We start from the raw sequence: 72,089 nt of genomic DNA, 5'->3' as shown, positions 1-72,089 counted from the left end.
TAAATGGTAATAAAAGGATAATGTTTAGTATAATCGAACGTTTTATCTTTAATTAAACAGCTTTGATGAAAAAGAAAAATATAAAGCACCGTAAAAACTTTGTTCACCGCCATTGGTTCTACGAAGAAAAACAATTGTGATAACAAGTGGATAATCATAAAAGTGGTTCATAACGTCACCTACCACATTAATTATTAAAAGTTTGCGGGTCTTAAACAATTTGTTTAACTCCTCATACAAATAGACGGATAGAATAATTTATTTTGTACTTAATAATTGCGGTTCAGTTCATTTTTACACTCATTGTAAATTGTTTATGTTTTATTCATTACATGCCTTGCAATGGATAGTGAACTTATGATTATAAAATATAATTTTCATTGTAGCCGGACTATATTTGAATTTGAAAAGAATTTATCATAAATGATAATACCTTCAGAAAAACACTCATTCTTATGTAAATTGTGCTTCATAACGTGACAGTGTATGACGTTTTGTTGCAAAAATTGAGTAAAAATGACTTAAAACCACTAAAAAGGGATGAAATAAATACAGTCGACTCTCGTTATCTCGAAGTCATCGGGACCGTCCAAAAATATCGAGATTATGAAATGTCGAGATAAACATATTAGGGTTAATAAGGCAGAAACTGATTTTTAAAAAGGACATGTGCATACCTTATGTCAAATAAACTATGATAATCCCATGTCTTGTTTTCATAGGCCTAGTCAATATTTAGCAAAGTAACATTAGTGGCTGTTTACCAGCGGAAATACGGGTGTCTGTGATATAAACACATAGTGAGGTTTACTCAGTAATACACCAATATAGTAAAAACATTGTTTTCAGGGTGGTTGATCCGGATATCCTCCCGGGTTATGTTATCGGGTCTTTCTCGAGATTGTTCGACAGCTTGTTGATTTGATGGTGATGTTGTGAAACAATATTGCAACGATAGCGTTTCTATACTTTCACTATTTCATTTACATTTAATATCATAATGATCGAATATTTATAAAGAACGTAAAATTTACTCATTTTGGACATAAGTCAATCAACACACGCTAAGTAGATTAACTTTTATAAAAACAGTTAAACTTGTTACAAACATAATCAACATTATGACACGCACTATTGAGCAATCATCGCCTAGTTTGTGTTTTTCAAACGTCTTATAAGGAACGACGAAGAAAAGCTTAGTTCGAAATTTGAATTCAAAGTATAATAGTGTAAAAATAACTGTTGGGGCTGAAATTACATCGAGATGACACAAATAAATATTGTTTATTTTACAGGTAGGATTTAAATATATTTAAGCGTTGAACACCAGCTGTTGCGGTACACCAATCGTGAAAACATTGCATCTTGTGTTCACTGTGTGAAATTTATTTCGTTCTTGCATGCAAAACAAACAAATATCCTTTACATACTGAATTTCATTTTAAAAATAACTTGAACAATTAAAGTTTAATCAAAACGAAATTGACAAGGAAGTTTATAAATGAGAACGTTATGTCGATGATTTGTTTAATGATAACTTCTTCGAGCGGGTCACTTTGTCGATGATTTGCTACACGTACAGAGGGAAATTCTAAAACACTGAAAACTCCCCAAAAAGTAACAAAAGTAAATAACCGTTCTCATGTAAAATACTTTTTTACAATTGACAGAATAATTAATGTTAAGATTTAACTTGAAAAGGGAAAATTTAAGAGATGTATGTTGTTGTCAACGTTTTGTAAGGGAACTCGGTTTTAACACCAACATCTATGCAGAGTCATTATAAATACGTCTTTTATATGCAAACATATATATGAAAATTATAGCATAATATAATTTGAAACACCCATGATCACATAGTATATTGAACACATATTGGACATCATAACTGAGGGTACCGAATAAGTTCGGTTGTATGATTTACTATATTTTCATGTGCATGAACAAACTTAAAGAGTCGTGAACGTTATTGGTGGTCTCGTATTTTTGGAGAAAATGTTTAACTCAGAAGGTAATATTAACTCAGTTTCTTATGTTAAATAATATATGCACTAGAAAATGATCAATGTCAATTCTTTTAAATGTTTTCCCTATACATTTTACATAAAGTCAAACTGATTTTAGACGGCTTTCGACCGGAATCTGACTCATGAACACTTGCCGAAGAGTTAATGGCTCTTGGAAAGTGATTCAGAACTTTCTGAAGACAAAAATATTTCAACAGCCTAAACTAGAATCCGGTGTTCCTTTACTTCTGGATCGGAATATTGTTTCTACGCCCATACATAAAATAGCCCAATAAATACAGTTTGTTGGATTAACCCTACTGAACCTTTTTGTGATACTTCTTGTTTATTTTATAAAGTACCCATTTTTGTTTTTTATTGAGACTAAAATAAGAAAGGAAAATTGTACAAGAAGAAATAGAATCCTAACATCCAACATTTTCTCTATGGCAGTGCAAACATAACTTATCTAGCCGGATAGTGAACATTTGTTCATTAATCATATTTTAAATAATGAACTAGATCACCCCATGTTAAATACATAATGATGAGTCAGACAATTAACTGCTTTTCTACTGAAAGCAGTGCAAACACATACAACCGCAAAAAAAGTCAAAGATATGGATTCTCGATTGGAAGTTTACATATTTCCTACTTATTAATTAAAAGAAAAAACCAAACACACTTTTGCAAAATTTCAATGACATCATAAACGATCTTTATGCACTTCGTTATTGAAATGTTAACAACAAAAAATCTTAACATACCGTTTAAATAATCAATATTTTGTACCTGAACAAACCAGCCTTTTGTTTCAGTTTTTCTTACAGTCGCGCATCCTTATAACATTGTTTAAACATGGATTGCTTAATTACATGTACGCTTTTCATTTAATCTTAAGAAACAAATAAATGTTATTATACAAATGTAATTCACAAGTTATTAGAACGTTTTCTGTTGAGTAAAAAACCAGTACAAGAAGCAAATTGATGTTACTTGTGTGTTATTTCAAACAACGGCCTGCATTATCCTTTAAATATAAGCTTTTTTTACAAATGTATTCTTTAACACTAATCATTTTCCGGTTTTATTTCTTACGCATGCTTGTGTGACCCAAAATAGATCTTTCAAATAAAACTATTGCAACGTATCAGAAAGCCAAAGTTGTTAGAGTCACTGTTGGCATGTCGATTCTGTCACACAAAAACGTGCATAGTTTTGTGCATTTTAACTACAATTAAAGATTACCAAGATGTTGCGAGCTGAGCAAATACTAGTGTCTCCGAGGGGCTCGAACAATCTCTCTGAGGTTGGAAACGTCTATCGCCGTTATATTGTCAAGTATTATTTTCAAATACATTGAAACCCATCATTCTACCCAATCTTACCCCAAAAAAATGTCCTTCATTACAAAAGGTTGACTAATAGAATAAAACAGTGATAAACAACAAGACAACCCATAATAAAAGAGAATAATCGAGTATTATTAAAAAAAAATAGATGAACTAAATGTCATATGATACCCACACTAGTATTATATATCAACATAAATATAAACTACAACTAAAAAGGCATTAATTTGTACTTAAACATGCTAACTGTGATCAATTATCTGTACACGTAGCGCGCGAGGAAGTCAACCCTAGTATAGGGAAACATACCCCACCACACACACATATCGGACTGAGAAAAAATACTGTTCTGGGGTAAAAGGGTAAAAAGTGTATGAAACAGAACCAAACAATTGAACTAGAATTATTTCTAGTAACAGTTATGTCTCTTGCCCCGCCTTTCTATCGTTTTGTACTTTTACTGGATCATACGCATCTAAATGACTTGTGCATTTATTTTATATAAATAAGTAAACACTGGTGGTTTACTGCATACTTTCAAAGTTAACATTATTACGAAATTCTGCATAAATGAAGTGTAAAGATTGCAATGTCAAGTTCAAAGAGTAAATTGTAAAGTTCGTAGTGTGAAATTTGAATCATTATCTGCAAACTTGAGATGGCAAGTGTTTTGAACGTTAATTTAAAACCGACAGAGCTTAGACGGTAGCTTGCAATTACCATACCACTCAACCCTTCTTCATTATCTTTTACAATTTTCTTGTAGTAAATGGTGGATGGAGCACTTGGCACAGCTGGATTGTCCATGTTCTGTTACATGTACAGATGGTACAGGACTAGATCAAGATCATGTTCTCTAATCCGTCACCTCTTCGCGAGCAACAGCGAGGACAAACTGTGCCAGGGTCCAACAACTGAAAATGACACGTATGCAATGAAAAGAGATTGTTTCTTGGTAATACAATTTGCTATATTTTTCTTAAGAAATATTAAATAGAATTAAACTGTCAAGACGTTGAAAATTGCAACAAAACATTTACTTTACATAAAGCAATGTGTTTTTTGTTGCAATACTTGCAAAATACAACGGTAAATACACAGTTTTAGTTAGCCAAAATGTCCGAATACAGATCGGTAGGTCATGAATAAACCTTACTGTGAAAAAACATGATTATATTTTCCTCTTGTATAAACAACTAGAATGACTAAATTGTTATGAACGTATCTGTATGGAGGAAAACAACATGAAATGTTATGTACATTCTTATACTATAATAGTCAACATTGATTTTAATTTTATCGTACCAAACAAAGTAAAGGTGGCAAAGCATGTTTGAGATATTTAATACAATTATATAACGATTAAATTTAAAGTTATGCGAATATGCATTGCATCATTTATGACTTTCTGTCTCACCAAAAACGAAAGGCATGACGTATATAATTGGTAATTTGAAATCATCATTTTACTATGAACTGAAAAACAAAGACTACAATATATCAAAATAATATAATTCTTTACAACCATACTTTTAAACGTAATTAAGCCAACGAATGTTTTTTACGTTTTACAGAATTTTTACCCCTTGAACCGTATTGATCTTTTAAAAATAATCTCAAAAAGTACCTAATTTCTTTAAATTTGTATCATTTTCCATCGTTGATAAGTCAATAAATTTTATCATATTTGGATATTCCAATATTTCTGATTTATGAATTTCTGTCTTAATCAGTATTCATTGAACATTTTAAATATAAATGAATACCGCAACTTCTAAAACACTAGCATACAATAAACATTTTCGTTCATTTAAATGGGATCCTCTATGCCTAGACCAACGTCCAGCCTCTATTTGTAACTTTTAAGATGAAAATTCTTAATCTTACTGTTGGCTGGCAAACTTATTTAATAATGTCTAAAAAGATTAAATCTTAATTTCTTTTGTTAAATTGACATACAGCCCTACTTGCATTGCGTAAAATTTCGTGCCAGTTTTAAACATATTTTTAAAAAATGTGATGCACACTCTTTTATAATATTTTGTAGAAAGAAAATTACCCAGACATTCATTACTATTTTGTTATCATAATATAATGATATATAATCAATTAATTATTCCATACATATTTAGTTTAACGGTGTCTGATCACATATTTTCATCAATGCACAAAATACGCATTTACAACTGTACAAGTCAATCAAACACTGATCTGGAAAATAATCAGGTTCATATATCTGGGAATCATTTTACATGTTTAAACGCTTCTGGTTTACATAATTCATAATCAATAACAATAGAACCATGATTATTTACACAGGTAAAGCTACCCAATGTTCATATCCTTTCCTGATTACCACTCTGTCTGTTTAAAAAATTTAAGCAAAATTAATCCTATGTATTGAGATGACCTTGATCTTTTGGTATCTAGGTGACTCATTATCTATAACATAATCATCTGGTAAATATCTGTTTGTGTCATATCATCATACAAAAACACATTCAGGAACATTTTAAGCTCTTGCGTTATAATCATAATCACCAAACAAAATAAATCTGACTGCACGGACAAACAATTCTCTATGAAAATGCATGGATAAATTAAATGATCAAAATATTATCATTACCTTATGATTGTATACTAGTATTATCGCATGGTTTGGAACTTATAAGCTAACCTGAGCTAGCTCAGGGTGAGCTTTAAAGGCTCGTTGAATGTCCGTCGTCCGTTTCTTTTGTTCGTTTACACTCCAGTGATTACATTTTGACTCAGTTTTCAGCACATTTGGTCAGGATGCTTGTCTAGGTAATTGCTCGGATGAGTTCGAACATGGGTTATCTTGGATGCAAATCTAGGTCACAGTTACTAAGAATAGAAAAATATTGTTAACAGTCTAGTGGCTAAAATTTGATCCAAATATCTTGGAAATTTGTCTGAAAATTTGTTTTGATGATTTCTAGCTCAAATTCGAATATGGGTCATCTGAGGTCAAAAACTAGGTCACACTACCTAATTATGGAAAAACCTAGTTAACACATTTTTGACTCAATTGTCATCAAACTTGGTCAGGATACTCGTCTAAGTAATTGCTCAGATTAGTTCGATTGGTCCTTCGAGCGATCTAGGGCCAATTACATTATATATTTATGTCAGTGTAGTTTTTTTACAGAGGTTAAAATTTTGCAAAAACAAGAAAGAAAAAAAATAAAAAAATAGATTAATTAGCTGGTATTGGTTCATTTTTTTGTCTAGAGTTTAGATTTGAAAGAAAGGGAAAGGACACAAGAGATGGAAAAGCACTGAACATAGTTACTTTTGCTGATTTTTGCTGTTTTAGTCTCTTACACAAATGAGAGTTGTATATAAAACTATATAAACGTCATGATTATCCAATGAAAAGCGACGTTACAAACGTGCAATATTATATAAGTCAATATATTCCAATAAAAAAAAACAATTGCACACGTACACGCACGCACACACGCACGCACGCACGCACACACACCATTATCATCATAATCATTATCATCATCATAAAGTATGCCTTGTTAGACAAGTGTTTGATGTTTTCATTTTATAACTTCGTATATTTGTTTATTTGTTTTATATTCTTCATTAAGCAAATATGTCTTGATAGATCTAAAGTCAAGTTACTTTTTATTTATTTAAACTGCTGCTTCCTCTATATGTTATGTACGGAATTCCTCAATTTTTTATTCCAATTGTTCAAAGAAGGTTTAACTGTCACGAAGCGTGAACTGACCGTTCCTTGGAATTAGATGATACATATATTTAATTAATTTTTCATTCATTTTATTCGGACCTGAGTAATCAAAAGTGTTAAAATAAATTGTATATTTCCAAATCTACTTTTAACTAACAATGTTATGTGAACAATAGCCTCGGCATTTTGTTTGTCAAATTTGATGACATACTTTATGCCACAAAAATTTTGTAATCTCCAGGGACTTTTGTATTATTTATAGAAAATGAAACAAAACAACATGAGTGGCTGCATTCCCAGAACTCAGTCCCTTTAAATGCTGTGAAAAAAGCACCGAATGTCACCAACCAGCCTAAGAACAAGAAAACAAAACGTGGCAGAGGAGGTTTAGTCCGATAAAAATTTTCCACAAGGAGCCCTTTTTTTCAGCTACTATTATAACCATATTTCATTGTTTAGCTTCCATGTTCACCTGTAATTTTAATAGAAAATGTTAAGTGTGTATAAAGTATAATTAAATTGTTTTATGTTACTCTTAAGTATTCTCATGGTTAATTATTTCACAGCAAGCGACTACTATATAAGTTCTGGTTCGATGACACGACAAGAAGCTGCGGTAAATATTCACTTTTTATATTCTATACTACTCGTTTAAAAGTGAACAAAATTATGGTAATATAAAATGTGTGTGTGAATTTAGCATATTTAGTTATTTTATAACTATAATTGTCGTATCTGTAACTCGTCATAAAATTTAAATAAATGCTATTTGAATAAGACTCTCAAAGAAGGAAAAAGGTAAAAAATGTGCATAAAGTGTGGGGTATGATATGTATATTAGTATATATTTTAAGTAAAATCAATCTATTGCGTATTTAAGTCTACGAGTATTATTTGTGTCTTAACTATGATCAATTGGAAAGCATTTTTCATTATGATGATATTAAAGATTATATAGTTTTCTCACTTTTGAAAAAAAACATTCTAAAAGGAAAGCTTTAGTTCATAGAATTTTCTTTAACTCGTAATCCACACGTTAAAATTCATAGGGGTAACGCTAACCCTACAGGTGTCATTTAATGCATATAACAGTACTTTGTTTTGCATTTCCTTACAGTGCCTCTTAATGACGTCATACATTGAACAAGCAAAACCTGAGCTAAATTATGTTCAGTAAACGTATTTCAAAACCGGGGACTATTTACCAATTTACATACCGTGTTTCCTTCTTTTGATCACTATCGGAAACCTCGTCCTGTTTACACTACATAACTTCGAATAAGGAAGATTAAGTACGTTTATTAAAGTTCAAGAAGCATAAACATTCACTATTCGATATGTGCAAGTTAGAATTCCATTAAATGAACAATGTCATGCTCAGTATATTTATTAAGATTTAATAAGTCGTAAATTTCTTTTGCAGGCGACCTGCAGTAGTATTGGTGCAAGCCTAGTAATTCTTGAAAGCCAAGAAGAAATAGATTTTCTACAAACCCAAGTGTCAGGTCGGTTAGATTATAGTTTTTCGATTTTCGATCCTTGAAGATCGTTCAGCACGACATTATTGTGTGCTTGTGGTATTTTTAGTTTCAACTTTTCGGCATTTTCTAGTTAGGTGGTTCCAATATTCCTACTTGAATAATGTTAAATCACCCTTAGGATATGTTGCCTGCTTTTTAAATTTGTCTTTTGACGTCTTATCTGTGATACGCAGGCTTCATAACCTCTGATCCCCTTTCAAAATTCCATTTTATTTAGTTCTGCCCATTGTTTTCTCGTTTAGGGCACACGCTTTTTATTACTTGGGGACCATACGCCACTTTTCATGGAATGGCACGGAAGTGTCACATTGAAGGTTCCATGATAACCGACGTATGAAAACATCTGCGGATGTTTCTAAATTCGAAATTTTACTATTTCATGTTTAAATGTTGAATTCTGCTTAAGCCGGTGCTAGGGGGCGTGGACGGTAATTTGCACTTTCCAGTACCGTCCATGAACAGGCTCAATCAAACCGAGCCAGCAACATTTTCAATTTTGCCGTGTTTGGCTTTCTTTGGGGATTCTGTATTTATCTATTTTATTATCGAGTCCAGCAATTCAAACTACAGGGTGAAATTTATTCTGTTGGTGATCGTCTAGATTAACACATACATTATGTTTTAATTTCAAATGTGAAAATTCTGTATATTGCTACAAAGTGTCTTTTTATATTTCATGAGGATGGAGAAGTTAAAAAAGGCGAAATATATTTATAAATTGTGTGGCTACTAACATTAAATTTTGTCATAGTATGATTAGGTTTGTTTCCAGAATTTTGTACTTCACAACAGCAGGTGTCAAGTGCCGTGTGGCAGCCGTAAAAAGTTGCCCCTTACTTCACTTCAGTGTTGTTATATTTTCTGGTCCTTCGGGATCATTGATGCCAACACTATAAAGTGTTGAGAATTGAGTACCGCTCAAGCCGGTGCTAGGGGGCGTGAGGGATGTTGCACTTATTCATTATCCCTCATGTACAGACTCAATCAAACCGAGTCTGTAATTCTTATGTTATTTTGTTGTGATTAATGCTGCCGAGTGATCACTTTGTTTCCAGAATTTTAAATATACCACTTTCAACATAAATGTTCTCTTCCTCTGTTTCCGTATGAATCTTTAGATGACCCTTAAAATTAGATATTCTATGTTGGATAGTACCGTCCATGAACAGTCAAACAGTGCCTGCAACATTTTCAATTTTGTCGTGTTGGGCTTTCTTTTGGGAGTTGCTTTTCTCTATTTTATTGTCACATCAGTGTTTTTTTTGTGCTGTGTGGCAGCTGTAAAAAGTCACCCCGTTCATTTAATCCTTGATGTTATATTTTCGATCCTTGAAGATCGTTCAGCACGACATTAGTGCTGTGTAAACATGCTTAGTGGTACTTTAAGTTTATTTTCTATTTGGCCTTTTCCAACTTGAATGTTTTAAGTATTCCTACTTGAATACTGTATAATCACCCTTAAAATATGTTGTATGTATTTTTTAATTTGTCTTTTGACGTCTTGTCTGTGATATGCAGGCTTATGATAACCGCCGTATGAACACATCTGCGGATGTTTCTAAATACAAAATTTCACCATTCTAGTGTTTAAATGTTGAATTCTGCTTAAGTCGGTGCTAGGGGGCGTGGACGGTAACTTTCCATTACCGTCTATGAATCGGCTCAATCAAACCGAGCCTACAACATTTTATTATGTCCCTGTTGGGCTGTCTTTAGGGATTCTGTTTTTTTATTATTTTATTTATATAACCTCAGATCCCTTTTCAAAATTCCATTTTATTTAATTTCGCTCATTGTTTTCTCGTTTAGGGCACAAGCATTCATTTACTTTGGGACCATACGCCGTTTTTCGTGGCATAGCAATAATACGTCACATTGAAGGTTCCACTATAAACGCCATATGAACACATCTGCGGATGTTTCTAAATTCAAAATTTCGCCATTTTCGTGTTTAAATGTTGAATTCTGCTGTTCTTTATTTTACCTTTACCCTCCAAAGTTTTTTTAATCCATCTAAAATTTAGAAGACATGCACAATGTACTTTCATAACTTTGCATCGCATTTCGACGAAATTTCTAAACTTATTTAAAAAATAAATGCTTTTGATTTTAACACTTCTAAGATATAAATGTACGTTAACAGAACACTTTATCCTGTTTTGCATGCATTTGTAGGTAATAATTTACTTTTCACAGAATTTTACCATTGGATCGGTATGACTTGTTCCGCTGGCACGAATTGTGTATGGGAGGATGGGAAAAGTGTTAATTCTGGGTTCACTGTATGTATCACTGTACTGTTCATCATAATTATCAGTTATAAACAGTTAACAATAAACGTTCATATGCATTATATTCATAGTAATTTAGCTTGTTAATAATGACAATTAAATATTGCAATTTAAGCATACACGGTCACTTTATAAAATTGTCTGTTGCTCAAATAGTGTTGTTATATTCTTAATACATGTATATAAATTTCAATTCTAACACGACCCGCAATTTTCCCTATTGAACATAGAAGAACCGAAAGTGTGTGTTATTATGCTATAAAATCACTGTTTGACGTTCTATATTTAGACATGTGACGTAATCATTATACATGTGACGTAACCACTATAAAATCCGACGCGCTGACAATAAGGGCTGTGACTAAAAAAAGGATTGGAGCACCACACTAAATACCGTCTTCCGGTATATACCGGACAAGGCGCTGGAATGATAAAATGCTAAAATCTTGTCTTTTTACCCAACGGAATGAACTTTAACAGGTCTAATTCATCTTTTCACACAGAATCAAGTACGATAATCAAGGAAAAATGTAAAATTCGGAGTAAAAAACGATATTTGTCTATTTTGTGATCATGATTTCTGCAAGCGTCTAGAGGTACTGCTCCAATCCTGTATTGAGCTAAATCCGACAATAAGTACGGAAACAAATCAGGCGCAATTTTGCTTAATATCAGGTACGGCAGCATTTATTTGTTGATGTCGTGTTAGAATCGAAATAATATATCCAAATCGGGGATTTTATCACTGGATAACATCACTGTTTGTCGTTCGGATGCACATCATTATATCACTCGGGCTACGCCCTCGTGATATAATTCCTCGCATCCGAACTCCAAACAGTGATGTTATTGAGCGATACAATCACAGTTTGGGATATATTATTTCTTAAATATATTATAGAATGCAATAAAATATACTTACAATACATATGCTGTATGTGACACACCAAACTCTCAACCCTTCAATACAGTGTATATGTTTCTTTATCAACTGTGAACTATTTAATATTTATAAGAGCATGCATGTTAAGAAAGTAAATGGTGAACAATTAAGAAAAGGGAGATCGAAAGAAATTGATGGAGGAACAAATCATTACTCAAATTTAGAAATATCTGAAGATAAAATATTAACAACTGCAAAATTTAATGGTGCATTTAATGAATTTCATTAAAACAGAAATGGCTACATTTCATATCGAGTGCGGTTCTTATTTTGGTGTCAAGACGACCAAAATGAGTTATATAAGCGTAAATTTCTGCTACCTCATTGTGGAGAAATCAAAAGTATACAATTTATTTTTGCATGCGAAATACCGCCTTTGCGTCAGAAAATCAACAAACATGCTTTACCAGATCTTGTTTACCATATTTTAAGTAATTTTTAAGTAATGAAAATTGTTGTGACACACCATAACAAATATATTCTGAAATAAAAATCATACTGAGTCTCATGAATTGTGAACAATTGCAGATTTGAACTCAAAAACCACGTTCATAACCGGAGATCTTCATAATCTGAACCCTCTAACCACTGCGCCACTCCGATACGTGTCCATATCAACTTTTATTATAATTCTATTTTGCAATAAAAATGCAACATACATTCACAATCAATTATGTCAAAATGGTTTGACCTATTAAAGTTACGTTATCGTGTTCGACTTATACTTTTATTACATGATTACTCTTTTGAGAGCATCGTGAAGGAATAACGGTAACTGTTTGTACACCCGTATTAAAAGAAAAAATCTCTTAGTTACCTTTGTACATATATTGGAAATTTTTCATCATTTGTTGCTATAAACATTTGTACAATGTTCAATGCCAAATAAAATCTATTGTCATTGTCAGTTACCGTGTTCCACAAAAAAACTATTGATATTTTTAAAGTTTATAAATGTGACGTTTCAGTTGCCTGAGCTCAAACGCGATCAGTTTGCATGTGAAATAAACCGTGGACTTTTCTTTTTAAGATAATTAACATTATTTGACTAGATTAACAATTATACTATTGAAAAGGTTAATGAAACAACAGGGGCTTCTGTCACTTTTCCTCCTTTTCTCGCTATATATATATAACATAAAAAGGGATACAAATAAAAAAAAATTTTCCTTTGATTGGTGGAAATCCATGAAAGAAACGATGATTTTAAAACAATGTCTCACTTTGATACATGGACAAGATATTACAAAAAATAGCCTTTCGTGTTTCAGTTTCAAATACGTTCGTAAAATTTCATTTTGTGAAATGACACATGTAAAACGATATCTCATGCATACGTTTGCTCAAATCATGTAATCGGTTAAATATCAATCACTCACTGCCATTAATGTTGTAATCATTCATTTCTCGTAAAAATAATTATAAAAAAGGTGTTGGTTTTGATAATTTCTATCATCGGCTTCAATTTTGAATTTTGCCCGTATGTTCAATGTGTAAACCAGTACCGTCCATGAACAGGCTCAATCAAACCGAGACTGCAACATTTTCAATTTTGCCGTGTTGGGCTTTCTTTAGGGATTCTGTATTTATCTATTTTATATAAGTAACTGATAGTTTTATTAGCTAATAAATAATAATAATCCGGAAAGTAACGGCGTATAGCGGCGCCGAATAGCGTTTTTTTTATCAGCCAATGAAAATACTCGCAACATAACCGCACCTGCATAATAGACGAGAATTTGACAGCCAAAGTAAATATTGAAATGTTAGTTATTTCCTGCAATGCTACAGGTTTTATTGAAGAGTTTATAGAAGAACTTGGGTATTAACCAGTTCATATATTACCTCTTACAATAAATTTGATGGAAAAGAGGATATTTTATATAGTTTACATGTGTAAATGCCTTTTACGAAACCTTGCTTTTAAAGAGAGGCCACGACTTGTATCTTTTGCTTATATACATCATAGATAGAGATATTTGCCGAGTGGTTAAAGTCGTTGACTTCAAACCACTTGTCCGTCACCGCTGTGGGTTCGAATACCGACAGTGACTTTAGATTCTTTCATGTGAAGAAGCTATCCAGCTAGCTTACGGAACGTCCGTGGTTCTACTCAGGTGACCGTTCGTGCCTGAAATAATGCAGTAAAGCTGGAACGTCGCCATATGACATATACTGTGTCGGCAATCAATTAATCAATCATATAGATAGACAGATTTTCTTATGAATGAAAATGTAAAACTCTTGGTTTTTATGTCTAAGGCGAAATATTTTTACGTATTTACAAAATGCAGATTTAATGATCAACCATTAATAGAAACATCAATCCATCAATTAAAACAACCAACCTTTAATAAGAAGTCATTCAAATTCAGATTATTTACGATTCCTAAAAAACCTTGAACAGATTTGAAAATGGCAGAAGAAAACCGGAAGTTATGTCGATCTAAAAACAAACCGTCCCATAACCGTACGGTAACAATGAGAATAACCAAATGATACATTTCAATATTATTTTTATCAATATAAGTACACTTACGGAAAATGTACCAATTGTAAACCATTACCTGTAAGTAAGAAAACATCATATGAAATAGAATTTAACAAAAATGTTAAACATATTTTATCGTTTGAATACAATGAAACTGAATGCATCTTAGTCTGCATACTCAAGACGAGCCCAAAACAATTCAAAGACAAATGTACGGAGATTTTTAGCAAAATCAAAAGTTAAAGATTCAAGTGATAATTTACAGGTTGTGTGCAATTAATGACTATAGCAGTCAGGGCTATCTTTGCTTTAAGATACTAAAATACTTCAAAGGAGGCGTGCTTCTTCAAAGTCAATTTTATAAAGTTATTAGCTTATAAGTAGCTTAAGAAGCTATAAGCTTATGAACAAACTCATACCGAGTTTGCAATTTTTATCAAATGTTGTTATTTTCAATGCCTTTTGAGAATTTTCCCTAAATTGTCGTAGACAAACTTTGAATACGTACCTGTATTTTGTTCCAGGCTTGGGCGCCGAATGAGCCAAAAGATCACGACTGTGTATACATTGGTTACTATGTAAACAAATGGGATGATGGCCACTGTGTGGGACCGGCTAAAGCACTTTGTGAATATCTTTAATCCATATATATATGTGTCTACAACAATCAAGTGCTTATATTTTAGAAAGGACAATTTATATCAAAGTGACATGTAGCATATGAAAATGTGATTATTTTTTCAGGTCATTTTCACTAGACATATTGTTATATATTCCGTTGGATGTTCAATGAGTATTTCCCATTTTCAATTTTAGCAACAGATGTTCCGATACGTATTTTGAAAATACATACTTAAATTGTTTTGACGCATAAGTTGTGAAATGTTTGTCTGTTATTGTCTAATGCTCATTTATTATCAATTTTGCTGCATCAATGTTTTATAAATCATCCACAAATAACCTGAAACTGCTGATTTGTCCGAAAATGCTTGATAATCATCGGGACATTTACTTCCTCGCTTTTGTACTTCTATTTCATACCAGATATTGATGTAACGATAATGCATATCATTTATCAGAACATAACAGAAAAAATCACGACAAAACTTTTATCTTCACGTTAAAAAAAAGAAGCAGGCAATTTAATCGATTTATAGTATATGTAGTATTTTTCTCAGACATAAACTGTATAGTTATTTTTTATTTACCTGCTCCGTTTTTTGTGTTTTTATCTTTTTCAATAATTAAGATCATTGATTTATTAAGGAATAATGCTAATGACATCCGTCTATAGATAGTCATTTATACAGCATGAATACAAAGACTGTACCTTCACTTTCTCTTAATTTTTCGTTTTTCGATTAAGATTCAGTTATTGGTACGGGACTTAGTAACTTTGTTTATTTTTGTCACCTAGGATGAATATAGCAATGTTCATGTTTAAAACGAATGATTTAAAACATAGTCTTAACTTTCGCTTTCGTTTAAGACAACAATTTACACCCATAAGTCATAAGTTTACAATTGTAAAAGAATTTCATGTTATTGTATCTTTTATATTACAATGTTATGCATTTGTATATTATTCTCTTCTGTTGTATTTACATTATATATACTTTGTAAATATGTTACGCTCTCCAATTTTGGGGGATAATAATAATAATAATAATAAAAAGAAAATATATTTCACTTTCATTCAATGCATGGCAAGTTTTATATCAAACAAACAATACAATATAATATGACTTAAAAGTTAATAACTGATTATAAATATAAGATAAATAGATAGCATATAAGACTATCGACTTAAGATTGTTTCTGTACATATTTACAGACTATGGGGTAATACTAAACTTGGCATTTAATTGCATTTTGCAAACTGAAACGTGTGAATCAAACAGTAAATGATAGAATTACTTGCGATTGTACTCTGTTTCAATAGTAATTGATTTCAATTTAAAATATTCTATTCAGTCATTTTGAATTACATGCTGCCGCTTTGTTAACATATTGATTTGATTTAATTTGCAAATTCCTTTTCTTTTCCAATTAAAATGTATAGTCGAAGATTGAAGAAACTTTTCATTTTATAATTGTTTTTGAAGGATATCGACAATAAAATTCTTTCTATGACTTTACGGTGAATTTTTCCTTTTATTTCCCCACATTTTCACATATTAATTAAGTTGATTCTTGAATTAGTCATGCTGTATAGACAAACAGTTAACACATAAACTTTTGCATAACTAATTGTGCTATTATAAACATTTATAAGATTTATATGAAAGTAGTGTCATTGTATTTATAATTATTTTCCACTGTTGAATTGCCTAAGAGTAAAATTGAAGTTGTTTCTCTAATAAATACTTAAGTTTTGTCTATTTGCATATTAAAATCTACTAGCATGAGTGGGTAGAGGATCAATGATAGATATTTTATAATCGTCTGGCAAGAAGTTGAAATTAATATAGTCTTAATGAAAACAATGCATGGATAAAAATAAAAATAAAAATCAGTTTAAACTACTCTTATGCTGTTCAAATAACAGAAGCGAAAAATAATGAACACATTATGACTAAAGATACTGTATCACTGCAAATCAGCTTTTATTTCTTGAAATTAAGTGCGCCATTACAATAAACTTTATTTCTTATTATACAATAAACTACGGTAGTACAGAGGTGACATGTGATTTTTTAATTAATCTCTTGCGCATGCGTTAATAGGTTTAACATCTACATTTCGTTAATAAAATGTTTATCATTACGACTCCCGTTCTTATTTTGTAAGCATGTCTGCAACCTCATTGTTGCAAAATCAAAAACACTTTCTGTTAAAATGAGAAACGTCGCCTCTGTGCCATTCAGACATCAGAAAATAAAGACCTACTCCGCAATTAAGAATATTTGTTTTTAGTTCTCTACCAGTTGACCGGAGGGGACTTACCGTCCGTCCATCAGTCCGTCAGTCAACAAAACTGGATCCCGCGATAACGCAAAAAGTGCATAAATTATCTTTCTGAAACTTGATATATGGATAGATGGCAGTATGGAGATTATGCACGTCTATTTCTTTTCTTCCTATGTTGAAAATTATTCTGGTTGCTATGGCAACAAATAGACAAAAATATGGCATATGTTACACATAAACTGGACCCAGTGATAAGGCAAAAAGTACTGGAAATATTTTTATGAAACTTGACGTGTCACTGATTCAGTTCCTTTATACTTAAAAAACTCCGAGATACAAATTATTTGCTATAAATATAAGAAACCTGTTAGAAATATCATATTTAATAACAACAAAGTGGTCTCTGACTTCGATATTCAGTCTAATACTCCAACTACTTGAGACTGCAATACTTCTTAATTCTGTAATTCAGAATTTGGCCATATTATCACTGGTAATTTTGATATTATTGCAGACAAAAGAATTTTCGTAAGTTATTCTTGAAAGGACCTTAATACAGAATTCCTTCAGAAATTGATTTTAATGCTTGTCGTAGTCAGATTGTTAAAACAATTGAGGATTTTTTAAGTAAATGATGTCGCCGTGAAAATGCTGATAGTAATGCTTTAGCTACTTGGAAACGTTACATTATTCACGTATTGATTTTTATCGTGGAAATGAATATCTTCTTCCACCTAAACCAAGACTTACTTTAAGACATCTGAAAAAGGATATTCTAGCTTTTCACTCAAAATTTGTTTTTGTGCCAGCGGACAAGGCGGCTAATAATATCATTATTGTATGACGTATCCATTACATTAACGTTTTACATAAGGAACTTAATAGTACTTATGCGTTTTCAAAAACTACTGCTTTTGAAAAAGACATTGTTAACAATCATGTCACTAATATTTCCAGTCTAAAAGTCCGAATCGATGAAAAAGAACTAAAACTTCCTATTATGTATTGGATTCCTAAATTAAATAGAAAAAACCATACAATGCCAGATTCATTGCTAATTCTACATCTAGCACAACAAGTAAGCTTTCTATTTTATTGACGTCTTGTTTGACTGCCATTAAAACACATGTAATTAGATACTGTCATAAAGTGTACGAACATACCGGCAACATCTATTTTGGTCAATTAAGAATTCCGGTGAAATTCTGGATTAATTGAAAATAAAGAACTATCAAGCTTCAACTGTCAGTACATACGATTTTTCTACCCTTTATACTACACTGCCACATGATTTAATTAATGATAAACTAATTTCCCTTATTCAGAAAACCTTTGCACTGGAAAAGTTACATTTCTTGTATGTTACTCTCAAAAAGCCTTCTTTACAAACTGTATTGTAAAACAGTATATACTATGTGGACCTGTGACGAAGTTTGTACAGCACTCTCTTTTCTCTTTAAAACATTATTTATGTTAAGTTTGGTAATACCCTATTCAAACAAATCATAGGGATTCCTATGGGTACTAATTGTGCACCCCTGGTCGCCGATTTGTTTTTATATTGCTATGAAACAGATTTTATGTTGAGTCTCTCTGAAAATACAGAGTAATATGTTATATTAACATTTAATAACACTTTCAGATACCTTGATGACATTTTTATTAAGATAATTCTTATTTCGATCAAATGGTGTCTAATATTTATCCTACTGAGCTTCAACTTAATAAAACGAATTCTTGAAAATTAACTTCATCATTTTTGGATCTTCATAACACTATCAAAAACAATTATATTCACATGAAAATTTATGATAAAAGAGATGACTTTGATTTTGGTATAGTAAATTATCCACATTTGGATGGAGACGTACCGCATGCAACATCTTACGGGGTTTATATATCTCAGTTAATTAGATTCGCTAGAGCTTGTAGCAACGTAAAGGATTTTAACGAGCGAAATATTTTCATTACCAGTAAGCTACTCAAACAGGACTACCGCTTATATAAATTACGTAAATAATTTTGCAAAATTTTACAATCGAAACTTTGATTAAATTTCAAAATTCAATAATGATCTAAAAACACTTCTGCGACAAGGGATTAGCCAGTCTGATTTTTACGGGGATGTTGTTTACAAACTTCGTAAGATCGTGGGTCGTTGTAATTTTTCTGTTGTCTTTACTAAAATTATTAAACGTTTTATTAAAAGGGGTTATGACCCTACTATTGTAAGACATACCGCATGCTTTATGTTCAACCAATTTACAGTTGGACGCTACGCTTTCCTCTTTTGATTACATCTGGCGGACCAAGTGGGAGACTCTATGATGGACAGTTCCTTAAACCCTTTGGGACTGTATTGCTTTAATGTTCGTCTTCTGTCTTGCTTCGTCGGGCTCTTGTAGGTGATTTTCTTTTTGCTCTGTCTTCCTTTAAGACATTGAGTACTTTTGTTATGTTCATTGGGTTTTCTTGTGTATGTTTCTACATGAGCATTTCGATGTTTTACTTATTTCACCTTTTGTAACCATGACAACTGTTAGAATTTCACTTGGCAGGGATTCATTTTATTTACCACTGTCTCGTTTATAGGAGCATGGTGGGGCTAAGAGTGAGGTTTAGTGCACCATTAACCGGTTTAAACTCCCCAGCCCAGCAGTATTTATGCTGCTTACCGTTTAAGGCGGCGCCTCACTGTGTTCCTCAGATGTATGTATTTGTTTTAGTGACACTTTGTGTCCCTTTGTTATTTTATCGTCTACGGTAAGTATCTTCCCCTTGCCCCTAGTTTTTATTTCCTTTATTTACCCTCCCCCTTCCCCGGGTCTCCTGCCCCCTTCCCCTGTGCCCTTTGACTTTATGGGCAATATATTCAATCATTTAATTGTTTTCTTTCAGTTCCTTATCATTTACTAATTATTTCTTCTTATGTATTATTTTAGTGATAAACCTGCCCATGCTTTGCCCTGCCCTGTTTTTGTTTGGGGTCCTTCTGGGCTCTTTGCCACTTGTTCTTGTTACTGGATCGTCTGGGGGTTGCGTGCGTTGAATGCCGCTTTTTCTTGTTGATCTTGGTTATCATATTTTGAAATATGGGAATATGGCAGTCTGGAAATTATGCAGATCTTTCTCTTTTCTTCCTATGTTGAACATTTTGGTTGCTAGAACAAATATACTGAAAATATGGAAAATTTAACACATAAACTGGATCTAGTGATAATGCAAAAAGTACTGAAAATATTTCTATGAAACTTGAAATATGGGTAGATGGCAGTATGGACATTATGCATGGCTTTTCCTTTTTACCTATTTTGAAAAAAATCGGTTGCCATGGCAACAAATAGGCTTAAAACATGGCACAACAATATTTGTGATTAGTCAAAAAACATGAAAATTTTAATGAACTTTAAAATATAGATAGATGGTAGTATAGATATGCATTTTAATCTTGACTATAGGGAGTATATTGAGAGCTGTCATTCTTAACAAATGTCGGCAACCTCGTCAATATTTCTGATTCTAAATTTTAGGCTTTTTCACTATAAATTCTTTATTTCTTAAGGTATTTATTTCAAACTTCAAACATAAGTTTCTGGTCATCAACCACATCATATGTGACAAGGTTTAAACTCTAGCACAAAAATTATCAGAATTGACTCCCTTGAACTTACATGAAAAAAATGTTGTTTTTTTATATAACTTCTTTGTTTCTTAATGTATCTTTTTCAAACTACACATATATGTTTCTTATTATCACTCAACTCATTTGTGAGAAGGTTCAATACTCTAGCTATTTCCAGTATTATGTCCGCCTAAAACTTATATTTTTTTCGAGAAATTGATAAATTTTACTCAAACTTCTTCATTACTTATAGGCCAAAATAATTCGCCCGCCATGTTTGCACTATTTTTGGAAGACCTAGAATTATTTTTACAAAACTCGGTCGATTGTGGATTGAATATATTTGAAATATGTATAGTAATATTGTTATTCGCTGACGATATGGTAATAATTGGTAACTCGCAAGAGGATTTACAGCAAAGATTAAACTCTTTATTTGAATACTGTAATCTATGGGGCCTAGAGGTAAATACCGCCAAAACTAAAATAGTTGTTTTTCGGAATAGAGGACCAGTACTTCCTCATGAACGTTGGTTTATAATAATGAAGCTTTGGAAATTGTTGACGATTTTAATTATTTAGGGGTAGTATTTAATACACTGGGTCCTTTGTACTTCACAATCAATATCTTATAGGTAAAGCTTTGAAAGCAATGAATGTTTTAATATGTAATATTAACAAGTATGAAATATCCCCTTCTGTTTCCTTACAATTATTTGATGCTTTTGTCGGCTCTATCATAAATTATGCTTGTCCAGTCTGGGGATTTACAAAATCTAAAGATATAGAGAGATTACACTTGAAATTTTGCAAGTTTAATTCTTGGTGTGAAAATAAGCTCTTGTAATGCAGCAATTTATGGTGAGCTTGGAAGATACCCACTTTATGTTAATCTATATGTTCACATAATAAAATATTGGTTTAAAGTGATACATTCAAGCAATATCATTGTTAAATGTGTGTATATAAATACATTAAATCAGTGTAAAAAAAGGAGTGAAAAACTGGGCATATAAAGTAAAAGGAATTTTAGATGAATTTGGTTTTTCTGAGGTGTGGAATTGTCCTGAACTTTATAATCCAAAAGAATTTGTTAATATTTTTAAACAAAGAGTCATTGATGTTTTTTAAACAAAAATGGTTTTCAGATATTGTTAATAATAACGTTTTAAATACATTGTATAGACATATCAAGGATAATTTTTCTATGGAATGCTATTTAGATAAAATTAAGTGTATGAAATCAAGACAAACAATTAACCCGTCTCAGAATATCTGCGCATAATTTAAGAATAGAATCTGGAAGATATGGTAGAAACAGACTTGAAAGACATGAGCGCATATGTCAACTTTGTAATACACAAGATATTTGAAGACGAATTCCATTTTATACTTGTTTGTAATTTGTACCAGGAAATACGCACTAAATTCATTAAAAGATATTATTATAAAAAACCTAGCATGTTTAAATTCATAGAATTACTTCAGTCATGTGAAAAGTCTATATTATTAAATTTATGTAAATTTATTTATTTCGCAAATAGTAAAAGAAAAGATATGTTGATAAGCTTAGGTTATACATAAATGTAATGATAAAATGTTGTTATTATTTTCATAAATATTGTTAACGTCTAGATTTCGCTAGTAATTTTTATATTAAAATGAGATTATTCTGATATTAAAAATGAGATTATTCTGATATACATTTATTTTATACAAAATCATTTTTTTTTCCGCAGCAATATATGTTCATTCTCCAATATACTGTAAATCTTTGAATTATATCATGTGTTTATCTATTTATAATATTTGATATGTGTAATGTAACAAGATACTGTATTGTATACGTTACGAAATAAAATTTCTGTTCTGTTCTGTTCTGTTCTTATAGGATTTACTTCAAACTCCCACATCATAATGATATGACAAGGTTTATAAATCAAGCATCCTTATTTCCAGAATTATCTCTTCCTTAAACTTTGAATTTTTCTAATTCATCCTTTTAACTTTTTTTACTTTTAAATTCAAAATAAACATTCATTATGAACAGTTTCATTACTAATTGTTCTTTGTTACATTCACATCATGTATGACATCTTGTATCTTTATTTCAAGAGTTATCTCCTCTTTAATGATTTGCTTTTAAAAATGTTAAATTTTGGTAACAGGGATGTTTAAAAAAATAACTTTCGAGTGTCCTTCAGTCTGTCTGTTCATAAAAACTGTTTCCTGTGATCACTTTGAAAGAACTTTTTTCAGCAAATTTCCTTAAAAAAAGATAAAAGTTGAAACATTAGTGAATGGCCAATGGCCCTTCAGAATGTTGATGGGGTTCTAACCGGTAGGGGACTTATAAATTGCTTGCAATACTATGATAATTGCTTGTTTTTCCAGTTCATCCGGGTGTACAAACAAACTTTTTCAGTTACAGCTTCTAAATTAATCGCAAGAGATCTTTTATGACGGGTAATGCACCGTAAAGCTGTATTGTCAAACATCATTGACATGGCACTCTTGCATTTGACCCCATAGTAAATTCCATAAACGTTACTATCTACTTGTAAATCGATATGAATGTATATAACCAGTTGTTAAATGGTCTAAATTATAAATCCAACTAAGCACAGTTGTTAAGGGCTTTCACTTCAAGAATATAGACGTACACTCGTAGGTTCGAAACCTGGTTCAGCCACTTATATATATTTTTCTTTTCTTATTTAAAAATTGCCAGTTCTCTCTTAACTCGTGCAAAACGTTTTGATTTTTGTGTGTGTATTCTATCTGTGTTGTATTTTTAATTTGTATTATGAACGCGCTGTCCTTTGATTAATAAAATATTATGTAATGAAATAAAAAATAAAACTTTTTAAAAAATCACTACTTCAAAGTTATCCTAAAAACAAGATGTAGTTAAACGATTTCAAATTAATTTTTGCAAGTAAATTTTAAAATAAAATAAAACCCTTATAGCGCGGTGTTGGTAAGGTATCGAACCAGAAAACGTCACATCAGTAGTCAGGCATCTATACCAATACACCAAAATTCATCGACGTGTGATATCGATAAATTCATTAGGTACCACTGTTTATCACCTGACCTTTTCGGAAATTAACGAAGTGCCTGGTCAATATTTTTGGAAAATAACGTTAAAAGTTTATTTGTACCGGGAGAATAGCATGGAAAACCCCGCATTTGCCGAGTTTCGGATAACATCTTTTAACAAACATGTGTGTGATTCTAAGAGCAAGACTATATAACTGTAAAGCAGACGAAACTAACTGTGAGTCAAATAGTTTTCATCCTCTACAAAATCAAGTAAAATGAGGTGAAAACATGAGGTTTTAACCAAAAGTAAATACCTCTTTTATAAACAAAATAATAACAAAAGTTGGATTCACAATGAACCAACCGTCCTTACCTTGCAAGTTGCAAGTGTACTTGAAAAAGGTTATTTTTCTTCTATTTTTTAGCAAACCAGTTATTAAGATACATAAGCTGTGTTTGATTTAGAAATCAAAAACATAAACCGATTTACACTGTTATTAGCTGTTCATTCTAATACTGTCTAGAATATTCATCATCATTTATGACAATATGCGCACATTCATTTACAATATCCTTCTCCTGTCACGTTTCAAACCTATTTACCACGCAAATAAAGTTTCCTAAGCAGTTGATCAAGAGCAAGATTTTGACCAAGTGACATAGAATTTCGTCAGATATTGAAAGCTTGTTACAGTAACGATATCTGTTTATCGTCTACCAATATTGTTCAGTTATTTTGATTTGATTTTAACAATGGCGGTAACAGACCTCAAAGAAAGTCAGTTTTTTTTTGGATTCTTTGGTCAGAAACAACATGATTCATATGTCTCAGACAATCTAGGTTACAGGATGGTGTTTTGTTTCCCTGTATTTATTTCATACATCCCTGTAAACTCAACGCTGGTTAACGATATAGCGTGAACATTGTCCGCGTTTTTTAATTATCATTAGTATTATTATTAATAAAATATTATTATTATTATTATTATTATTTAGTCTATAAATACCTCGGCGTAACTTACAGTCAACACTGAAAATTGAATCTTTGTAATTGACACATTTGACAGCTACGTGGTTTAATAAAGAAATCAAATAGATTAAATAAAATAAGGCATTGTGCATGTTCTGTGCGGCTGCGTTACACACAACATTAAACCGCTAATTAACTTAATTCTGGAGAAACATCTGTCTGTTGTTTACTTTGTTTAACGACACATATTTAAGCCATCAATGAACATAACAATGATTTATTTATCATTTATTAAGGATCAGAACCTAAAATGGACGAATGAGTTCGATTTACGTCAGAAACACTGATTTAGATTATTTCAATGCCTTTGCGATTACAGCAAACGTACGGATGTCCCCTTATAATCGCATTTTGTTAGCTTTTATTATTATTATCACTATTATTATTATTATCATTTTAATCTCACCAGAACCGAAGGTTCAGGGTGAGCTATAAGTATCAAAGGGGGATGGTCCGGCGTCCGTAGTCCGTCGTCATGCGTCAACAATCATCTTCTTTTCTAAAACCACTGAACAAATTTACTTCAAATTTGGTCTGTAGCATCCTTATGACAGTTACACCTGAATTTGCTCATATGATATCAATTGGCCCCTTTTAGGGTTCATGAGAGCTAAAAATAGAAAAACCTTTAGACATCTTCTTCTTCAGAGCCAATTGATAGATGACCACCAAACTTTATATGTAGCATTTTTAGGTAGCCTTTTATCAAATTTGCTCATATTAATTTGACTGGCCCCTTTTAGGGGTCTATAGACCTAAAAATAGAAAATAGATGTAGACATCTACTTTTACAGAACCAATTGTTGGATGATCACTTAATTTTGTCTGTAGCATTCTTAGGTAGTGTTTTATCAAATTTGCTCATATTGATTTGATTGGCCCATTTTAGGGGTTAAGGGAGTTAAAAATAACATAAACCTTTAGACAGCTTTTTCTACAGAACTTATTTAAGGATGACACCAAACTTTGTTATTAGCATTCTTATAGTAATCTTTCATAAAAATTGCTCATATTAATTTGAATGGCCCCTTTAAGGGGCTGCTGAAGCTAAAATACCCAAGACCATGGCATTTCTTCAAATTATAGTGTAATGAAAGGGAAACAAATCAGGTTGGAATGTCTTTCATACATATAAATGACCTGTTTGCTGATGAAATTATTTGAGGCCATGACCTCTGGCAAGAGAAATGATATTTATGAAATAACTTGAGCACATTATAAGGATTAAGTACCTTTATTTGGTTTCATTCATATTCACTTTATTACATCACTACATTTCTAATTTTATTAACGTGGTGCTACGACACACCATGATAAAAACAAGGCTACTATGAACAGATTTTTATGTAGTATCAACGTTTGTTCTTCTATGAAAATAACACACAGAATTTTTAAGAAATGCAGAATTTTCATAGGATGACAAATAAAGCTGGACACTTAATATGTTAGTATTTAGTCGTAGCTATTTTACAGAAATTAGAAACATTCTCCTGTCACTATCATTGCCTTTCTGTAGAACTGCATGAAAGAACATTAACATATACATAATGATTAACAACACCCTGTCACTAATATTGATTTTAAATTGTAAATGTTTTTAGAAATAGGTAATACTTAATTGAAAAGACAGTATACAGCTATGTTATACAGTAAATACTTAATTTTTTGTGAATTAAAAATACTATTTACATTGAATCAATAATTACACTTTTGCTTTGTTTCTGAATAAAAAACATATGTGCACATTGTTTTTCATTTGACATGCTTAAATAAAACCCTGACCCCAAACTCACTTTGGCAAAATATATTTGTGGTTCTATAATCTGTTGTGTATGCATTCTTGTTAGCTTATAATTTAGTGTTGTATATGCAATCTTGTTTGATAGGTAAAAATAAAATAAAATCATCAAATTACATTTAGCTCTTGAATTCGGACTCCCATTCATTGCATCATTCTGTTCATCTTTCTGCAGGTTCATTTGTAGGTCAGTGTACTCAGTAGAGAATTTTCTCACAGGGAATAAAATTAGGCCTTAAGAAAGATTACATTTGTTTCCTGTAACTTACAAACAGAGATGCTCTATTTTTTATTGAATTTTGTTAAAACTTGTTTGTTCTTTTGTCAATTTTTGTTGAATTGGATTCAAACTTTGAGAAAGCACATTTCAATAAAATTTGCCTGATGTTTCTTGGCATAAATTAATTTTGGTATCAGTTGAGCAGTTATTTATATTTTTGAAAGATTTCAACTACTTTCATGTTTTTTTATGTACAGACTTGAAATTTGGACCCGGAATGTAATTTCTTATGCAAATAGAATTAAGATAGTAACAGACTACTTTTGATATCAATAATATCGTTTGACCTAAAATCTTGTTTTTTATGTACCTACTTGAAATTTGGACAAGGGGTTTAATTTCTGATCCTGAATTGAATTTTTATATTCACTTGCCTACTTTTGATATATTTTTTATATTGCACGACCTACTTTTTTCTTCTTTTTTTGTACAGACTAGAAATTTGGACCATGGGTGTAATTGTCGTATGTCATATTGAATTATGATATCAGCTGACCAACTTTTGATATAATTGATATCAGTTGATCTACTATGTTGCTTTTTGACATACAGACATGGAATTTGGACCAAGGGTGTAATTTCTGATGTCGAATCAAATTTTGTTATAATCTGATCTATTTTTGATATTTTAATTACAGGTATTTCCTTGTTTTTTAACATACAGACTTGAAATTTGGACTAAGGGTGTATTTTTTGAGGGTGAATTGAATTTTTATATCAGCTGACCAATATATGATACCATTTGACCTATTTTCTTGTTTTTTTAATACATACAAACTTTAAGTTTGGACCGGGCGTGTATTTTCTGATGCCAAATGGAATTTTGATATCAGCTTACCTACTTTTGATATTTTTGATATCGCTTGACCTACCTTTTTGTTTTGTGACATACAGATTTGAAATTTGGACCATGGGTGTAACTTCTGATGCCAAATTGAATTTTGATATTATTTGACCTACTTTTGATTTTTTTGATAGCATTTGACCTACTTTCTTATTTTTTGACTTACAGACTTGAAATTTGGACAAGGGGTGTAATTTCTGATGCTGAATTGAATTTTGTTATCATCTGGCCTTCATTTGATATTTTTACCTTGTTTGGCCCTTTGTCATTATTTTAGGGTACAGTTATGCTACTATATTGGATGTATAAAAAGTTTGTTGTCCCAAACTGTAAACACCTTACATATTTTGCATGTGACATTTCATGTATTCATTCACAAAAGTTATTAAGAAAAAATGTTTTATCAAAATTAACCCTGTTGTAGTGGTCATTTATTCTACATTTATTCTACATAGTCTCATTAGAACACACTTGCAACATAGATATTTTTAACTAATCCTTTCCAAAATATTAGGGCAAGATATTTCAATAACTAGAATGGCAAGTAAAAATTGAGCTGGACTGGCCTTTCAGCAAGTTCATTTGAAAAATAACATTGAAAAACAGCTGTTTCTGTTGAGCGACTCAGGGCCATCATGTCCCTCTTGTTATCATTATCATTGTTATTATTACTGTTATTATTATTATTATTATTATTATTAAAAGCGTAAACATTCTTTTATGTGTCATAAATAGTTTGTTACAAGTGTCATCAATTCATCAAGATGTAGCCTGATTTATTCAAATAAAGATAATTTAAAGTCATAATACTCAGTTTGAAATTGCATATTTCATTTTCAAATATTTTGTTACTTTAATATGATTTGTTATAACAATATCGAAGACAAACTAATGAGCTGGCTAAATGACTAACCTTTAAATGATTTATAGTTATTACGCAAAGTAAAAGAATTCTTAGTCGAAATAATATTTCATTTTGTGTTGTTCGTCATATCAATTCTCTGTTTATTTGTGTAATAACACAATGCTTATCAAAAGAGTTATTTTTAGATTTTAGTTAACGATATTCCTTAAAATTATTGTCTTTTTATCTGCATGAATAAATATTCATAATAACCTTTGTTGGCAGTTATATATCGTTTTTACTTTGTCACAAATGTTTGGACATTGTGTTCACAGGCGTATGTTTAAATAAAGAAATGGAGACCTAATGTTAATTATTGTTCTTGAAATTCTTGTTTTATAGGAATACATACCCCAATTCAACAATATTTTAAACAGAAATGTTACCAATTCTATCGCAATGGAGGGAATTGTACTTGACATTTCACATTTACTTTCTGAGCCATTATGTAGGCATAAATGTAGTAAAATTAATCATCGTCCATATCCAGAGAGCAAATGGTTTGATACTGAGTCCGAATACCAGTAAACCAAAATATTTTTCGAACAATTTTAAAAACATTCGAGGGAATACTGGTTACCGAATTCCTATTGATGATTATCGCAATTTGTTTCATTTTTTACTTACTGAGAATTTCATTTAAATATCCAAGAAATTGAATACTCTATTGCTTACAACGAGGTATTGTCTGCAATTAAAGGTCTTAAAAGTAACATATCATCTTGCTCGAGCGATATTGTTTAACGAAGGATTTTATCTCCTCTGCAGATATATTCGTTGGACATATATCTGATTTATTTAATCCTGTCACTTAATCGACATTTGGTCTCAAGGTTTTCCAGTGCCATTTAAATAAAGAATTATTTTAAATATTCCGAATAATTGTCGCGAGATAACTTTCATAAGTAATCATCAAAAGCATTTTACTTCTTTTCTTTCTGGAAGAGTTGAGAGTTTGTCTTTTGTGTGGGAAGCAGTTCTGTCGACGCGGTATTTGTTTTACATAACTAGACAGAACATGTTCCAACTAAAGAAATGGGACTACATTGCGCTTTTTTAGATCTTAATAAAACATTTAACTCTCAGACTGTGAGACAGAATGATATTCATTTGTTTTGCATAATCAATACGTTATTAGGCAAAAAGCATGTAACGTACCACAAAGTAATATAAATTAGACAGTTCTATAATTAGTGTTGTATACGAGTAATTCGGAAGATTCCCTTAAAATATAAACAGAAAGTTTAAAATTATAAAATATTGGTCACAAATGATATTATTAAAAACATGTATATATGAATAATATAACTTTAATAATGTTAGGCATAGAATGTTAAGATATTACGAGAAAAACTTCAATTTTGAAGACGTGTTTTCTTAATGTTTTAATATAAAACCATTTTTAGTTCATTTCAAACAAAGACCTTTGAATTGCTCAACAAGAGCAACGCAAATATACGTAATATACGCAATTTGTTTTTTAGCAAATAAAATTAAAAGGTAAAGTTAAAATTAAAATAAAAAAATGTTTAAACAGAGAGGATACACATTTATAACATGCGTCCAAAACATGTTTTATGCTAAATAGCTATGCTCTTGTCAAATGAATACTTAGGGACAATTATGCATGCCGCAGCTTTCTGTCCCCGACATTTCACAAGGCATTTCCTTAAAAGGCTTATTTTGAAGTACAGAGTATATTATCTCCATGCTCTTGTCACGGAGTATATATATATTCCTCCAACATACAACATGCAGAGCATAGATTTGTAGCATGTATCATCACTTGTTAAAAGTAAAGTTATAAGTTTTGTGATGGATGTTTGTGTAAGTATTGAAATTATAAATCTAAGAGGAGATAATAAAAAAGAAGAAAATTATTTGTAAGCATCGCATTTTGATGTATTATAATTTTAGGCATACTATTTTTGCTTTTTGAATTTCTAATATAATAATATTTATACGTTTCTTTTTTTTTCATTTGAAAGCAACTTTATTGTTGTTTTTGGTCAGGATATATATTCCATGACAATCGATGGAGATAAATAATCACCACTCTTTGCTTCAAAATTAGATTTAAGGTCATGGATGGTGACATGTCTGGGGTCTGTACACACCGGTAAACTGTGTCATATTTGAAGTCACTAAGTATTCATGTGACAAGAACATAGCTCTTTGGCATGTATCAATACTGATATCAATATTGATAATTGAAATAAAACATATTTTGGACAAATATCATAAATGGGTATCCTCTCTGTTTAAACATTATTTTTGATAACTTTTTTAAAATTTTATTTACTTAAAATAAATTTGCATTCGGGCGTATATTGCAACGCTTATGGTGCTCTTGTTAAATGTTTCTTGTGTGAATTTTATTATATTTTTAAAAACTTGACCATAACAAGTATGAGGTATAAATGGGGATCACTTTGTAAAGTCATTAAGATTTATTAATGAAATGTATAAAAATGTGTATTTATAAAAATGAAACACTCGTTTTATCAACTTCCGATAATTAATGAGTCTCAGGTGAATATTGGCAGACAACAAATTGAAAAATATACATACAAATGTTGTATGTATGCTATGTCTTAGCAATAACATGTAAACATGTCCTCCAGTTTTCACACGAAGAACTCGGAAAATAAGTCGGAGTGACGTCATTCATAAAGTTTTATTTTGATACATGTACTTCAAAGCACGAAACGTGAATGTGCCTACCATTTATTGATCATATTTTAATCTGGAAACAAAGTGATCCCTCGGAAGCATTAATCACACCAAAATTACAAGAGAATTGCAGACACGGTTTAATTGAGACTGTACAATAATGATAATGGATACGTGCAACATCCCTCACGTACCCTAGCACCGGCTTGAGCCGTACTCAATTCTCAACACTTATTAGTGCTGGCATCAATGATCCCGAAGGACCAGAAAAATATAACAAAACTGAAGTGAAGTACGGGGCAGCTTTTTACAGCTGCCACAAAGCACTTTACACCTGCTGTTGTGAAGTATAAATATCCGGAAACAAAGTGATCCTACGGAAGCATTAATCAATACAATTACAAGAGAATTGCAGACTCGGTTTGATTGAGTCTGTACATGAGGGATAATGAATACGTGCAACATCCCTAACGCCCCCTAGCACCGGCTTGAGTGGTCCTCAATTCTCAACACTTAATAGTGCTGGCATCAATGATCCCGAAGGACCAGAAAAATATAACAACACTACATTTGTTTTTGTCAAGGCGAAATTACTTTCGGAATCATGATATATTTGTTGCAAATATGATAAAATAATAATTATGTTTTTGAAGACCACAAGTATTTATAATAACATTCAGTTTTGTAAAACAAACAAAAAATAAAATAGAAAAGAAAGAAAAAAGAAACATGACTTTATTGTCACAACAACTTTGTTGTAATTATCAACTCCACAAAATTAACACAGTACTTTGTGGAGTAGATAATTATAAAGTAATTGTTTCCAGAATGAGTTTTATATTGATGTGAACTGTCTATATCATTGGGAAAAATCATTGTTATTGATACTCTATGTATTTTAAATTACAAGAACGTTAATTGGCAATGAAATATATATATTTATTCGGTCATAATTTTCTCCTTGACAGCCTTTGAAACGTTTTTAAATATTAATTTAACATTTAATAATTAGTTTGCAAATTGTTCTCCATTCCACAATGAAAATAACAGTTTTCAGTTTTCATCTCTTAATGATTCTCCTATGACCTGTTAGACAAAGAAAGAAAAGAAAAAGAAATATAAAATCATTAAAATAAAGATGATGATGATGATGATTATGATGATGATGATGATTATGATGATGATGATGATGAAACTTTTATGAATATTACGAACGCTTCTGAAATGTCAAGTAATGATGTAAATGCAGCAAAAAAGAGTCCACTTTGAATCGGTGAACAAACATAAGCATAATTATTAAGACTATTGAACCAAAGCATTTATTTGATGTAATTAATGTCAGAGATTGTATTTACATGAGTTGAGCCAAAGTAAATTCTCTTCAAATATGTTTACAAGTGAGGTTTTAGGCAAGCGTAAAATGGCTGCAAATGAATTGGTTAAATGGAAAGGAATAAGTCAAATGTTACCTGAAGAAAGTTTTGATGGTAGTATTTTGACTTCCGTTCAAAAACTTAATAACCATAGATATTTATACTAGGCCCTCAATTCATCGGCAAATTATGGTGTAGTTATCAATTTAATAAATGATATTTATTATTATTATTATTATTGTTGTTGTTGTTGTTGTTATTATTATTATTATTATTATTATCTAAATTCGATTTTCAACTTGTTTTCCTTTTACAATTGTTAATAAAATTTCTTAAAATATTGCATGTAAACAAATGTATATAGTCAGCACATTTGACGCAGTGATGATTGGGTACAATCGATTTTTAGAAAAGTGTTAAACGGGGAAGAGTTCTCACACATAGCTAAATTCAGTTAAGTCGCACTGGTATTCAGCGCAATGGTTTCGTAGTTTTATTTCTTAAATCGCTGTGCATCATTTTTAACGCACATATACAAAGAGTGTACAAGTAAAATGGTTTCCTGCGGGGAACATTTTTAATGATATAAAAATATTTCGTTTAACTATTTTCAGCATTGTTTGGGGGGGGGGGGATGAATAAACGCGCGGTTTTATCAGGAATATAGTTGACAATAATCGGTCAATATAGAAGAAGGTCTTTGGAAACTGGTGATCGTTGATGACCGGAGAAGGTCGAACATAAAACAATTATTTCTTTTTAAGAAAATGATTAAATAGGACTACCATTTTATGAATAATTCCAAGCAAATTAAGTAAACACACAAGTTTACGCAGAAAATATCTCTATTTATTCTGGTAGATGCCACTACGAATATTTTAATTTTGTAGATTTTCAGTATAAACAATATATAGTTTGTAAAATTTGAGATACATATTAAAGAATCATTGATAATTTTCAAACACATCATTTAAGTTTTTTCACCTTAAATGGTAAAATAATTATAGAAATTTAGAAATATCACGCAATAGTTTTTGTTCTTAATTAGGTGTCACTCTGACTATTCCCTAGAGGTAAATCCGTAACGTACCGCCAAACGGTATTTAGCCAGGTTTTCGAAAAGGTCAATTAACCAATCATGTACGGTTTACAGGTCACATGCTCCTCCATGTACCGAAAACAGGTCACGTGCTCCTCCATGCCTCAAAAGTAAAACGCGTACCAATACCCTGCGGTCTCCAGACCGCAGGAAATAATAAACTATGACCATACACGGTCCCTACGCTAATGCAGTTTTGTCAGATGCAAAACAGTGTCCCTTTAAATAGATGGACGACGTGTTTTAGTGCCCGTCTACACCTATCCAAGTCTTGAATGCAAGTATCATATTCTCTTGTATTGGATAGTGTAGACACCCTACTTGAATGAGTTTTAAAGAGAAATTATGTGACATCCAAGAAGATACGTTCTATTTTTCTACAAGTTTTTGGCTGTCAAGACACTGATAACACCGGTTTGACACAAAACATGTGCCCAGAAGGCTTGATAGTGTTGTTTTTTTATTATTTCTGACTTTTTCGTTACTGATTCAGTGTTCATGATCTGTAAATTTTAGTAAATGTAAACAATATATTGGTCTTGAGAGGAACAGATCAATACGAGCAAAAAAAATATAATGAAAAAAAATCATTTTTTTTTAAGTAGTCAAAATGGATTTTAAATGATCTTGTTCATTTAGTGAATAACTTTCATCAAATAAAGAATTTGCATCAATTTATTAGCTCAAAAAATATTTTCTCACATTTTCCATTATTTTAAAAGAATGTACACAACTCCCTTGTTTTTAGCTAATTGCATCATTTTCCCGCTTTTTTATTCACATATTTTACAGAAACATGATAGTTTTGCAAACACAAAGGTATAAATCCTGGGCAATCTTAATTAGACATTCAGAAAAAATTGTGCCTGATATAATATTGAAAGGGCCATTTATTTAGCTTATCTAAATGTGACATGCAAGAAACTTGAATAGGTGTAGACACGGCCTTACGCTGAATTCGAGCTGTCATCATTGTCCGTGCTGTTTAGTCTGGTTCCATATTATGTACATCATTTTAGGAAATCAACCAGATGAGCAGCCCATTATTTGTTTACGGAGATAAGAAAATATTATTCGTCGAAAGGACAAAAATGTAAATAACCAATAGAAAAGGGTACCATGTGATTGTGAAAGAAGTTTCGAAACAAATTTTCTTGGTTTTGAAAGCCTTTTCGTTTCTTTTTTTCCAAATATTAAAGTTATGTTAAACCATGTTTCCTCCCACAAATTATTTTACTTTGCTTTTAAAGTTATAATGTTTGTCCCAGCAATAACGTTGATGATAAAGTAAACTCATGCGCTTGAAACTATCGAAACCACAACAATAACAACAACAAAAATATCCGGTACTCTAAGTTTTTTATGTCTTCAAAATGATTTATATGTTAAGATATAGATATAGAAATTTGGACAGATGATCCCTCGGAAACATATATCACAACAGAATTACGAGAAAATGCCTTTTAAGATTTTGATTTTGATCAAACCTCAGTTGCTGAAGTAATTTTCGTTAAATGAAAACGTCATTAAGACATATACATATTACTAAATAATTTTGTTTTCAATCGTACGTGATGGCGTCTTTGATTTATGCTAATTGATTAAACTGATTAAAAGTATGGGATTATGGGTTAACCTTATGTTGGATACGTCAATTTCAGTTAAAATACAATGAATAATATGTTTGATAGTTATTATTCTTTACAATTATGTATCACCTTTCAGGAAAAAATTGTGATATCAGAAAAATAAACAGAAACACATAACAATTAAAATATGAACCGTGCAATAGCAAAACCAACATAGTGAGTTTGCGACCAGCATGGATCCAGAGAAGCCTGCGCATCCGCGCAGTCTGATCAGGATCTACGCTGTCCGCTTACAAACCCTTGTTGGTTTGTTATGGCGCGGCTCATATATATACATCCGTGAAACAAGAAGTATGTATCTTTACTAAGATACTCGACCGGAGTGAAACCGGTTTACTTTCATAATTATTTTTTCTTAGTTTTCGATATATATTGGAATGTTAGCAATGCTTGCTTAACAATGACATACATGTAATAATTTATTGTAGCTAAAGAAAAATAACAAAAAAAAACCAAAAAAAAAACAACAAAACATTTTGTAAGCATATCAATTAAATAATAATCATATTGATATTGATGTTTCTTTTTCAAAGTATTTTTATAGGTGTCACAATAACTTGTCTTCACGTTTGACTTCACATATTAACTATTGTAAATGGTAATAAAAGAATAATGAATAATGGTAAGTATAAAATCAACAAAGTACTAACGAACGTTTTCTCTTTAATGTAATAAAACAGCTGTGATGAAAGCACCGTAAAAGCTCTGTTCATCGCCATTGGTTCTACGAACAAAAACAATAATTCTAAAAGTGGTTCATAACGTCACCCACCACATTAATTATTGAAAGTTGGCGGGTCTGAAACCATTTTAACTCCTCATACAAATAGAATACATTATTTTGTACTAAATAATTGGGTACAATTAATTTCTACACTAAATGTTTATGTTTTATTAATTACGTGCTTTGCAATGACTAGTGAACATATAACTATGAAATATATTTTTCATTGTAGCCAGACTATATTTGAATTTGAAAAAAATATATCAAAATTAATTGGTAATACCTTCAGAAAAACACGCATTCTTATGTAAATTGTGCTTCATAACGAGATAGTGTATGACGTTTCGTGGCAAAACTTGAGTAAAAATGACTTAAAATCGATAAAAAGGGATGACTAGAATATTTGTTTATTTTGCATGTAAAATTGAAATATATTTAATCTTAAACAAACACCAGCTGTTGCGGTACACCAATCGTGAAAACATTGCATCTTGTGTTCACTGTGTGAAATTTATTTCGTTCTTGCATGCAAAACAAACAAATATCCTCTATATACTGAATGTCATTTAGATTTAAAGAGAATAACATGAACAATTAAAGTTTATTCAAAACGAAATTTGACAAGGAAGTTTATAAATGAGAACGTTATGTCGGTGATTTGCAACACGTACGAAGCGTAAAACTATAACACTAAAACTCCCCAAAAAGTAACTAAAGTAAGTGACCTTTCTCATGTAAAATACTTTTGTTACAATTGACAGAATAATTCGTGTTAAGATTTAACTTGAAAAGGGAAAATTTAAGATGTATGTGTTGTCAACGTTTTGTAAGGGAACTCAGTTTCTAACACCAACATCTATGCAGTCATTTATAAATACGTTTTTTATATGAAAAATATTTGAAAATTATAAGCATAATATAACTTGAACACATCCATGATCACATAGTATATTGAACACATATTGAACATCATAAACTGAGGGTACCGAATAAGTTCGGTTGTATGATTTACTATATTTTCATGTGCATGAACAAACTTAAAGAGTCATGAACTTTATTGGTGGTCTCGTTATTTTGGAGGAAATCTTAAACTCAGAAGGTAATATCAACTCAGTTCTCATGTTAAATAATATGTTCACTAGAAAACGATCAATGACAATCCTTTTTAATGTTTTCCCTATACATTTTACATAAAGTCGAACTGATTTTAGACGGCTAACGACCGGAATCTGATTTGACCCATGAACATTCGCCGAAGAGTTTTTTACTATTAAGTGATACAGAACCTCCAGAATGTCAAAGTTTGTCAGCAGCCTAGGCTAGATTCCGGTGTTCCTTTTGAGCAGGATCGGAATATTGCTTCTACGTCTTGAAGAACTGGTATTTCCGATACATACAATAAACCAATTAAGCAACATGTAGTACAGTTTGTTGGATTAACCCTACTGAACTTAACCTACTTAATTTTACAAGTACAAGCAGATTTACCCCCACGTATCTTTTCAGATTTTTTATTTTATAAAGTAGGAGCCTACCTATTTTTGTTTTTTATTTAAACTTAAATAAGAATGATATAAATGCAAAAGCAAGAATCCCGGAAACATCAAAATTCTAGTGGCATTGCCAAAGAGTTAAATTTATTTAAGCCCGGTTATTAGTGAACTTATTTGTTTCATTCTAATCAATATTTTAAGTAAGTGAACAAGATCACGTTGAAAGATCACATAACGATTGGTCAAAACAATTACTTGCTCTATTAATGAAGCAGTGCTAACACATTCTGAAGTCAAAACAGGTCAAAGGATATTGATTGCTCGATTTGGAAGGATAAATATTTCATACTTTAATTAACTAAAGGAAAACAAACACTTTGCAAAATTCAATTAACTATCAATACCGATCTTTTTCAAAATGCATTTACGTTTAAAATGTTAACAACAAAAACTGTAACTGAATTTACATCCGTTTAAATAATTATTATTTTGTACTCAATGTACCTGACATAACCAGCCTTTTTCTGTTAAATTCTTACAGTTCGCGATCCTAATAACATTGTAGACATGGAATTATTTTAATTCAAATTGTTCGTGTTCATTTAAACTTAAAAACGTATAAAGTGTTTTTTGTATACAAAATGTATTTCACTAATGAATAAAGGAACGTTGTTCAAGTGGTACAAAACAACAAAGCAGAAATTGATTTTTCTGTGCTTATTTCAATATAACGGGCCTGCATATCCTTTAAATTTATAAGCTTGTACAAAATGTATCTTAAAACTAGAATCATGTTCGTTTTGATTCTAAGAGAATGCTTGTGTGACAAAATAAAGATCTTTCAAATAAAAGGACGTATTGCAGACGTATCAGAAAGCAAAGTTGTTAGATCACTGTTGGAATGCTCGATTCTGTACACAAAAACTGTGCATAGTTTGTCATTTAACTACAATAAAGATACCAAGATGTGCGAGCTGAGCAACAACTATCCCGAGGGCTCGACAATTTCTGTTTCAGGTTGGAACGTCTACGCGTATATTGGTAAGTATTTTCAAATATTGAAACATATTACAATCTTACAAAAAATGTCTTTAAAGTTGAAATAGATAAAAAAATTAAAAAATCAAAAAATATCGAATTATAAAAAAAATATATAAAAAATGAATAAATGGTTATGATACCTGAAATTTGAATCACAATTATATATACGAGGGATGTCCGGAAAGTTCATTTACTTCTTCATTTTTTATTGTATAACAATACATACGTTGAACAAATTTTGTCAGCAAAAATATACATATCTAGCGAACACATTTATCAAAAATTACTAAATTGTGACTTATGTTTGTATTTTTACAGCAGTTACATACAACATATATACATCGTCATGGAGCACTTTGACAACGTCAACGGCGTCAATTTAATTTTATGTTTATCCACTATTAAATTTCTTCCTATTTAAACAGCCATATCTGTCTGGCATATACTTTATACATGTTATATGTTCCCTTGCTATTACTTTATGAATTTCATATACTACATTAAAAAAACAAAAAACAACAACAACAACAAAGGTGTCACTGGTTCCCATACAGTGTGTGAAATGTCTGTCTTTTTCAAGGATTGTTGTAACGCAATCTACGACATTTCGGCCATGCTACTTTTGGTCATCTGATACGTTTCTTATACAAAATACTGTCATCACCGCTTCTTAATCGTGTTTGACAATTAAACACAAGTTGCCCTTAACAATTTATGGTTGATTTTGTTTTTAAAGTAAAGATTATAATCATTATTAGCGTTGCTTTGAAGTTAAATAACATTACGTTGCTCCGTCCTTGAATTTGACGTCATTTTTGCGACACAAAACTAACGCAACTTCATTGCCTATAATCGTCGTAAACAAGTTGTTTCTTTGCGTTTGACGTCGTAATTTTCACTAAATATCAAGCAATAGTACCCTTTGATGACACAACATTAAAACAAGAGTTTGCGTTAAAATTACAACTTTTAGCAACTTTTTATTCGAGTAGTTATTGTCATGAAATCAAAGTGCTCCGTGATTCGTTGATCATGTTGCCATGGTGATTGGCGATTTGCGAATACAACTTTTATCATGTTTTTTAATTTAGAAATTTGTAGCAGAATAAATACTTAAGCAAAATATTTAATCATATTATTAATATGACTGCTTATAATAATTTTATAGCCTTGTCTACGAACTTTCCGGACATCCCTCGTATCAACAATAAATACAAACTACAACTGAAGAAAGGCATAATTTGTTATCTTAACTGATTATTATCTGTACACTGAGTGTATATAGCTATGCACTGCTGCAACATATTGTTCGAAAAAAAATACTTCAAAAATGTTTTTTTGAAAGAAATATAGAAGTATATTGCTTAAAAAGCGAATTACGCATGCACAAAATCATTGCGGAACAATTAAAGCCGTTCTAAAAAGCGTCATGACATTTTGTTTCGGAATATTTTATTCTGTTTACGTATTCGAGGGTGTGAAATAACAAAGACAACTTTTTAGATAATCGGCATTATAATTATACTGTTGGAAAATCTTATTTAAAAATGTTATAATATAGCTTTGTACTTATTGTATCTTGTAAGTGCTTATGATAATTACGTACGTAATTAATTACGTACCTGAATGAACTAGACGTGGTTGAGGGGTTAGAGTCTATGACTTCCAATCCAGTTACCTCTCTGGCGTTGGTCCAATCCCCGGGAGATGCTTTGGTAGTTTAGCGCGGAGGAAGGTAGTCTAGTACTGGTGTACTCTCCACGAACGATGGTTAGGAAACTAGCCGCCTATATGACTGAAATACTGTTGGGAAAATGCGTACAAACAAACAAACAAACAAACAATGAACTAGAATATTTCTGTAACAGTATTCTCTTGCCGCCTTTCTATCGTTTTGTACTTTACTGGATCATACGCATCTAAATGACTTGTGCATTTACTTATTACGAAATTCTACATAAATGAAGTGTAAAGATAGCAATGTAAAGTTCAAAGAGTAAATTGTAAAGTTCGTAGTGTGAAATTGGAAGTATTACCTGCAACTTTGAGATGGCAAGTGTTTTGAACGTTAATTTAAAACCGATAGAGCGTTAGACGGTAGCTTGCAATTAACACTACCGCTCAACCTTTTTTGTATTACTATATTACAATATTCTTGTAGTAAATGGTGGATGGAGCGCTTGGCACAGCTGGAGCCCATGTTCTGTTACATGTACAGATGGAACAAGGACTAGATCAAGATCATGTTCTAATCCGTCACCTAGCAACGGAGGACAAACTTGCCAGGGTCCAACAACCGAAAATGGAGTATGCAATGAAAGAGATTGTTTTCTTGGTAATACAATTTGTTATTATTTTCTTTAAGGAATATTAAATAGAAATTAATGTCAAGACGTTGAAAATTGCAAACAAAACATTGACTTTACATAAAGCAATGTGTTTTTGTTGGCAATCCCTGCAAATCCAACGGTAAAGCCACATTTTAGTTAGCCATAATGTCCGAATACAGATCAACATGTCATGAATAAACCTTACTGTGATAAACATGATTACATATTCCTCTCGTATATACAAGTAGAATGACTAAATGTTATGAACGTATCTTATGGAGAAAAACAACATGAAATGTTATGTACATTTTTATACCATAATAGTCAAAGGAAAGGTGGCAAAGCATGTATGAGATATTTAATAATGATAAACCTTAATGTTATGTGAATATACATTGCATCCATTTATGACTTTCTGTCCCACCAAAACGATATGCATGACGTATATAATGGATAATTTGAAAGTCAATTTTACTATGACTGAAAACAAAGACTACAATATATCAAACTAATATGATTCTTTACAACCACAGTTTTTTTCAACGTAATTAAGCTGATAAATGTATTTTCTTTTTACAGAACTGTATTACCCCAATTGAACCGTATGGCATTTTTTATACGTTTTTTTAAAAATAATTTCAAAAAGCTCCCAATTACTTACAATTTGTATCATTTCCCATCGTTAATAAGTCGAGAAATTTTATCATATTTGGATATTCCAGAATTTAAGAATTTATATTTTTATTCAGTATTCATTCTAATATAAAATGATACTCCTCCTCCAAAACACCACATACAATACATGTACATTTTCGTTCATTAAAGGGGGTTTTCTAGGCTTAGACCAACGCCAAGCCTCTATTTGAAACCTTTGAGATAAAATTCTTAATCTTACTGTTGACTGGCAAACTTATTTACCGTTTTAATTTCTTTAAAAGATTGAATCTCTATATGTCTTTTGTTCAATAACAAAAAGCCCTACTTGAATTGCGTAAACTTTCTAGCCAGTTTAAAATAATTGTCTATTGAACGTTTTTTACAATTAACAATAACATCAATATTTTCTACACTATTTTGCAGCCAAACATAATAAAACCTTAACGCGCAAAAAAAAAGCTTAAAATGAAACACAAATTAACTATTATGGATTATTTTCAAAATCACTCATCATTAATCGATCGATTCAATTAATATATTGGATTTCTTTACGTCACAACTACATACAATATTCATCTAAAATTTCATAATGTTAAAAAGTTGTGTATGTAAAATGCTATACAATTATTTGAGTTTGAGTCAAGCCGATTTTTGAAATGTTATATAAAATCATTTACAAAAAGTTGACTATAGTACTCATATTTGAACGTAATCCAGCCTGTGCTTCAATGTAAACATTATTTTTTTCAGCCCTATTATTTAATCTTATATTAATTACACGAGAAAATTTACCAAGGCTACAAAATAGAACATGCTAACGTGTTATTCCTCTGTAATTGATTACATTTGTAACGCTGCTCTTTTGTGTAAAACAATGACACATTCTTCCAACCTTCTATCAGCAAATATTCTGTTTCAAATTACACAAAATAATGGCGCAACAATTTCGTCTGACATAAACAATTTATTAAGTAACAAATTTAGCCCAGCAGGTTACTATGTTTTAATTGGCTAATTGATTGTTTTACATAATTTTCTAAAATCAAAATATTTAACATATGAAACATAACTTTTTTCATCTCTATATATCCTTTACTTATTAAGCTCTAAAATATCATGATCAGAGAAACAGAAATCTATTTTCTGCATTATTTACAACTTTCAATATTGTTCAAAATGTGATAATGCCTTTGAATGTCTGTCGATTTAAGACCTGCAGACACTCTTAACATGTCCCAATATAAACGAGTATTATTGAGTCAGGCTATTGATTTCAAAATTGTGATCTTTTTCTGCTTTTTTATTTAAATTAACGTAAAGTAATAGCTTTTAATATTCTGATCTACATTTATCCATATTATTCTTTTTTTCGTAACAAGGATTATTTCGATAACGATTTAACAGTTTAACGTTTCATCAAACTCATTTTAATAATTAGTTTTAACATTATGATGTCTTGTTAGTGAATGACTAGCTTTGGTGTTTTTCTTGAAAAAGTGTGATGCAATATCTTCTGTAAAATTTTGAAGAAACAAAATACTCAAACATTCATTTCTATTTTTGCTGTCATTACATATTGAGATATCATCAATTAAACCATTAGGTTTTCCCTTTACAATAATAGCATTAAATCGAAAGACAACTGCTAGACAAAAATAATTATTCCATACAAATTAAGTTTTAACGTAATCTGATCACATATTCATCAATGCACACATTCACATAAATTAATGTAAAAATCAATCAGACACTTATCCGAAAAGAATATCAGGTTCATGTACCTGAAATCGTTCGACATGTTTAAATGATTCTGGTTTACATTATACAATAGAACAAAGGTAAAGCTACCAATGTTCATTTCTTTTCCGGATCTACTACAATGTCTGTTTACAAAACTCAAGCGAAATTAATCCGTTTTTAGTGAGATGACCTTGAGCTTTTGACCTTTTATCTATAACATAATCATCTGGTAAAATATCTTTTTGTGTCATATCATCATACAAAACACAATCAGGATCATTTGAAGTACGTGCGTTATAATCATAATCACAAAACAAATTAAAATTTGACTGCACCTATGAAAATGTATGAAAAAATTAAATAGTCAAAACATATTATCATACCTAATAATTTTATAATACAATTATCGCATGTTTTGGATTTCTTTCTTTGTTCTTCCTAACCCATTATATTCAGTTACCTTACAATGAGGATTTTAAAACTGTTCTGATATGTCAGTACATTTTTTTTTATTCATATAGGAAAAACAAACTCAATTAATATATAACAATACAGTTTTGTTTGCTGCTGCATCAGTGTAGTTTTTACAGCGGTTGAAAAAGAAAACAATACAATAATAAAACAACAACTCAAACAAACAACAAGATAATTAGCTGATATTCGTTCATTTTTAGTTAGGGTTTACAATGGAAACGAAAGGAAAAGGGCACACGAAAGGGAAAAGCATTGAACATAGTTATTTTTAATTTGAAATCTATTGTGTAGAAAAAACCTTCTCTTGGCATTACTGTTGTTAGTTGTATAAAAGTCAATATATTTCAATTAAAGAAAACACACACACACGCGCACACCTACAAACACACACACAGAAAAAAGCTTGTATCACATTATTTCTAATTTAGAAATATTCACCACATTTTCTTCTGACATTCTTCTTTTTTCGCTTGACAACTGTCCGCCATTAAACATCATCATCATCATCGTCATCATCATCATCATCAAGTATGCCTTGTTGAACAAGTCTTTAAGGTTTACATTTTATAAACTCGTATACTTGTTTTATATTCGTCATTAAGCAAATATTTCTTGTTGATCTAAAGTAAAATTACTTCTTATTTATTCAAGCTGCTGCTTTCTCTTTGTCACATATGGAATAACTCAATTTTCCATATCATTTGTTCAAAGAAGGTATAACTGTCACGACAGCGTGAACTGAACTTTCCTTGGAATTAACTGTAATATATATTTCATTTTTTTTTTCAATCATTTTCTTTTCCTGAATAATCCATACTGTTAAAGAAGGACAGACAAACATATTGTATATTTCCAAATCTACTTTTCACTAACAATATTATATAAACAGTAGTGTCGACATTTTGTTTGTCAAAGTTGATGACAAATTTTATGTCACAGAAATTGTGAAGTCAAGGTTTTTTGTATTATTTATAGAATATGATACAAAGCAACATGGGTGAGCAGCATTCCCTGAACTTAGCTTTAAATGCTGTGGTAAAAAACACCCGAATGTCACCAACCGGCCTTAGAAAAAGAAAACGAAACGGGACAGAGCTACTATTATAACCGTATTTCATTTTTACACTTCCATGTTCACCTGTTATTTTAATAGAAAATGTTTAGCGTGTTAAGTGTGTATAAAGTGTTATTATATTGTTTTATGTACTCTTAAGTATTCTCATGGTTATTTATTTCACAGCAACCGACTACTTTATAAGTTCTGGTTCGATGACAAGACAAGAAGCTGCGGTAAATATTCACTTTTTATAGTCTATGCTTTTCATTTAAAAGTGAACATAAATTATGATAATATAAAATGCGTGTGTGAATTAAGCATATCTAGTTATTATGCCCCCATTTCGAAGAAAAGGGGGTATATTGCTTTGCACTTGTCGGTCCGTCGGTCCGTCGGTCTGTCGGTCCGTCGGTCCGTCGGTCCGTCGGTCCGTCGGTCCGTAGACCAAATGGTTTCCGAGTGATAACTAAAGAACCCTTAGGCCTAGGAACTTCAAACTTGGTATGGTGATTGGTCATGACCAGTAGATGACCCCTATTGATTTTAGGGTCAAGGGATCGAAGGTCAAGGTCACATTGACCTTGTAAGCAAAAACGGTTTCCGATCAATAACTAAAGAACCTTAAGGCCTAGGAACTTCAAACTTGGTATGGTGATTGGTCATGATCAGTAGATGACCCCTATTGATTTTGGGGTCAAGGGGTCAAAGGTCAAGGTCACATTGACCTTGTAAGCAAAAACGGTTTCCGATCAATAACTAAAGAACTTTAAGGCCTAGGAACTTCAATCTTGGTATGGTGATTGGTCATGATCAGTAGATAACCCCTATTGATTTTGGGGTCAAAGGTCAAGGTCACATTGACCTCTTGGGTAAAACGGTTTCTGATCAATAACAAAAGAACCCATAGGCCTAGGAACTTAAAACTTGGTATGGTGATTGGTTATGACCAGCAAATGACCCCTATTGATTTTGGGGTTAAGGGGTCAAAGGTCAAGGTCATATTGACCTCTTGGGTAAAAACGGTTTCTGATCAATTACGAAAGAACCCTTAGGCCTAGGGACTTCAAACTTGATATGGTGATTGGTCATGATCAGTATATGACAACTATTGATTTTGGGGTCAAGGGGTCAAAGGTCAAGGTCACATTGACCTCTTAGGTAAAAACGGTTTCCGATCAATAACTAAAGAACCCTTAGGCCTAGGAACTTCAAACTTGTAATGGTGATTGGTCATGACCAGCAGATGACCCCTATTGATATTGGGGTTAAGGGGTCAAAGGGCAAGGTCACATTGACCTTGTAGGTAAAAATGCTTTCCAATCAATAACTTAAGAACCCTTAGGCCTAGGAACTTCAAACTTGGTATGGTGATTGGTCATGACCAGCAGATGACCTATTGATTTTGGGGTCAAGGGGTCAAAGGTCAAGGTCACATTGACCTTGTAGGTAAAAACGGTTTCCGATCAATTTACTAAAAATGCTTAGGCCTAAGAACTTCAAACTTTGTATGATGATTGGTCGTGACCAGCAGATGACCCCTATTGAGTTTTGGGTCAAGGGGTCAAAGGTCAAGGTCACATTGACCTTGTAAGTAAAAACGGTTTCTGATCAATAACTTAAGAACGCTTAGGCCTAGGAACTTCAATCTTGGTATGGTGATTTGTCATGACCAGCAGATTACTCCTATTGATTTTGGGATCAAGGGGTCAAAGGTCAAGGTCACATTGACATTGTAAGTAAAAACGGTTTCTGATCAATAACTAAAGAACGCTTCGGCCTAGGAACTTCAAACTTGGCATGGTGATTGGTCATGAGCAGCAGATGACCCCTATTGATTTTGGGGTCAAAGGTCAAGGTCACATTGACCTTGTATGTTAAAATGGTTTCCAATCAATAACTTAAGAACCCTTAGGCCTAGGAACTTCAAACTTGGTATGGTGATTGGTCATGACCAGCAGATGACCTATTGATTTTGGGGTCAAAGGTCAAGGTCACATTGACCTTGTAGGTAAAAACGGTTTCTGATGAATTAACTAAAAACGCTTAGGCCTAGGAACTTCAAACTTTGTATGATGATTGGTTGTGACCAGCAGATGACCCCTATTGAGTTTTGGGTCAAGGGGTCAAAGGTTAAGGTCATGACCAGTAGATACTTGATAACCCTTATTAATTGTTTGATCACTGGGTCAGAAGTCATGCATAATAACCTTATCACATGACTAAATGGCTGCTGATAGGGGGCATACATGTTTTACAAACATATCTTGTTTTATAACTATAATTGTCGTATCTGTAACTTGTTAAAGGCTATTTTGCAAAAGGCTCTATAAGGAGAAAAAAGGTAAAAATGTGCTTAAAATGGGTGGGTTATGGTAACATCTTTATTTACCGTATAAGTGTTTTTTTTCCCTGTGGTAACTTAATTTCTGCGTATTCGGCGGTCAATTTCAGCACCGCAGAAATAATCACCGCAGAATATTTCTCTATCATTTGTTTTTTAACCTGTTACGATAGATGTCCTACATAATGACCTATTTCGTCTAATAAAATAATAAAATAACTGTCGGCTAAGTATGTTTCTCTGTTGGTAAGGATGTACCTATTGTGAATAAAGATTTTTAAACGTCATACTCAATTTCAATTCATTTACAATAACACTCAGTTTGTATCATATACAAAAACATGAGCAAATCAAATATGTACACATATAAAAGAAATAGGTCACTGTGATGCTTTCACAAAACAAAAAATAGGTATATCACATAGAGGACAACAATATAGATTTATGTTTGTAAGCTGACATATCATATTTAAAAATCTAGTTTTAGTTTTCGTTAATTTAAAAAAAAATTGCTTTGAAATAAAGGTAGTCTATTGCGTAAACCATGGGACTGCACTCAATAGCTTTTCAAAGGGGGCATTTGATTGACAGATGGCCTATCTTAAAATAGACCACGTGGTTAAGGAATTTTCGTTTCAGTACTCTATCTGATTGGTTTATTTTTATCACCGCCCCAAATACATGAGCTTTCGTACTGATTGACACATCGTGTTTATTTCAGGTGTGAATCACCTAGGATTTATGAAAAGTTAAATTACATGATTATTTAACAATTTTGAAAACAAAAGAATAAATAAAAGATACATGTCGTTCAAATGGCATTAATTCTTGAATCGAATATTCCATTTAATGTTGTCATTTCAAGTAGATATTCAGACTTGTTTATTTTTAACGTATTTGTGCGCTGTTTTTCATTCAAATTATAGTGGATTATCGTAATTGACGAGGGATGAGTAGGCCGACTTTACATTGTGAGTAAATCTTTGTTTTCATATTTCACTGCGTCGTTTTAGGTTAGCCAAAGTTCTTGAGGATATAATATATGCATGTATTTTTAAACGAAGAAGATAAATTATTACATGAGATACCGACTCATTTTATCGAGCAAATATTCAATGTTATTGCCAGTGTTTTAGTTATAGAATATATTGCTTACAAACATAAATAATTATACAAATATAACAAATAGTGAATTATGAAGTTGTTTGCTTGAAAGTACCCTTAAAGAAAGCAAAAAGCGAAAACCTTTAAGAGTGCTTACTAATATAATTTGTATAAGGTATTAATATATATAATATCTTAAAAACGTGTACTTCGTAGCTCTGTTTGCGAAACGAAAAAAAAAAACAGAGAGCTTCTTATTTGACATGAAACACTTTTAATATAGTATTCATGATTAATTACTAATACATGTATATACATATGGTCAAATCTTGATTTTATGATTCTTTGTATTCTTCTCATTTCATTTCCAAAGCTGATGTTATAATAAACATGTATTTATTTCGTCAATATCACTAGGAGAAACAACTTCAGAGTTCTTGAAATTTATCATATGAATATGCACAGTTATCTTTAGATATAAATAGGTATTATAAATACTATCAGTATCATGACTGAAATAAAAATGGGGCCTTGAGGAGTCAAGGAAAAATACAACAAAGAAAATAATATACAGACAGACCTTGAAACAGACAACCCAACCCTATGTACATACAACAAATTCGCCATGATCTATTACACAAAGTATTATAAGGATAATACCTGCATACTTGAGCACCTACTATACAAATATATTCACAACCTTTATAAAGAAACAACAAGCATCAAAATACAAACATACAGACTCTTGTGGCACATATAACAAACAAATTAACACTCAATACAAATAAATACAGTCAATTGGGCTCACATACATAAACACAAACACACTCACACAATTCATGCACTATTCTTGAGAAGTAGCTCATATCTCTTACTACCTACCATAATTATTTATTCAATCTTTTTTCAATTTATCATACACTGGATTCAAAAATAGCATATTGAGTTTTAATCTAAGATCACAGTGATAAATTCAGATTGAGGTATTAAAAAACATTACTTCAATAAGTAAACATGGCATATGACATTTTGGTTTGTTGACAGTTACTAGAATAACTTTGATGTTATTGGGGAATTTGAACAGACTATTATTATAAAGCAAGTAATTAATATATATGTTCAAAATAATGAGAGTTATTCATAATTTATATGAATAAATAATGTAAATATTTTTTCAATATCATACAATAATACATCTTACATGAATAAAGTGCCATGACGCTGAAAGGTTTGTTTACCACATAATCCTTCAAACCATTTTAACCCTTATACTGTTAAATAATCGTCCTATACATTAATTGTTGTCTGATTGATGTTCAATTTATATCAATCTTCTTAAAAAATGATACTATTAGGATATATGTTAAACACGTCATTTCTTACTTTTCTATTGTTGCGCATTATATTTGTGTGCACGCAAACAATAAATTTGTTTGCAATTACTGTACAGTTTTGCAGTGATGACGATAAACAAATGCAAATAAAATATGTGGAGTAATGTGACTTAGACCGTGATAAGATGAGCCGCATAATTTAAAACAAGTTTAGTCCAAATAATATGCCGCAGAAATAAAAAAACATGCCAAAACTTTGAAACACTGCAGAATTCGGAGCCCGCAGAAAAAAAAACACTTATACGGTATCAAGTATATATTTTAAGTAAAATCAGTCACATTGCGTATTAAAATTGCTAACTGTATTCTTTAATTTCCTTCCTAACAATAGGTTAATGATCAATAGGAAAGCATTTTTTATAATGATGATATTATAGACTAAATAGTTTTCTCACTTTTGAAAAAAATGCATTCTGATAGCCAAGCTTTACTTCATAGAAATTTCTTTAACTCACAAACCACACGTTAAAGGGTAACCCTAACCCTACAGGTGTCATTTATTGCATATAACAGAACTTAACTTAATTTTACATTTCCTGACAGTGCCTCTTAAGGACGTCATACATTAAACAGGCAAAACCTGAGCTCAATTATGTTCAGTAAACGTATTTCAAAATTAGGGAATATTCACCAATTTACATATCGAGCCGCTAACGTTTAAATTCCTGAAAAGTTATCAGAATTTACATAGCTAAGACTTCTAATTGCCAATTGAAATGAAAATGGTTTATGTATCATCATGATGTAAACATGGATTTAGCAAATATATTCCACAATAAAGATTCCCTTCTTTTGATCACTATCGGATCCTCGACCTTTTTGCACTACGTAACTACCAATGAGAAAGATTTAGTACGTTTATTCAAGTTCAAGAAGCATAAACATTCACTATTCGATATGTGCAAGTTAAAATTCCATTAAATGAACAATATCATGCTATGTATATATTTATTTAAATTTGATCAGTCGTAAATTTCTTTTGCAGGCGACCTGCAGTAGTATTGGTGCAAGACTAGTTATTCTTGAAAGCGAAGATGAAATAGATTTTCTACAAACACAAGTGTCAGGTCAGTTGCATTACAGTTTTGCTGCAAAATTTTGGGAATTTTGTGCCTAATGGCCATGTTTTAAAACGAAGTGGGTTTAATTATCGAGTCCAGAAATTCAATTATGGGGACGTGGACGGTATTTTGCACTTGACAGTACCGTCCATGAACCGGCTCAATCAAACGAGCCTGCAACATTTTCAATGTTGTTGTGTTCGGCTTTCTTTAGGGATTCTGCTTTTCAGGGACTTACTTTTTCCGTCCAAAGAATTTTTTTCTTTAAATATTTACATGTGTATCTAAAATGTAAAAAATGCACAATGTTACTTTCATAATTTGCATGGCATTTTGGCTATACTTATTTTACAAAGGAAATGTTATTGATTTTAAAAACTTCTTAGATCTAAATGTACGTAAACAGTAAGCTGTTAACAGTTCACTTTATCCTGTTTTTGCATGCATTTGTTTTAAGGATATTTATTTTTACTTGACGTCTGTTAACAAAGTAACTTTTCCTTTTTATATGCCCGAAAGAATTTCGGACATATTATGTTATACCCCCTGGCGTCCGTCCGTCTGTCCGTCCGTCCGTCCGCACTCACAGGAGAGTAATTATGTGGCTAGAGGGACAATAGGTAACTGTTCTTTCTCTTTGATGTCATTCATTCCGTAATGCTTTTATGTGGCTATTTTCTTTTGTATGGCTAAAAAGAACAAGAGAAAGAACAATAGAGTAGCCACATAATTACTGTCCTGTGAGAACGTCCGTCTGTCCGTTCGTCCGTCTGACCGTCCGTCCGTTAGCAATTTGGTTTCCGGAGCAAAACTTAAGTTCCATTTGGCCCACAATATTCAAACTTCATAGGATGATTGTCCATATTGGGTTAAAGACCCCTATTGATTCTGGGGTCACAAGGTCAAAGGTCAAGGTCACTATGACCTTAAAACTGAAAACAGTTTCTTGAGCATAACTTAAGTTTCATTTGGCTCAGAGTGTTCAAACTTCATAGGATGATTGTTCATATTTGGTAGAAGACCCCTATTGTTTTTGGGGTCACAAGGTCAAAGGTCAAGGTCACTATTACCTTAGAACTGAAAACAGTTTCCGGAGCATAACTTAAGTTCCATTTGGCCCACAGTGTTCAAATTTCATAGGATGATTGTTCATATTGGGTAGAAGACCCCTATTGATTTTGGGGTCACAAGGTCAAGGTCACTATTACCTCAAAACTGAAAACAGTTTCTGGAGAATAACTTAAGTTCCATTTGACCCACAGTATTCAAACTTCATAGGATGATTGTTCATACTAAGTAAAAGACTTCTATTGATTTTGGGATCAAAAGGTCTAAGGTCAAGGCCACTATGACCTTAAAACTGAAATCAGTTTCCGGAGCATAACTTAAGTTCCATTTTGCCTACAGTGTTCAAACTTTATAGAATGATTGTCCATATTGGGTAGAAGACCCCTATTGATTTTGGGATCACAAGGTCAGAGGTCAAGGTCACTATGACCTTAAAACTGAAAACAGTTTCCGGAGCATAACTTAAGTTCCATTTGGCCCACAGTGTTCAAACTTCATAGGATAATTGTCCATATTGGATAGAAGACCCCTATTGATTTTGGGGTCACAAGGTCAAAGGTCAAGGTCACTATTACCTTAGAACTGAAAACAGTTTCCGAAGCATAACTTAAGTTCCATTTGGCCCACAGTGTTCAAATTTCATAGGATGATTGTTCATATTGGGTAGAAGACCCTATTGATTTTGGGGTCACAAGGTCAAAGGTCACTATTACCTTAGAACTGAAAACAGTTTCCGGAGCATAACTTAAGTTCTATTTGGCCCACAGTGTTCAAACTTCATAGGATGATTGTCCATATTGGGTAGAAGACGTTTATTGATTTTGGGGTCACAAGGTCAAAGTCAAGGTCACTATTACTTAGAAATTGAAAACAGTTTCTGGGGCATAACTTAAGTTCCATTTGGAACTTTAAAGGAGGATTGTTATTTGAAGGAGGTAATACTTTATTTATTTCCCATGTCTTACAAATGCTTCATCTTTACCTAAAAAATCACTTTCGAGCATATAATGTTCCGCCTAGCGGTGCTCTTGTTAGATATGTATTTGTTATGTAATAATTATTTTTCACAGGATTTAACCATTGGATCGGTATGACTTGTTCCGCTGGCACGAATTGCGTATGGGATGATGGTAGAAGTGTTAATTCTGGGTTCACTGTATGTATCAATGTACTGTTCATCACATTATGTTCTTTATATCATAATATCAGTTATAAACAATTAACAATAAATGTTCATATGCATTATAATAATAGTAATTTAGATTGTAAATAATGACAAATAAAAATTGCATTTTAAGCACAAGTGTCAAATAAACACTGTCAATTTATGAAACTGTCTTTTACTTAAGAATTGTTGTTCTATTCTGAATATATGTATATAATTTTCAAACATATTACGAATGCATAAAAATATACTTACAATACAAATGCTATATGTGACACAAAATTACAGTGTATATGTCTTTATATTAACTGTGATATATTTATAAGAGCATGCATGTTAAGACAGTGAAAATCGACAACCAAAACTTAAGAAAAAGGAGTTAGGAAGTAAATGATAGAGAATAAAAATAAAATATAGTTAGATATCTGACGATAAACTATTTACAACTGCTAAATTTCAAGCTGCATTTTATAGATTTCATAAAAAACAGAAATGGCTACATTTCATATCGAGCGCCGTTTAATTTTGGTGTCAAGACGACCAAAATAAGATCCATAAGCGTAAATATCTGGTACCTCATAGTGGAGAAATCAAAAGCATACAATTTATGTTTGCATGAGAAACTCCGCCTTTGCGTCATAAAGTCAACAAATATGCTTTACCAGATCTTGTTTACCATATTTTAAGTATTTTTTCAAATCTAAGGGTCTATTTCCGTATAACATAACGAATGTTTTCATGCAAATTGCATCTTCAGCCCAAATCTCTCTGTGAGTGAAGAGACACTTGCTCGAATCCTGAAAAAGGCATTATTTCTTATTTTTTTTTATTGTCGGTATTTTACAACGAACCGAAACTAAATTGTCCGTGAATTTCATTCACACAATGCTATTTGAGAATATTTTGTTATACACACATTCGCATTCAACAGGTTAAGAATTAGACAAATCCGTCGTGATTAAGGCGATAAATGAAAAGTTTTGTGACACACTATAACAAATATATTCTGAAATAAAAACCATACTTATTAATTGTGCACAATTGCAGGATTGAATTCGAAAAACCATGTTCATAATCTGAACCCTCTAACCACTGCGTTACTCGGATTTACGTGTTCATATTACTTTTATTCTTCTATTTTGCAATAAAAAAGCAAAATCTAATAACCGAAGAACAAGCACAATCCATAATGTCATAATAGTTTGACCAATTATTGTTACGTTATCGTGTTCGACTTTAACATTACATGACGTTTTTAAATTTGACGTTTCGGTTGCCTGAGCGTTTATGACTTCATATTTATGTTAAATAAACCGTGTTTTTTTTCTTTTTAAAATAATTCTCATTATTTGTCTAGATTTACACTATACAATTGAAAAGGTTAATGAAACCACAGGTGCTTCGGTCATTTTTCTCTCTATATATATATTTGACATAACAAGGGCTACAACTCAAAACTGCTCAATTCACAAAAAGAGTAAAAAGAACGCAACAGTTTGCGACTGTGTTTTTCTTTTAATTGTTGGACATTCATGAAAGAATCGATAAAAATGACTTGCTTTGATACATGGAAAAGATATTACAAAACAAATAGCCTTTCGTTTTTCATTTTGATTATTTACTTTGGTACAAATTATTCTAAAATGTTTTGTTTGTTTTGATAATTTCTATTATCGGCTTCCATTCTGAATGTTGTCCGTATGTTCCATTCGTAAACAAACCCCTATTAGTAAATGTCAGTTTCATTATCTAATAAATAACAACAAATGATGTAATGATGAAAAAAATAGAAACATCAATCCATCAATTAAAGCAACCAACCTCTAATAAGAAGTCATTCACATTCATATTATATACGATTCTTAATCAACACTATCTGAAACCTTTAATTAATAGATTTAAAAATCGCAGAAAAGTACCGGACGTTATGTCTATGTATAAACAATCCATCCCATAACAATGAGAATATCCAAATGATACAGTTCTATATTGTTTTTTTATCAATATTTGTAACACTTACAGAAAATGCACCAATTGTAAACCGATTACTTTTAAGTAAGAAAAATCATATAGAAAGAATTAACGATAATGTAAAACATAATTTACTGTTTGAATAAAATGATACTGAATGTTTTAAAAGCTGCATATTCAGGGCAATCTTTGCTTTAAGATGCTAAAATACTTCAAAGGAGACGTGCTTCTTCAAAGTCAATTTTATAAAGCTATTAGCTTAAGAAGCTCTGAGCTTATGAACAAACTCATACCAAGTTGGCAATCTTCATCAAATTCAATTATTTGTAATGTCTTTTGAGAACTTTCCCCAAATTGTCATAGACACACTTTGAATACGTACCTATATTTTGTTCCAGGCTTGGGCGCCCAATGAGCCGCAAGGTCACGACTGTGTATACATTGGTTACTATGTAAACAAATGGGATGATGGCTTCTGTGTAGGACCGGCTAAAGCACTTTGTGAATATCTTTAATCCATATATATGTGTCTACAACAATTATATACTGATATGTTTGGAAAGGACAATTGATATCAGATTGACATGTAGCATGTGTAAATGTGATTATTTTTTTCATGTCATTTTCACAAGACATATTGTTATATATTCCGTTTCTGATGTTCAATGAGTATTTCCCATTTTCAATTTTAGCATCAGATGTTCCGATACGTATTTTGAACATGCATACTTAAATTGTTTTGACGCAAAAGTTGTGAAATGTGTGTATGTTATTATCGAATGCTCATTTATTATCAATTATCGTCGGTGGGCTTCGAAAAGGCCTTATCTGCAAAAGTGCTACTTTTCAGGAGATGGAAAAAACCGTTTAGTTTTGGCATGGAAACACATACAGAAATGAAATTAACAGATAAAAATGAACATTTAAATTCATTTTAAATACATTTAATTTGGTTATGATAAACCCTATTGTTTCATAATAAATGCCCATACGTCCTTTTCACATGGCAAAAATGGCCAAATAGGGGTCTCAAATGGCCTTATAAGGCCCTTTCGCACACGTTAACATACTCTTGTTAGGTTCATAATGGCATTACGAGACACATTTACCAGTACTATTCATCAATGTTCCTAAAGAAATTCAAGGATTTTAAGAATAAAGTGTTATTATGTTTTAAGACGACAAGAAATATTAAAAAATGAAACAAAAAACTACAAACATTCCGAAACATAAAACCTTTTAATATGTAGTCAATTTGGCTTCACCAATAAAAGTATACTGCCCAAACAACCAATATTACCTTTTCTATTATTTACCATACAGATAAAAAACATCAATCCTAATACCAAGTTCTTAAGTTCTAAGAGCTTCATGCCTTCAGATAAGCAAAACATTTTAAAAAAATGTAAAACAATTTGAAGGAAAGTATAATGATTTAAGTAAAAATTTACATTTTTTGGTCCATTAATTACTGTTTTACATTATTATTACAAAATTTTATTGCAAGACTAACACAGTAGGTGCTACCTTTTCATATTTTGTTCTCTATTTGATATGTAAAGTGCTGTTTGAACTTTGTTTCATTTTGTTATTGTTAACTTCACAGTATTTTAACATTTCAAAAACTTTTCAAAATTTTAGTGAAAATAACCATGAATCTGGATATATACTGTCAATTAAAAACAAAGCATTTCGTAAAATAAGCATTTAGCATTTTTCTCATCATAACTCTCTATAACTCTAATAAACAGTCATGTTATTAATATGCTGCTACATGACATACAAAAAAGTATTAAGCAAACACTAGAAGTGTCACATCAAAAGCACCAAGTCATATTGTTCTAACAAGTATTTCCCTGTCTAATGGTTTCATACGATATCGTAAAGTTCTTCAAGAATCATGCCATTGTTATTTAACCTCATATAGGTAACTCGGGCGAGCAGTTTTAAAACATTGAGCATCCGTGGCCGTTGTTTTCAAAGCACTTTCCCTCACCACTATGGGTTCGAATCCTGACAGAGACTTTGGATTATTTCATGTGAGGAAGCTATCCAGATAGCTTAAGGAACGTCTGTGGTTCTATTTAGGTACCCGTCCGTGCCTGAAATAATGAACGGAATGGCAACTGAAGTCTTCTTCAATCAGTAAAGCTGGAACGTCACCATATATGACCTATACTGTGTCGGTGTGACGTAAAACCCAATCAAACAAACATAGTTAACAAGAGAAAATATAAGTGTGATTTTAAGTTTCCGTTCAATTTGACTATAAACTACGCCCACCTCCATCTGAGCCTGGCCTTATTGTATAAGCTTCTGTGTTATATTTGCAAGTCTTTGCTAAGAATTTCCAAGTGTCACTTTTTGGTATTGGTAGCAACACCTGTAAATCTATATCACTATTTCTTTTACTTTATTGTCTTCAGTCAAGATGTTCTCCAAGAATTTTTTTAAAGAAAACCATGATACTTTTTGCATTGTTCACATAATGTTCCGGTTTCTCTTTTTCAAATGAGTTTACTGTAGATTGACGACCTTGGCCATTTACTGGACTTTGAAAGAAGAAAAAGTGTAGTCAAATGACCTTCTCAGTTGCATTTAGACTGAAGTCAAACAGACACGTAAGATAAAACCGCAAGCCCTTTCCCTACGGTTTAAGCCACACGAGATCACTGAAGTCTTTCAAAAATAGGATTTCTGGCAGAAGTTGTTCTCATCTTTTGTAAATAGATTACATGTTATTGTCATCACTTTGCAGTTGTTACAAATCAAATAGTCCAATAATTCAAAATTGAAATATTGAACATTTATCAAGATAGTGGTCATCAGACACCTGTAATAACGTGAAATGGTAGAAAACAATTTAATGATTATAAAATGAACGTAGCAACCATCTAACATAACATCCCAGTTAAGTCTGATGATTATCAGTACGTGCCTGGTCTTTAAATAACTCTTAATTATAATCTTAATGAGAATCCTTACAAAATAAATAATTGCAAATCTATGTGGTATTAAGACAATTAAATATTTATTTATTCATTTATTTATTTAAATTTACAAGTAGTTGCATATTTATTTATGTAAATATTACCTTTTTAAAGAACACTATATGTTATTTGTCCGAGAAAATAAATGTCTACCAGTCTTGGGTGTGATTGTAATCTTTAAACATGCTGAAAATATAAATAAAAGTGATGTATGAAAATAAGGAACATAAATATTGTCTTACAAAATATATAAGAAAATGCCTTATAAGACAAACCTTACCAAAAAATTAGCATGCGAAAATGCCCTATTTCTTATAAAAGTTATTTTAAACAGCTTTAATGTAGCTCAGATTTATCAGTTTGATACATGTTGGTGTAAAGAATGAAACTAAAATCTAAGGTTTAAGAAAAACAAGTTAAAAATAGTTTTCTTAGCATAAAATTTAACCTAGCCGACAAGCGTTGTATGTGAAATCCCCATTGCCCAATGTATTGATGATTTTATTTATCATATAACTACATACTACACGAAACACATCATTATTTCCACTGTCAAAAAGAAAAAGCATACCTGATCTTTGAAACTTTCATAAGAAAATCCCATTTTTCTCCGTTTTTACTTTCTAATTTCACTCCTAAAAATTATCGGGCATTTTCGCGGAACAAATTTTTCATCCAAAAATTATACGTCTTTTTCTCACATGGCAATAAATTCACTTTCCGAGTGGCTATCTAAACGGGTGTTTTCGCACAATGCGCGCCTCGGTTTGTTTGTCAAGAAAATGACCTAAAACGATTTTCGCAAAAATTGAGATAGGGCCTTTTCGAAGCCCACCGACGTTATGCTGCATGTTTTATAATTCATCCAAAAGTTTACTTGAAACTGCTGATTAGTCCGGAAATACTTGATAATGATCGGAACATTTACTTCCTCGCTTTTGTACTTCTGTTTTATACCAGATATTGTTGTAACGATAAAGCATATCATTTAACAGAACATAACAGAAACAAAACACGACTTTATTGAACTGAAGAGAAATGCTCGACATATGAGTATACATGAAACAAGTAATATTTCTCTTTCATTCAATGCATGGCACGTTTTATAACACACAATACAATATAATATGACTTCAAAAGTTAATAAATGATTATAAATATATGAGGTAAATAGACAGCATACAAAACTATCGACTTAAAATTGTTTCTGTACATAATTACAGACTATGGGGTAATACCTCACTTGGCATTAAATTGCATTTTGCAAACTGAAGAGTGTGAATCAAACAGGAATTGATACAATTATTTGCAATTGTACTCTGTTTCAATAGTAATTGATCTCAATTTAAATTATTCTATTCAGTCATTTAGAATGACATGTTGCCGCTTTGTTAACATATTGATTTGATTTGATTACAAATTCCCTTTCTTTTCCTGTAAAACGTATAGTCGAAGATTGAAGAAACCTTTCATTGATAATTGCTTCTGAAGGATATCGACAATAAAATTCTTTGTATGATTTTACGGTGATTGTTTTCCTAGCCAGTGACAAATTTTATTTCCCCACATTTTCACATATAAATTAAGTTGATTCTTGAATAAGTCATGCTGTATAGACAAACAGTTAACAAATAGTCTACCTGGAGGTTAGGGTTATAGTTTCTATAATGTATATGTAGTGGTTTTGCATGACTAACTGTGCTAATATAAACATTTATAAGATTTATATGAAAGTAGTGTCATTGTATTTATAATTATTTTCCACTGTTGAATTTCCTAAGAGTAAAATTGAAGTTGTTATTTCTAATAAATACTTACGTTTTGTCTATATGCATATAAAAAACTACTATGAAACAATCATAAGTGTGTAGAGGATAAACGATAGATATTTTATAATCGTCTGACAACAAGTTGAAAAATTATATACTCTTAATGAAAACAGTGCATGAATAAAAATAATAAAAATCGAAAACAGTTTAAACTACTCTAATACTGTTCATATAACAAAAGCAAAGTATAATAAATTTATGACAAAAAATTCTAATTATAAATAACTGAAAATGACTTATTGAAATAAAGTGCACCATTACAATAAAATTTATTTCTTATTATAAAAATAAACTAAGGTAGTACAGAGGTGACATGTGTATGTTTAAATAAATCCCTTGCGCATGAGTAAATAAGTAGTGAGAATGAGTTACCATGTCGTGCTAAAATTTTTCAAAGATTCCCTTTAATTGTCTGAAAGCTTTGCAGACTGTTATAGCAGTTTTCAATATTCAAATGAAACTGATGTAGCATTGTTTTTTGTTTTTTTTTAAAAAAAAGACTTATCAACATTACTTGAAGCTGTAGTATATAAACTTCATTAAAGCAAAAAAGCTACAATTCGTTAATAAAATGTGTTTCATTACGACTTTCGTTCTTGTTTTGTTGTCAAAATTTAAGACGACCAAAGGCGTTTTAAAAGCAAACATGTCTGCCAAAATCAAAAGTACACTTTATGTTTAAATAAGAAACTTCGCCTCTGTTCCATTCAAACATCAACAGAAAATAAAGACTTACTACGGAATTAAGAATATTTGTTTTTCCCCATCTAATCCGAGGGTACAAACACACTTTTACAGTTGCAGCTTCGTAATAAAGCTAAACAGATTGACTAATCTATTGTGACGGGTAGTGCACCATGAAGCAGTAACATTAAAACTTTGTTTGTACGGGGGAATAGCACGGAAAACGCCGAATTTGCCAAGTTTCGGATACTATTTTTTAACAAACATATGTGTGATTCTAATGAGCATGGCTATATAACTGTACAGCAGATAAAACTAACTGTGAACCAAACAGTTTTCATCCTCTACACCATCAAGTAAAATGAGGTGAAGACATGTGGTTTGAACCAAAAGTAAATACCTCTTTTATAAACAAATTAATTATATGGTGTGTTGCTATTATGTGCATGAGCTAGAACATTGGGAATCAAAAAAAAATTGTATGTATTGGTACTTCTTTAATTTGTCAACAACAAACACAAATGCAAATTTTCATATAGTACAGCACTGAACACAACATTTACTCCCATGTATGTAGCATTTAAGGAATTTCAGGCGTGTTTGCTTGCCATAATACACATTTCCATAACATCTGCGGCCTCAATCCTTTTGTACCACTTTTAAATAACAGTAAATATTTTAAGTAAAATATTCTGGAAACAAAGTGATCTCTCGGAAGCATTAATCACAACAAAATTACGTGAAAATTGCAGACCCGGTTTGATTGAATCTGTACATGAAGGATTATAAATAAGTGCAACATCCCACACAATAATCCACACATTTTATGACAAACATTACAAAAGTATGCACAATGTAGGTAATCATACTGCAATATAGATCGGTCTGGTGCAATAACGTATTAAATAGCAGCTCAGTCGTCAATGCATGCTATTTTCCTAATTAAACGGAATATTTCCGCATTATACCCCTTTTTATTTAATATATGAACGGTTGGCGTTTAAAGTTTATTGGTAAAAGTTTGTTTTAACACCGCCCGGATCATACAAATCCCTTGTTAGGATATAACAGACTATTCCTTTATGAAAGTTTAACATTGTGACGTTTCGTTTACCTGTGCGCATGCACAAACTATTTATAGTATTCTTTATCATCTTAAAATTTGTATACGATTTATAGTAACCGTTATGTTTTCCTTTGAAAAATCATAATTTCTGAACAATATTTTATCAGCTTTTCAACAATACTATTTAAAAGAAAAATGAAACTACAACTGTTAGGTCGACGCCAAAATATTTGTACAAATTTACCAAATAAAAACTAAAACGAAGAATTAGAGATAGCAGCTCCATCCAGATCTGTGCCTCTATTAGGATAGCAAAGAAAACAAGCATGTTAAAGGCATTATTGTTCTACTTTAAGTAATTTTTAATTATTTGCTAAACTTAATAATTAAAGTACATCTGTAATAATTGTTTGGCAAAAGCATGAAAAAGAGGAAATATAAAATCAGTGTATGGAAGTATATGATAAAGAAGGCAGCTAAATTACGAAAATGGAGCTGTCAGACAGAGCTATAAAAACGGCAATAAAAGCAAACAGTCATATCAGATATAACATTGCGTAATTTTCCGATATTCCTGAACATCATAAAATGCTATCAATCACTACCACAATCCTTCGGTCAGTAGAATGTTTTAATTATGCATGCGCGGTATTAGGATAAGATTAAGAGTATTTCTTCATTAAATTTTTAGCACACCTAAGCTTTAGCTCAAGTGAGCTTTTAGCATGGGTCAGTCGATCCGACGTCCGTCGTCAACAGTATTTATTGACGCATAGGTTTGTGGGTAATGGTAAAATGTCATACTGAGGAAAATACTGGCGGTTCAACGCCACGGGTAATAGTATTCATACGACAGATAATATTTAACTATTCTCACAAACATATGTGTTACTTATGTATTACCCATAGCGAATCCTGTAATGCTTGAAATTTTCTGTAACAAACATTGAACCAAGATTCACAATAAACCAACTGTCCTTACCTTGGAAGTTGTAAGTGTACTTGAGAAGCTATTTTTCTTCTCTTTTTTTAGGAAACCAGTTTTTAAGATACATAAGCTGTATTTAATTTAGAAATCAAAAACACAAACCTTTTTTCACTGTTATGAGCTGTGAATTCTCATCTTATCCAGAATATTCTTCATCACCTTTTATGACAATATGCGTACATTCATTTACGACATCCTTCACCTGTCACGTTTCAAACCTATTTATCTTGCAAATAAATTTTCCTAAGCAGTTGATCAAGAGCAAGATTTTGACCAAGTGACCTAGAATTTCGTCAGATATTGAAAGATTGTGACAGAAACAATATCTGGTTATCTTCTACCAATATTGTTCAGTTATTTTGATTTGATTATAACAATGGCGGTGACAGACATCGGTGAAAAACAGTTTTGTTGGATTCTTTGGTCAGATTTTGAAACATTATGATTCATATGTCACAGACTATTTAGGTTATATGATGTTTTTGTTTCCCTGTATTTATTGCTTTCATTCCTGTAAACTCAACCCAGGTTAACGATATAGCGTCAACATTGTCCGCGTTTTTTTAAATTATCATTATTATTAATAAAAAAATATTATTATAATTATATTTATTATTATTATAATTTTATCAAAATAATAATTTTTGTTCAGTAATCTTAATTATCATTGATCTATATTGTCAAAGTTGAAAAATGTATGAATTTCACTCCCGTTGAAACTAATAATTGCATATTACCATAGTTATTGAAAATTAAAATGAGGCATTGTAAGCCTAAATGAAAAAAAAATTGCGTGTCCAATTCCACTAGAATCTATGTATTTTTTGATTGATTGGTTTATTGTTTTCTATAATGGAAAATAATATAATGACATATCAACTTAAATACATTTTTTATTTTGTTATATCCATTAATAAAACATCATCAATATTCTAGCCGTAAATGCCACTGTATTATATAACTAATTGTCACCCTGAAAATATGGTCAGAATATAAAACACATAATATATGTTATACTGACCTCTCTCCTTGTCACATTCTTCGGCTTCTGAATAGTAATAATGATATTAACAGAACATTGTCGCTGCGATTCTCGTTTATGTTCAACAAAATCGGAAAGCTTTTGCACTTCATTATAAAGAATTAAGTTATTGTCAAGTTAGCGTTGTAATATTTGTACAGTTTAAATTTGCTCTACTACTCCTATCTGTCTTTTGTATTCGTTACTGACCATTAAATTGGTCAAAACAAGTTTACGTAAAATCTTTTATGTAGTTTTCACTTATTTTGCCTAATGTCGATAGGTAAACACCCGATTAGTTATAAATGATGCAGTTTTTTCCATGTCCGCACGCGTGTCCTCTCCTTTGTTTGATACCAACCTAGTTGTGTGCCTTACCTATGTTCGTTGTGACTGGGTACTGTTTAGGAGATTTCTCAACAAATAGTTTATATACGAGTAAACATGCTTATTTTATTTTAATTACATACTGTTGACTGGTCAGTAACAGTTATTATTTTAGTTTATTCCGTTGGCGCATCACTATCATTTTCGTTTATTGTATTTTCTGATCGCAGACATTTGATCTCTATCACAGAATTTCACGACAAACCTAACAACAAGTAGTTCTCATAACAGATTAAAACTAGCGATGTAAAAAAAAGAAATATTTTCATTTTGTTGCAAGTATCCAAAAACATTACAACGCATTCAAAGTTAAAAATGTATCGTTGGCTTATACAATTGTCAATAAATGCAGAATCACAAATTATGCTGATGAATATCATTTTAGTCAATGAAAATGCTATTTTTAGCGATGTCGATTACGGAATACTTAGTACACAAATAAATCTGACTGTCGAGTAGTAAAATGTATACAGAGTTTAATATAATATACATGTCAGACTCTTTTGGCGAGAAGAAATTCGCTAAATTATTTAAATCAGTGTTAAAAAACAGGTTTATCGTGAACAACATACCTCGAAATAATGAAGAATTACCACAGATATACAAACATTCTATATTAAGCTCCATAGGATCACAAACCAAAAATGGAAATTCTAAATATAGAATTATTTGATTTTATTCAGGTTTCTTCGGATAACCTCTACGTGGTGCTGGGGTAACGCGCTCGACTAGTGTGTCAGAGGTCTGTGGTTCATATCCCAATCCAGGCAACTATTTTTTATGTGTCTTTTTTAAGGAAGTTGCCATGATATGCAGGGATAAATTGTGGCTGTCATAAAAAAATAAACATAAATTATTTTTTGATGCAACTCTAGTAATGCAAAATTCCGTATGTATCAAAATCAAACTGTAATAGTAAAAAATCTAAACTCAGTCGCTGCATCTCGGTGCCCTGTAGAATGAATTAAAGTATATAAAAATAAACTTATACACGAAAATGCATACAAATATACAGTAGGATTTAGATTGCAAAGATCAGAAACTACCACAGAGCTTGCAGCCCTTTGATATATTAAGGAACGGCACACTGAGCTAAAATACATTTACTTAAGGTAAGATATATGTTTATCCATAGATATGTTGCAACAAATTCTTTTTTACATAAATGTTAAATCTCTGAATCAATTTTATGTTCTTTATGTTCCTCTGCAATCATTTATTCTGGGAATGTCAATGTGTACAACAGTGTTGCAACGATGATGTGTTTAAATTTATCAATGGCAAAAACTTTGAAATGAATATGAACAAAGACTACTATTAAGTGTAACCATGATAATAAACTATATATTTCAACTTGCAAAATACCACATACAAATGTGAATTCAATTCAACGATCGAAAAATTTGAACAGTTCATTACCAAATTAAAAACACGTATTGAACTGGAATAAATAGCGTAAAAATCATTAATGTAGAAATATTCAATAAAACCTGGTACACTTTTTTCACCTCAAAAGCGACTCATTTACCAGTGTGCAAACAACTCCAAATTCCAATAATCTATTTTTCTCTCTCAAAAAGATACCATCAATTAGGATACGACCACAACCCACTCCTTTAAAATCATGAATTCTTGTCTATTTTGATCATTATGTTTATTTAATTCTGCTATATGTATATGCGCACGATAATTGTAAGGTCCGAATGGGATGGTTCCCCGCCCCATACTGATCATTTTGACGGAAAGAATAAGAATGAATGGGGTCATCCTGATTGTTTGGGCCCGAAAAAAACAATAAGGTAAGAACCCCCTAAGACAGTACCTCCGCATTGAAGAGTATTCAATTAGATCAGAATAACTGTCAACTGCATGGGGCGTTGGTTCAAACCCAAGAAGTTTCTTTTTTCTTTTAACATTATATATGTATCTCCATATCACTTTTGGAAAGGAAAAAGTGTTTAATTTTAATTACAAAGTAATTTGGTTAAAAAAGTTAAACTGAATAAAAAATATATAACTGATATTTTCAAAGTCTAATTAAATGAAAAGTACATGGTAAAAGTATTTAATATTTTTCAAGAACAACAAATATACTGTAGAAAAAAATTAGGGAAAGGTTGATAACAACCCCTTAATTTCGTAACTGTTTGAGATTTTGTTTTGGCTAAAAAGGAAAAACAATAGTCAAACAAGTGTTAAAATAGGTGGGGTAGGGTTACAATTTTGTGAATATGTCATATATTTTAGGTGAAAAAATGGGGTTGTTAGCTGAATGTTAGTTTTAATATTATAGCTATAATAAATGTGAATTCATTTTTTCTAAGGATGAAATGATATGGTGTGTTTGAGTTTCTTCAGTCATTTCTAGAAAAAAGAGCCCTTCTAATAACCAATTTGTAGTGCATATTTATATGTATAATTATCTTATGAAAAGGTGTTTTTCTATACGCGCCATTTTTTCTCATTTGATATGTCTGTCTTAGAACCAACTGTCCAGCGGCAAACATATTTCATAAACCTTCATTTTTATTTTAAAAGTTCAAAAAGTTTTCTTGACATAACGGGTAAGTCTGGAAGTTAAGATTGCAGTGTCATTAATCACTTTCCCGGCCGATACCAAATATATATCAATTAGTTTCTTTTGGTTATTAAAAAACAGATTAATAAACTATGTTTAGGAAAAAGGGAGAATACTTTTATAAGACAGTGATAAAAATAAAGGATGATTTGTTAAAGAAACTTATTTCTTATTTAAACTTAACCTTTGTGTCCGAGTCCAATGTAAAATTTTAAAGGCATGCGTTTTAATACTTGTCATGTAGATATCGATAATCTTGAGATGTTTACAATGCCTAACGTAATTGCTTGTGAAAAATCTCGTAATCGTCTTAGATTTTTGTAAGTAAGTTGCTTTCCCCCGTTGATCATACACAGCTATAAATTGTAGACACTTTATGAATATTTGTCTTTTGATTAAACCATTTGTTATAATCAAGCAGAAGACAGCATTACAACTACAGATATATTTGAGGATGATTTTCAATAAATAACTAGAAATGTGTCCATAGCACACGGATGCCCCTACACGCCACTGTTCTGTCAATCTTATGACTCTAAGTCAAATATTTTTTGGACTACATGTGCCACAAGTTGAAAACTAAAAATCAACAAAGGGCCATAATTCTGTTAAATTTGGTCGCAACAAAAATTCCTACCTTTACTACCATCTACACATAAAGGTTGTTAATCCCTGGAAGTTTAAGCAAAATCTGCCATCCAGTTTAAGAGGAGTTGCGTTCACAAAATTTCTACATAGAATATAATGAAAAAAACAACAAAGGGCCATAATTCTGTTAAATTTGGTTGCAGCGAAAATTCCTTCCTTTACTGCCATCTACACATAAAGGTTGTTCATCCTTGTAAGTTTAAGCAAAATCTGCCATCCGGTTTAAGAGGAGTTGCATTCACAAAATTTCTATATAGAATATAGTGAAAAAATCAACAAAGGGCCATAATTCTGTTAAATTTGGTCGCAGCAAAAATTCCTTCCTTTACTGCCATCTACACATTAAGGTTGTTCATCCCTGTAAGTTTAAGCAAAATCTGCCAAAACTTTTTTCACCAGAGATAATTTCTTTTTATGTATGTGTATTTGTGCCACTAAAGTTATACCCTTTACCACCTTTCCAAGTCGTCTTCTGTCAAGGACATTGGTGGGGGTATGAATCGCATTCAGCGATAGTTCTAGTTCGTTGATAATTCTAATGTGAACGGTTGGCCGCTGGGAGCATGATGAGAGGAAAGTGTATGGGTAAAAGTTTGCTTGCACACCTGGATTAGATAGGAAAATCTTTCCAATCCCGTGTTAGGATGTTACGGACTATTCCGTTGTGAAAGTTTCAATGTTACAATGTAACGTTTCGTAAGCATGTGCGCATGCAGTATTCATTAGCATCTTAAACTTCGTATAGGATTTGTAGTTACCACGAGGTTTTCCTTATACAATCAGTGTATGATGTGATGTCATAAAGCAGACTGGTAAATAGCGGACAGAGCTATATAAACGGCGATAATAGTAAACAATCGTATCAGATATAACATTACGTAATTTTCTGTCATTTCTGAAAATCATAAAATGCTATCAATCATTAGCACAATCCTTTGGTCAGAGGAACATTTTTACTATGCATGCGTGGTATTAAGATAAGATTAAGAGTACTTCTTTATTCAATTTTTAGCACATCTAAGCTTTAGCTCTAGTGAGCTATTAGTATTGGTCAGTCGATCCGACGTCCGCCATTAACAGTATTATATAAACACATAGGTTTGTGGGTTAATTGTAGAAAATTTCATCCTGAGGAAAATACTGGCGGTGAAACGCCACGGGTAAAAGTATGCATACGACAGATAATATTTTTACTGTTACTGACAAACATATGTGTTATTTATATATTTATTACCATTAGCGTTAGCGAATCCTGTAATGCATTACAATTTCTGTAACAAAATTGAATCAAGATTCACAAGGTTATTTTTTTCTATTTTTTAGCAAACCAGTTATTAAGATACATAAGCTGTGTTTAATTAAGAAATCAAAAACACAAACCAATTTACACTGTTATAAGCTGTGAATTCCAATTATATCCAGAATATTCTTGATCACCTTTTATGACAATATGAGCACATTCATTTACGATATCCTTCACCTGACACGTTTCAAACCTATTTATCTTGCAAATGAATTTTCCTAAGCAGTTGATCAAGAGCAAGATCTTGACCAAGTGACCTAGAATTTCGTCAGATATTGAAAGTTTGTTACAGAAACAATATCTGATTATCGTCTACCAATATTTTTCAGTTATTTTGATTTGATTATAATTATGGCGTTGACAGACATCAAAGAAATTCAGTTTGGTCAGATTTTGAAACAACATGATTCATATGCAACATACTATCTATGTAATAGGATGGTCTTGTGTTTCCCTGTATTTATGCACGCAACTCTGCTAAACGATATAGAGTCAACATTTGTGTTTTATCATTATGATTATGATTATGATTATTATTATTATTATAGTATCAAAATAATATTTTTTGTTTTATAATCTTAATTATCATTGATCTACATTATCAAAATTGAAAAAAGTAAACATTTCACTCGCTTGAAACTAATAAGTGCATATTAACATAGTTATTGAAAATTAAACATGCATTTTAAGCCTCAATGAGAAGAGAAAAATCAAGAAAGTATTGCGAGTGCCATTCCACTAGAATCTATGTATTTTTTGATTGATTCATTTATTGTTTTCTATAATGGGAAAGTAATATAATGAAATATCATCATACATCTTATATATTGTCATATCCATTAATAAAACATCATCAATATTCTAGTCGTTAATGCCACTGTAGTATATATAACCACTTGTCACCCTGAAAGTATGGTCAGAATATAAAGCACATAATATATGTTAAACTGACCTCTCTCCTTGTCACATTTTTCGGCTTCTGAATACTAATATTGATATTAACAGAACATTCCCTCAGTGATTTGTGCTTTTGTTCAACACAATGGGACAGTTTCTGTGCTTCATTATAAAGAATTAAGTTATTGTGACATTACACTGTTATATTCGTTCAGTTTAATTTTACCCTACTAATCTTATCAGTCGTTTGTTTTCGTTGCTGATTAAAAATTGGTCAAAAATGTTTGCATATATTCTTTTACTGCCTAAATGTCGATGTGTAACTCCTTGAATAAAAACAACCGCTTTTGATGAAAAAAAAATACCTAAAGTTACTTTATCATGCCTGAAGTGTGTGCATACTCTTCTGTCTGTCATGCTACCGAGTGCCTTACCGATACTCCTGTGTGGCTGGGTAATGTTTGGGGGATGACTTAACAAGAAGTTTTTCATATCTGTGCCTATTTATTGTTTGTTACATAGTGCAAACGGTATTCTCACAGTGTTATGCCATAATTATTGAAGTTTATTCCGTTATGATTGGTAAAAGGATTAACAAGCTATTATTGATAATATATATCTGTAAAAGGACAATGTTTTTATTATTGAAAGGGTTTTAAATCAATAAAACTTAACCTTTGTGAAATTCGAGTTCAAGATATTGTTTTGAAAAACACGCGCATTATTATAATTAGTACAGAAGGTTCGATATAGATCTTAAGATATTAATAACACTTGAAAACAGTGCATAACAAAATTTCTTGTGAAAAAATCTTGTATTGGTCTACGCTTTTTTTAAAAGTAAGTTTCTCTCCTTTCTTGGCCATAACTTCTTTCATTAATGCTAATAAATTTGAGACGTTTTATGAACATTTTGTTTTCTTTGTGATGATTAAGCAGAAGAGAGCATTATTTCAAGGAGGATTTTTACATAACACTTTGCGTTTGTTCCAAATTAGACATTACATCATAAAAATACATCTTATCAAGGATTTGTATGCTGACAATTCTAGCAACTCATTTATCATAATTCAAAATTATTGATAAAGTGCAGCAAATCACAAAAATGGACATAATACATTTTTTTGTTTAGATATTTTCGACATAAATCTTAAAATATCTTTAACACTAGATAACAATGCAAAACGAAATTTCTTGTGTGAAATAATCCCTCATTGATCTTAGAGTTTATGAAAATTGCTTTCTGTTGTTGATCATAACTTCTATAGTTAATGCTTATAATCTGAAGACGATTTATTAACATTTTGTTTTCTTTTATAAAACCATTTGTTATAATCAAGCAGAAGACAACATTACAACTACAGACATATTTGAGGAGGATTTTCAAATAATCACAATTTGCGCTTGTCCCAAATTAGACATTGCATTATAAAAATAATTCTTATCAAGAATTTGTATGCTGACAATTCTAGCAACTCATTTATCATAATTCAAACTTACTGACATTGTGCAGCAAATCACAAAAATGGACATTACACTAGCTTTTGTTTAGATAATTTATCGACAATATTCTAGAGAGAATTACGCTTTGTCACTCTCTTATCTCTCACAGACGAAGGACATTTATATCAAGAAAACAAATGAATAGGACAGACACATTCATCATCTTAAAGCATTAATAAAGTCATACAGAAGTACAAGACTATTTATATTTCTTCAGTCTTTGACAAATCAGAGCAATAAAGCTATACAGTTATAATTATTTATGATAAACGTTAACACGAAAATGTAAGAAATTATTTTTTTAACATGAATCATGATGTGTCTGGCAATGATATACACTATAGAAACATATTGAACTCTTGTAAATTCTGAAAAAAGGAAAGTGAGTGAAAACCGCAAAATTAAATGGTGTCATTTTGAGTACTTGAGACTAATAATAAAGCCGATCATTTAAAGCATAGTGCGCTAGTAACCTATCGTCACCAGGGGGCGTCCGTGGCCAAACCACTTGACTCACCGCTGTGGGTTCGAATCCCGACAGGGACTTTGGATTCTTCCATGTGAGGAAGCTATCCAGCTAGCTAGTAGTTCGGTAGTTCTACTCAGGTGCCCGTTCGTCCCTGAAATAATGCACGGAAGTGCACCTGAGGTCTTCCTCCATCAGTAAACCTGAAACGTCGCCAAATGACCTATACTGTGTCGGTGTGACGTAAAACCCAATCAAACAAACAAACAAATATATTGTCACCAAAGATTTACATAATACATATTGCGCTAGTAACCTATTTTCACCAGGGGGGCGTCCGTGGCCAAACCATTTGACTCACCGCTGTGGGTTCGAATCACGACAGGGACTTTGGATTCTTCCATGTGAGGAAGCTATCCAGCTAGCTAACGGAACGTCGGTGGTTCTACTCAGGTGCCCGTTCGTCCCTGAAATAATGCACGGAAGGGCACCTGAGGTCTTCCTCCATCAGTTAACCTGAAACGTCGCCAAATG

The 72,089-nt window shown here is 31.5% G+C and overlaps 1 long non-coding RNA gene across 1 annotated transcript; it reads left to right on the top strand.

Annotated features, from left to right (window-relative positions):
* The first annotated feature begins 50,895 nt into the window (after positions 1–50,895).
* LOC132754734 (uncharacterized) lies at positions 50,896–55,728 on the top strand. Its single transcript, XR_009629120.1, has 3 exons — positions 50,896–50,997; positions 53,130–53,215; positions 55,594–55,728. It is a non-coding gene; the product is annotated as an uncharacterized LOC132754734 (long non-coding RNA).
* The last annotated feature ends 16,361 nt before the right edge of the window (positions 55,729–72,089 follow it).

The sequence above is a fragment of the Ruditapes philippinarum genome, unplaced genomic scaffold, assembly GCF_026571515.1.
Source record: "Ruditapes philippinarum isolate M1 unplaced genomic scaffold, ASM2657151v2 ctg1916_1_1_1_1, whole genome shotgun sequence".
NCBI classification, from domain to species: Eukaryota; Metazoa; Mollusca; class Bivalvia; order Venerida; family Veneridae; genus Ruditapes; species Ruditapes philippinarum.
This window is presented reverse-complemented; position numbering and strand designations above follow the sequence as displayed.